Below are 72089 nucleotides of genomic sequence, written 5' to 3'. Positions count from 1 at the left end.
GAATAAACACAAAGTAACTAAAACATAACTGACAGAACAGATAACAGAAAGGAAGACATCAGAGAACATAAATGAACAAGTAGGGAAACCCACAGAGCACAGACAAACAGACACGGATCCCATGGGTCAGCAGCATGGGAGACAGAGTAGAAACCAGAAGCGGCACAAGACAACACACACCAGGAGAGCTGACACAGAACTGAGGAAACCTCAGCCTTATATACAGGTTCCATGGGTGCAGCAGAGAGACCACACCCATGGAGCAGACAGAGGATTAACTCCTAATAGGAACACAGGGGAGTTAACCCATACAGAACCACAAATAATACACAGGAACAGAACTTCAGCGAGGAGCGCCGAACAAGCAAGAACGGAAGGTCACAGCCAGAGATAATGGCTGTGACAACAGGTGAACCAAACAGTTCCACACAAACCTGTCTCAGCCTTGCTGACTGGAACGCGTGCTAAGGAAAGGCTGTCCACACAGACAAAGGTAAACAGCACACACATGAAGACACACAGGGACCAGGACATCCATAGCTGCACAAAAACCAAAGACACAAGACATCAACAACACATCACGGTATTAGAACTTATGACCGGAAGGGTGGCCCTTACAAGAAGATGGAAAATCACAGGAGGCTGCTACAGCAAAGCATGACTGAAGCAACCTACTCAGCCATGCCAAAGTGAGAGGCTTTATAGGCCTAAGAGGCCACACCCAACGGTCAGACACACCCAGTGACATCACACACACTGGGAAGGGAGTTAACCCTTCCAGCACCACAGGAAAGGGAAAACACCAACTTAAAGGAACAGTGTCCAACACAACAAACACACTGTGGTTGTTGCCGCAGGCAACGACATGGGTGGCAACCGTGTCCTGGGAGTCAACCCCAAAGGCCGGGACACTGCCACCACATGTACACATCACCAAACGTTGCCACGGGCAACCACAGTGCAGGAAAGGTGTCCGTGCACACCACACAATACACAGAGTGCACACAGACTAACAACAGTGCATACATACATGCACACAAACTCCAAAGGGACCGCACACATACCTGTTGTCCGCGGCAACCGCACTTGAGGCAAACAACATCAAGCCTCAAGCTGCGGTTGAAACAACAACCCAAACCGCGGGCAACTGTATGTGGCTCCCAAGGAGTCACGACCAAAACTGTGGCCGTGACACTGAATCTCTGTTATGGGACCTCTCTCCTCTGTCTGGGTGCCGGGGCCTAAATTATATGACAATGGACTGTTCCAATGTTGGGTGACGTGAAGCATGATTCTCTGCTATGACATGAAGACTGATTCTCTGCTGACATGAAGCCTGAATCTCTGTTATGGGACCTCTCTCCTCTGCCTGGGTGCCGGGGCCTAAATATCTGACAATGGACTGTTCCAGTGGTTGGTGACGTGAAGCCTGATTCTCTGCTATGACATGAAGACTGATTCTCTGCTGACATGAAGCCAGATTCTCTGCTCTGGGACCTCTCTCCTCTGCCTGGGTGCCTGGGCCTAAATATCTGACAATGGACTGTTCCAGTGGTGGGTGACGTGAAGCATGATTCTCTGCTATGACATGAAGACTGATTCTCTGCTGACATGAAGCCAGATTCTCTGCTATGGGACCTCTCTCCTCTGCCTGGGTGCCTAGGCCAAAATATCTGACAATGGACTGTTTCAGTGGTGGGTGACGTGAAGCCTGATTCTCTGCTATGACATGAAGGCTGATTCTCTGCTATGACATGAAGACTGATTTTCTGCTGACATGAAGCCAGATTCTATGTTATGGGACCTCTCTCCTCTGCCTGGGTGCCGGGGCCTAAATATCTGACAATGGACTGTTCCAGTTTTGGGTGACGTGAAGCCTGATTCTCTGCTATGACATGAAGACTGATTCTCTGCTGACATGAAGCCTGATTCTCTGCTATGGAACCTCTCTCCAATTGATATTGGTTAATTTTTATTTATTTTATTTTTATTTTTATTCATTTCCCTATCCACATTTGTTTGCAGGGGATTTAACTACATTTTGCTGCCGTTTGCAGCCCTCTAGCCCTTTCCTGGGCATTTTTACAGCCTTTTTAGTGCCGAAAAGTTCGGGTCCCCATTGACTTCAATGGGGTTCGGGTTCGGGACGAAGTTCGGGTCGGGTTCGGATCCCGAACCCGAACATTTCCGGGAAGTTCAGCCGAACTTCTCGAACCTGAACATCCAGGTGTTCGCTCAACTCTATTCATGCCCTCACCTCCGATGTTTTATACGGTCTGTTCACCTGTAGGCCCTCACCTCTAATGTTTTATATGGTCTGCTCACCTGTAGGCCCTCATTACAATGTTTTATAGGGTCCACTCACCTTCAGGCCCTCACCTTCAATGTTTTATACGGTCTTCTCACTTGTAGGCCCTCACTACAATGTTTTATAGGGTCCGCTCACCTTCAGGCCCTTGCTACAATGTTTTATAGGGTCCGCTCACCTTCAGACCCTCACCTCCAATGTTTTATACGGTCTGCTCACCGGTAGGCCCTCACCTCTAATGTTTTATACGGTCTGCTCACCTGTAGGCCCTTACTACAATGTTTTATAGGGTCCGCTCACCTTTAGACCCTCACCTCCAATGTTTTATACGGTCTGCTTACCGGTAGGCCCTCACCTCTAATGTTTTATATGGTCTGCTCACCTGTAGGCCCTCACTACAATGTTTTATAGGGTCCGCTCACATTCAGGCCCTCACCTCCAAAGTTTTATACGGTCTGCTAACCGGTAGGCCCTCACCTCTAATGTTTTATACGGTCTGCTCTCCGGTAGGCCCTCACCTCTAATGTTTTATACTGTCTGCTCACCTGTAGGCCCTCACTACAATTTTATCTAGGGTCCGCTCCCCTTCAGGCCCTCACCTCCAATGTTTTATACGGTCTGCTCACCTGTAGGCCCTCACCTCCAATGTTTTATACGGTCTGCTCACCTGTAGGCCCTCACCTCTAGTGATTTATATGGTCTGCTCACCTGTAGGCCCTCACCTGTAATGTTTTATGCAGTCTGCTCACCTGAAAGCCCTCACATATAATGTTTTAGAAGGTCAGCTCAGCAGCAGGCACTCGCCCCTAATTTTTTATAGGGTCACCAGCATGCCCTCGCTCCGAATGTTTTGGAGGGTCACCAGCAGGCCATCAAGGATCATTTTTCAAGGGTGTGTATGATGCCCTCCTTTATGTGTAAGATAGGGTCTATTAGAGTGCCGGTTCCTTGTAATATTTGGCAGCCCTTTCACTTAGTGCATAGGCTTTAGGAGAGTAGCAGTGTATCTGAACAATTGTAGCACCATGTGAATGAAGCCCTCCTTTATGTGATATACAGGCTGTATCGGAGTGCTTCTTCCTAGTAATCTTTTGCAGCACTTACACTGTATATAACAATTTTACCTCTAAAAAGTTTATTTTTTTTGGGGGGGTGGTTTGGGCGTTTTTTTTGTTGGTCTGTAAAAGTGGCGTACAACATGGTTCCCAGCAGCGACATTGGAGTCCAAAATGCATCCAGACATGGTCCCCCTGCTGTTCCTGATCGATTTCAGAGGTGTTTCCATCACTTTCAGACCTTTTCCTATGAACCAGGCATCCTCCCCTCATCTGAGCAGGGGGTGCCTGGTTGTCTCCCATTGACTTCCATTATACTCGGGTGCTCGGCCGAGCGCATGAATATCGCTATGTGTTCGGACCCAGTACCCGAACACCAGAACACTTTGGTGCTCGCTCATCACTAGTTATTTTCCTTACAATAAATATAAAAATTGGATTGTGCACATAATGCATTTACTATTTTTTATATATATATATATACACTGCTCAAAAAAATAAGGAACACTTAAACAACACAATGTAACTCCAAGTCAATCACACTTCTGTGAAATCAAACTGTCCACTTAGGAAGCAACACTGAGTGACAATCAATTTCACATGCTGTTGTGCAAATGGGATAGACAACAGGTGGAAATTATAGGCAATTAGCAAGACACCCCCAATAAAGGAGTGGTTCTGCAGGTAGTGACCTGACCACTTCTCAGTTCCTATGCTTCCTGGCTGATGTTTTGCTCACTTTTGAATGCTGGCGGTGCTTTCACTCTAGTGGTAGCATGAGACAGAGTCTACAACCCACACAAGTGGCTCAGGTAGTGCAGCTTATACAGGATGGCACATCAATGCGAGCTGTGGCAAGAAGGTTTTCTGTGTCTGTCAGCGTAGTGTCCAGAGTATAGCGGCGCTACCAGGAGACAGGCCAGTACATCAGGAGATGTGGAGGAGGCCGTAGGAGGGCAACAACCCAGCAGCAGGACCGCTACCTCCGCCTTTGTGCAATGAGGAACAGGAGGAGCACTTCCAGAGCCCTGCAAAATGACCTCCAGCAGGCCACAAATGTGCATGTGTCTGCTCAAACGGTCAGAAACAGACTCCATGAGGGTGATATGAGGGACCGACGTCCACAGGTGGGTTTGTTCTTACAGCCCAACACCGTGCAGGACGTTTGGCATTTGCCAGAAAACACCAAGATTGGCAAATTCGCCACTGGCGCCCTGTGCTCTTCACAGATGAAAGCAGGTTCACACTGAGCACGTGACAGACGTGACAGAGTCTGGAGATGCCGTGGAGAACGTTCTAATGCCTGCAACATCCTCCAGCATGACCGGTTTGGCATTAGGTCAGTAATGGTGTGGGGTGGCATTTCTTTGGAGGGCCGCACAGCCCTCCATGTGCTCGCCAGAGGTAGCCTGACTGCCATTAGGTACCGAGATGAGATCCTCAGACCCCTTCTGAGACCATATGCTGGTGCGGTTGGCCCTGGGTTCCTCCTAATGCAAGACAATGCTAGACCTCATGTGGCTGGAGTGTGTCAGCAGTTCCTGCAAGACGAAGGCATTGATGCTATAGACTGGCCCGCCCGTTCCCCAGACCTGAATCCAATTGAGCACATCTGGGACATCATGTCTCGCTCTATCCACCAACGTCACGTTGCACCACAGACTGTCCAGGAGTTGGCAGATGCTTTAGTCCAGGTCTGGGAGGAGATCCCTCAGGAGACCATCCGCCACCTCATCAGGAGCATGCACAGGCGTTGTAGGGAGGTCATACAGGCACGCGGATGCCACACACACTACTGAGCCTCATTTTGACTTGTTTTAAGGACATTACATCAAAGTTGGATCAGCCTGTAGTGTGTTTTTCCACTTTAATTTTGAGGGTGACTCCAAATCCAGACCTCCATGGGTTAAAAAATTTGATTTCCATTTTTTTCTTTTGTGTGATTTTGTTGTCAGCACATTCAACTATGTAAAGAACAAAGTATTTCAGAAGAATATTTAATTAATTCAGATCTAGGATGTGTTATTTTTGTGCTCTCTTTATTTTTTTGAGTAGTGTATATACATATACAGTACAGACCAAAAGTTTGGACACGCCTTCTCATTCAAAGAGTTTTCTTTATTTTCATGACTATTCACACTGAAGGCATCAAAACTATGAATTAACACATGTGGAATTATATACATAACAAACAAGTGTGAAACAACTGAAAATATGTCATATTCTAGGTTCTTCAAAGTAGCCACCTTTTGCTTTGATTACTGCTTTGCACAGTCTTGGCGTTCTCTTGATGAGCTTCAAGAGGTAGTCCCCTGAAATGGTTTTCACTTCACAGGTGTGCCCTGTCAGGTTTAATAAGTGGGATTTCTTGCCTTATAAATGGAGTTGGGACCATCAGTGGCGTTGAGGAGAAGTCAGGTGGATACACAGCTGATAGTCCTACTGAATAGACTGTTAGAATTTGTATTATGGCAAGAAAAAAGCAGCTAAGTAAAGAAAAACGAGTGGCCATCATTACTTTAAGAAATGAAGGTCAGTCAGTCAGCCGAATAATTGGGAAAACTTTGAAAGTAAGGGCTATTTGACCATGAAGGAGAGTGATGGAGTGCTGCGCCAGATGACCTAGCATCCACAGTTACCGGACCTGAACCCAATCGAGATGGTTTGGGGTGAGCTGGACCGTAGAGTGAAGGCAAAAGGGCCAACAAGTGCTAAGCATCTCCGGGAACTCTTTCAAGACTGTTGGAAGACCATTTCAGGGGACTACCTCTTGAAGCCCATCAAGAGAACGCCAAGAGTGTGCAAAGCAGTAATCAAAGCAAAAGGTGGCTACTTTGAAGAACCTAGAATATGACATATTTTCAGTTGTTTCACACTTGTTTGTTATCTATATAATTTCACATGTGTTAATTCATAGTTTTGATGCCTTCATAGTCATGAAAATAAAGAAAACTCTTTGAATGAGAAGGTGTGTCCAAACTTTTGGTCTGTACTGTATATATATATATATATATACACTGCGTGCAGAATTATTAGGCAAATGAGTATTTTGACCACATCATCCTCTTTATGCATGTTGTCTTACTCCAAGCTGTATAGGCTCGAAAGCCTACTACCAATTAAGCATATTAGGTGATGTGCATCTCTGTAATGAGAAGGGGTGTGGTCTAATGACATCAACACCCTATATTAGGTGTGCATAATTATTAGGCAACTTCCTTTCCTTTGGCAAAATGGGTCAAAAGAAGGACTTGACAGGCTCAGAAAAGTCAAAAATAGTGAGATATCTTGCAGAGGGATGCAGCACTCTTAAAATTGCAAAGCTTCTGAAGCGTGATCATTGAACAATCAAGCGTTTCATTCAAAATAGTCAACAGGGTCGCAAGAAGCGTGTGGAAAAACCAAGGCGCAAAATAACTGCCCATGAACTGAGAAAAGTCAAGCGTGCAGCTGCCAAGATGCCACTTGCCACCAGTTTGGCCATATTTCAGAGCTGCAACATCACTGGAGTGCCCAAAAGCACAAGGTGTGCAATACTCAGAGACATGGCCAAGGTAAGAAAGGCTGAAAGACGACCACCACTGAACAAGACACACAAGCTGAAACGTCAAGACTGGGCCAAGAAATATCTCAAGACTGATTTTTGTAAGGTTTTATGGACTGATGAAATGAGAGTGAGTCTTGATGGGCCAGATGGATGGGCCCGTGGCTGGATTGGTAAAGGGCAGAGAGCTCCAGTCCGACTCAGACGCCAGCAAGGTGGAGGTGGAGTACTGGTTTGGGCTGGTATCATCAAAGATGAGCTTGTGGGGCCTTTTCGGGTTGAGGATGGAGTCAAGCTCAACTCCCAGTCCTACTGCCAGTTTCTGGAAGACACCTTCTTCAAGCAGTGGTACAGGAAGAAGTCTGCATCCTTCAAGAAAAACATGATTTTCATGCAGGACAATGCTCCATCACACGCGTCCAAGTACTCCACAGCGTGGCTGGCAAGAAAGGGTATAAAAGAAGAAAATCTAATGACATGGCCTCCTTGTTCACCTGATCTGAACCCCATTGAGAACCTGTGGTCCATCATCAAATGTGAGATTTACAAGGAGGGAAAACAGTACACCTCTCTGAACAGTGTCTGGGAGGCTGTGGTTGCTGCTGCACGCAATTTTGATGGTGAACAGATCAAAACACTGACAGAATCCATGGATGGCAGGCTTTTGAGTGTCCTTGCAAAGAAAGGTGGCTATATTGGTCACTGATTTGTTTTTGTTTTGTTTTTGAATGTCAGAAATGTATATTTGTGAATGTTGAGATGTTATATTGGTTTCACTGGTAAAAATAAATAATTGAAATGGGTATATATTTGTTTTTTGTTAAGTTGCCTAATAATTATGCACAGTAATAGTCACCTGCACACACAGATATCCCCCTAAAATAGCTAAAACTAAAAACAAACTAAAAACTACTTCCAAAAATATTCAGCTTTGATATTAATGAGTTTTTTGGGTTCATTGAGAACATGGTTGTTGTTCAATAATAAAATTAATCCTCAAAAATACAACTTGCCTAATAATTCTGCACTCCCTGTATATATATAAATGAGTTTCTGTCTGTCTGTCTAGACGTCTGTCTGGACGTTCTTTATGCGCGACCAAACAACTGGACTGATCTTCACCAAATTTGACACAGCTCTCTAGGACTTACCGTTCCTGAGATATTTCCAAAAAATGACCTGCATCAGCCAATATAAGTCTTTCACTCATATCCCAACTGCCATACACACAGTCACATGTCCCGTATCAGCCAATAGAAGCTTGTAGGTCCTACTCCAGGTTGCCATTACAACTGATCATAGGTTTTAGCAGTTCGCAGGTCCTTAAATATTCAGTCATATGACGTATGACGGCACAACTACACTGCTACATGCATGGAGGGCAGGGGCCACTATTAAATGGACGGGCGCTGTGGAGTTCACTGTTAAAGGGGCGGGCACTGTGGAGGTCACTGTTAAAGGGGCAGGCACTGAGGAGGTCAATGTTAAAGGGACAGGCACTGTGGAAGTCACTGTTAAAGAGGCGGGTACTGTGAAGGTCACTGTTAATAGGGCAGCCACTATGAAGCTCACTGTTAAAGGGGTGGTCAATGTTAAAGGGGTGGGCACTGTGGAAGTCACTGTTAAAGGGGCGGGCACTATTAAAAGGACAGGCAATGTAGAGGTCACTGTTAATGGGGCGGGCACTGTGGAGGTCATTGTAAAAGGGGCAGTCACTGTTAAAGGGACACGCACTATAGAGGTCACTATTAAAGGGACGGGCACTGTGGAGGTCACTGTTAAAAGGGAGGTCACTGTTAAAGGGGCGGGCACTGTAAAGGTCACTGTTAAAGGGGTGGTCAATGTTAAAGGGGCGAGCACTGTGGAGGTCATTGTTAAAGGAGCAGGCACTGTGGAGGTCACTGTTAAAGGGATGAGCAATGTGGAAGTCACTGTTAAGGGGGCAGGCACTGTGGAGGTCACTGTTAAAAATGCAGGCAGTACGGAGGTCAATGTTAAAGGGGTGGGTACTGTGGAAGTCACTGTTAAATTGGCGGATACTGTAGAGATCACTGTTAAAGGGGCGACCACTGTTAAAGGGGTGGTCAATGTTAAAGGGGCGGTCAATGTTAAAGGGGCAGGTACTGTCAAGGTCACTGTTATAGGGGCAGGCACTGTGGAGGTCACTGTTAAAGGGGCAGGCACTGTGCAGGTCACTGCTAAAGATGCCGTCACTGTTAAAGGGGCGGGCATTGTGGAGTTCACTGTCAAAGGGGCAGGCACTGTGGAGGTCAATGTTAAAGGGGCGGTCACTGTGGAGGTCACTGTTAAAGGGGCGGGCACTGTGGAGATCATTGTTAAAGGGGCGGACACTGTGGAGGTCATTGTTAAAGGGGCGGGTACTGTGGACTGTTATGTACTGTTATGAAGGAAACTGCTGATATCTTTTTAAGACACACGGAAACATTAAATGAAATGTTGTGTTCAAAATAATAGCAGTACAGTTGTGGCCAAAAGTTTTGAGAATTACATAAATATTGGAAATTGGAAAAGTTGCTGCTTAAGTTTTTATAATAGCAATTTGCATATACTCCAGAATGTTATGAAGAGTGATCAGATGAATTGCATAGTCCTTCTTTGCCATGAAAATTAACTTAATCCCCAAAAAAACCTTTCCACTGCATTTCATTGCTGTCATTAAAGGACCTGCTGAGATCATTTCAGTAATCGTCTTGTTAACTCAGGTGAGAATGTTGACGAGCACAAGGCAGGAGATCATTATGTCAGGCTGATTGGGTTAAAATGGCAGACTTGACATGTTAAAAGGAGGGTGATGCTTGAAATCATTGTTCTTCCATCGTTAACCATGGTGACCTGCAAAGAAACGCGTGCAGCCATCATTGCGTTGCATAAAAATGGCTTCACAGGCAAGGATATTGTGGCTACTAAGATTGCACCCCAATCAACAATTTAAAGGGTCATCAAGACCTTCAAGGAAAGAGGTTCAATTCTTGTTAAGAAGGCTTCAGGGCGTCCAAGAAAGTCCAGCAAGCGCCAGGATCGTCTCCTAAAGAGGATTGAGCTGCGGGATCGGAGTGCCACCAGTGCAGAGCTTGCTCAGGAATGGCAGCAGGCAGGTGTGAGTGCATCTGCACGCACAGTGAGGCGAAGACTTTTGGAAGATGGCCTGGTGTCAAGAAGGGCAGCAAAGAAGCCAATTCTCTCCAAAAAAAACATCAGGGATAGATTGATCTTCTGCAGAAAGTATGGTGAATGGACTGCTGAGGTCTGGTGCAAAGTCATATTCTCTGATGAAGCCTCTTTCCGATTGTTTGGGGCATCTGGAAAAAGGCTTGTCCGGAGTAGAAAAGGTGAGCGCTACCATCAGTCCTGTGTCATGCCAACAGTAAAGTATCCTGAGACCATTCATGTGTGGGGTTGCTTCTCATCCAAGGGAGTGGGCTCACTCGCAATTTTGCCCAAAAACACAGCCATGAATAAAGAATGGTACCAAAACACCCTCCAACAGCAACTTCTTCCAACAATCCAACAATAGTTTGGTGAAGAACAATGCATTTTCCAGCACGATGGAGCACCGTGCCATGAGGCTAAAGTGATAACTAAGTGGCTCGGGGACCAAAACGTTGATATTTTGGGTCCATGGCCTGGAAACTCCCCAGATCTTAATCCCATTGAGAACTTGTGGTCAATCCTCAAGAGGCGGGTGGACAAACAAAATCCCACTAATTCTGACAAACTCCAAGAAGTGATTATGAAAGAATGGGTTGCTATCAGTCAGGAATTGGCCCAGAAGTTGATTGAGAGCATGCCCAGTCAAATTGCAGAGGTCCTGAAAAAGAAGGGCCAACACTGCAAATACTGACTCTTTGCATAAATGTCATGTAATTGTCGATAAAAGCCTTTGAAACGTATTAAGTGCGTGTAATTATATTTCACTACATCACAGAAACAACTGAAACAAAGATCTAAAAGCAGTTTAGCAGCAAACTTTGTGAAAACTAATATTTGTGTTATTCTCAAAACTTTTGGCCACGACTGTATGTTTAAAAAAGTGAATAAAGCTTAAAATCCTTCTAATAGGTTTTATTTCCATACACACAAATGCATTGGGAACACTACACATTCTATTCCAAGTCAAAACATGAAGAATAATATATCAAATTTGTGTTGAAGATTTTGCTTTTCTTTGAATCATGTAACTAATATTTAGTTGTTTAGTTTCTGAGAACTGCTTTACATCTGTGTTGCATGGAGTCAACTAACTTCTGGCACCTGTGAACAGGTATTCCAGTCCAGGATGATTGGACTACATTCCACAGTTCTTCTCTATTTCTTAGTTTTGCCTCAGAAACTGCATTTTTTATGTCACCCCACAAGTTTTCTATTGGATTAAGATTAAGATCTGGGGATTGGGCTGTCCACTCCATAATGTCAATCTTGTTGGTCTGGAACCAAGATATTGTACGTTTACTGGTGTGTTTGGGGTCGTTGTCTTGTTGGAACACCCATTTTAAGGGCATTTCCTCTTCAGCATAAGGCAGCATGACCTCTTCAAGTATTCTGATGTATTCAAACTGATCCATGATCCTGGTATGCGATAAATAGGCCCAACACCGTAGTATGAGAAACATCCCCATATCATGATGCTTGCGCCACCATGCTTCACTGTCTTCACAGTGTACTGTGGCTTGAATTCAGTGTTTGGGGGTCATCTGACAAACTTTCTCCGGTCACTAGACCCAAAAAGAACAATTTTACTTTCATCAGTCCACAAAATGTCTCTTTAGGTCAGTCAATGTGCTCTTTGGCAAATTGTAACCTCTTCAGCACATGTCTTTTTTTCAACAGTTGGACTTTGCGGGGGCTTCTTGCAGATAGCTTGGATTCACATAGGCATCTTCTAATTGTAACAGTACTCACAGGTAACTTTAGACCTATTTTGATCTTCCTGGAGCTGATTGTTGGCTGAGTCCTTGGTAGTTTTTCACTTTCTTCCACGTCTTTCAGGTTTTGGTTGCCATTTTAAAGCATTTGCGATCATTTTAGCTGAGCAGCCTATCATTTTCTGCACTTCTTTATATGTTTTCCCCTCTCTAATCAACTTTTTAATCAAGGTACGCTGTTCTTCTGAACAATGTCTGGAGCTACCCATTTTCCTCAGAATTTCAGAAAGAAATGCACTATAACCAGCATGTACAACATTTGCTGTCTTCCTTCCTTAAATGAGGGCAATAATTGCCACCTGTTTTTCAAAGAATGAATGACCTCACTCATTGAACTCCTCATTGCCATTATTTGGAACATGCCCCTTTTAATAAGTGATTGCATTACAGAGAATCAGCAGCATGCATGTCATGACTGTTGGGTCTGTTGGGTTTCTATTACTCTACTACACCTGCTAGTAAACTATTTGCCATGTAGAAATATCATGTGATTGACCAGGTTAGTGATGTCTGACTGAACACAACTGCATATATATATATATATTAGAGGTGGGACGAATCCAATTTTTTTTCGAATCCGAATCCGAAAAGGTTCTCGAATATATCGAATCTTTCGAATCTCGAATCCTATGAATCCTGTACATAATTGTGTGAACGGTGTAAGAAACAAAGTCAGACCGCGTCAGTTTGTCTGAACCTCCACCTCCCAGTCACGGTCGCACCCTATATGACCGTGATCGTTACGCCCCTGCTCCTATCACTACAGAACATACAGGGTAATACAGCGCCACATACCTCTTACATCCAGTGACATCTCCTTTGATGTAGATGTTCTCTTTCCTCATCTTCTCCTTTCAGACCTTCAGACCAGACCACCATTTTTCAGCCATTTTTCGTCTCTGCAGCTTGACAAAAAAAAATCTTAGTTTACTACTTTTCCTCCCATCTTCTGGACAAATCATCCTAACACCCCCAATACTGTGCCGCTGTGCTTCCCAATACTATACTGCAGAAACAGATAATACCCCTGATAATACTAGTACCACACAGAGCCCCCCATATAAAATACCCCTTCTTTGTGGCCTCAGTAGATGCCCCCATAGTGCCCCCCAATAATGTGCCAATAAGAAGTGACCCCACAGTGCCACCCAATAATGTGCCAGTAAGTGTCCCCATAGATGCCCCCCTAATCATGTGCCAGTATCAAGTGCGGAGTGCCTCTCTCCTCCCCCCCATGTGCCGATATCATAGTGCCATCTCCCCCCCAAATTGCCAGTATCATAGTGCCACCTCCCCCCATAATGTGCCAGTATCATAGTGCCATCTCCCCCCATAATGTGCCAGTATCATAGTGCCTCCCCCCAATGTGCCAGTAGTATCATAGTGCCTCTCACCTCTCCCCCTGGCATCCACAGATCCCCCATCCTATAACAGTGCCATCCACAGACCCCCCATCCTATAACAGTGCCATCCACAGACCCCCCCCACCCACCCCATAATAGTGCCATCCACAGACCCCCCCACCCCATAACAGTGCCATCCACAGACCCCCCCCACCCCATAACAGTGCCATCCACAGACCCCCCCACCTCATAACAGTGCCATCCACAGACCCCCCCCACCTCATAACAGTGCCATCCACAGACCCCCCCATCCTATAACAGTGCCATCCACAGACCCCCCATCCGATAACAGTGCCATCCACAGACCCCCTCCACCCCATAACAGTGCCATCCACAGACCCCCCCACCCCATAACAGTGCCATCCACAGACCCCCCCACCCCATAACAGTGCCATCCACAGACACCCCCATCCTATAACAGTGCCATCCACAGACCCCCCCACCCCATAACAGTGCCATCCACAGACCCCCCACCCCATAACAGTGCCATCCACAGACCCCCCCCACCCCATAACAGTGCCATCCACAGACACTCCCATCCTATAACAGTGCCATCCACAGACCCCCCCACCCCATAACAGTGCCATCCACAGACACCCCACCCCATAACAGTGCCACCCACAGACCCCCCCCCCACCCCATAACAGTGCCATCCACAGACCCCCCCACCTCATAACAGTGCCATCCACAGACCCCCCCCACCTCATAACAGTGCCATCCACAGACCCCCCCATCCTATAACAGTGCCATCCACAGACCCCCCATCCGATAACAGTGCCATCCACAGACCCCCTCCACCCCATAACAGTGCCATCCACAGACCCCCCCACCCCATAACAGTGCCATCCACAGACCCCCCCCCACCCCATAACAGTGCCATCCACAGACACCCTCATCCTATAACAGTGCCATCCACAGACCCCCCCACCCCATAACAGTGCCATCCACAGACCCCCCACCCCATAACAGTGCCATCCACAGACCCCCCCCACCCCATAACAGTGCCATCCACAGACCCCCCCACCTCATAACAGTGCCATCCACAGACCCCCCCCACCTCATAACAGTGCCATCCACAGACCCCCCACCTCATAACAGTGCCATCCACAGACCCCCTATCCTATAACAGTGTCATCCACAGACCCCCCCACCCCATAACAGTGCCATCCACAGACCCCCCCCCACCCCATAACAGTGCCATCCACAGACCCCCCAATCCTATAACAGTGCCATCCACAGACCCCCCCACCCCATAACAGTGCCATCCACAGACCCCCCACCCCATAACAGTGCCATCCACAGACCCCCCCCACCCCATAACAGTGCCATCCACAGACCCCCCCCACCTCATAACAGTGCCATCCACAGACCCCCCCCACCTCATAACAGTGCCATCCACAGACCCCCCCACCTCATAACAGTGCCATCCACAGACCCCCTATCCTATAACAGTGTCATCCACAGACCCCCCCCCACCCCATAACAGTGCCATCCACAGACCCCCCCATCCTATAACAGTGCCATCCACAGACCCCCCCACCCCATAACAGTGCCATCCACAGACCCCCCCATCCTATAACATTGCCATCCACAGACCCACCCCCCACCCCTTAACAGTGTCACCCACAGACCCCCCATTGCCGCTCCAGTAGTTATAAAATGTGTAATTCTGATTAATAATCATGCTGCCCCCTCTGTCTGTAGTATAACATTCAATGAATCTTACTCACAGGGCTACTGATATCGTAATGCAGGCCGGCCGGGCAGACGAGCGGCAGAGTGACTGACTGACGTCACCTGCCTGCGCCGCCTGCTTCATTCATAAAGCAGGCGGCGCAGGCAGGTGACGTCAGTCAGTCACTCTGCCGCTCGTCTGCCCGGCAGGCCTGCATTACGATATCAGTAGCCCTGTGAGTAAGATTCATTGAATGTACAGGAGCCGAAAGGCCGGAGCACAGTGAACGCACCGGCCCCTAGTTCCTCCTCCCAGTCCCTCCCACTGGATTCGTATCATGTAAATTACGTCGGGATTCGAGTCCACGAATCCCACGAATCCACCAAGATTCGAGGGATTCGTGGATTCGACGAATCCCCCGTCCCATCTCTAATATATATATATATATATATATATATATACAGTACAGACCAAAAGTTTGGACACACCTTCTCATTCAAAGAGTTTTCTTTATTTTCATGACTATGAAGGCATCAAAACTATGAATTAACACATGTGGAATTATATACATAACAAACAAGTGTGAAACAACTGAAAATATGTCATATTCTAGGTTCTTCAAAGTAGCCACCTTTTGCTTTGATTACTGCCTTGCACACTCTTGGCATTCTCTTGATGAGCTTCAAGAGGTAGTCCCCTGAAATGGTCTTCCAACAGTCTTGAAGGAGTTCCCAGAGATGCTTAGCACTTGTTGGCCCTTTTGCCTTCACTCTGCGGTCCAGCTCACCCCAAACCATCTCGATTGGGTTCAGATCCGGTGACTGTGGAGGCCAGGTCATCTGGCGCAGCACCCCATCACTCTCCTTAATGGTCAAATAGCCCTTACTTTCAAAGTTTTCCCAATTTTTCGGCTGACTGACTGACCTTCATTTCTTAAAGTAATGATGGCCACTCGTTTTTCTTTACTCAGCTGCTTTTTTCTTGCCATAATACAAATTCTAACAGTCTATTCAGTAGGACTATCGCTGTGTATCCACCTGACTTCTCCTCAACGCAACTGATGGTCCCAACCCCATTTATAAGGCAAGAAATCCCACTTATTAAACCTGACATGGCATACCTGTGAAGTGAAAACCATTTCAGGGGACTACCTCTTGAAGCTCATCAAGAGAATGCCAAGAGTGTGCAAAGCAGTAATCAAAGCAAAAGGTGGCTACTTTGAAGAACCTAGAATATGACATATTTTCAGTTGTTTCACACTTGTTTGTTATGAATATAATTCCACATGTGTTAATTCATAGTTTTGATGCCTTCAGTGTGAATCTACAATTTTCATAGTCATGAAAATAAAGAAAACTCTTTGAATGAGAAGGTGTGTCCAAACTTTTGGTCTGTACTGTATATATATATAAAACACAACAGATTTACAATCTTGCACTGAGGTAGAAATCTTAGTGCAACAGCCTACATACATACGGAGAGCTAGAAATGCAAATGCTTCCTCTTCAGGTCAGTGGGCACAGAGTTATATGATGGCACAAAGTTTCTTGCACATTTATCGTACCTACAGAATCTGTGACTCGCCCTAGTTATTTGTATATCTATGTCATTGACACATAAATATTAAATGCACAGTGAAGCTCTTATCCAAGGGTAATGGGTAATAATAATGAAAACTGTTTTATATTAACTAGCAGCAGGGAATGGTATACGTAATTTGGGTACTGGGACATTAATCAAATTGTTAGCAACAGACCTAATTTGCAAATACTTATTACATGGTTTCATCCCTGCTATTAGAGAGGCTATCACATAATTACTGGATTGTTGTAACTGATGGTTTTAGTATCTATGATAAAAAGAAATTGGCTTTAGAAATTATTTTCTAATATATGGCACCCTTGAGAGCTCTTATGCAGACTATACTTGCACAGATACACATTTCAAAGCTCAGCTTGATATAATCAGCCACTTTTTTGATTATTATAACTTTTTTTATTACCTTTGCCTATTCTTAGGCTTAACTTCCATGATAACACTGTACAAATGTGAGTGGACACTTTAAGTAATTTAACTGTTTCCTGTGGGCTCTCTATTTCATCTGATTCTTTTAATAAACGTAATGGTCTGCCTTTGGTTAATTTGTATATAGTTGAAAAGTATGTTCTAGAAATAATATGAATGTTGAAGAAATAAGAGATCACCTTTTTTACCATCTCTAGGTAGCATCCTTGACAGGCAACCCTGGGTTCTTTTCCAGAGATGAAGCTTTATTTAGAACATCAGACTCAAATACAGCAAGTATTATAGCTCTTCTCCCAATAAGATATGGTTGAATATACCTAATACCCAGAGTGATACTACCTCTGTTCATCCATCCTCTAACCCCCTCAGCCTTTCTTCTCATACCATTTTTTACACGTTGACTAACATGTGAAGGATATCTTATTAGATAGAATATTGAAACTAATCATGCATGTCCATTGGATGACTTTAAAAAGTAAAAATGTTCTTAAAACTAATCAAACATACTCATTGGTTGATTGTGTACTATTATTTTAATGATGACAGTTACCCAGGAATATCTTCATCTGAAATGCAGAAGCAAAATCACCTGGCCAGATAACTCATGTGTAGGCATTGTATACAATCCGTATCCATTACATTTACTGTAAATGGTACATTCATTGGAAACAAACAATGACTCTACTGGAAGGTACACGATCAGAGAAAGCCACCAATAATTCCCAACAGCCAAAGAGGCTATCATGTTCTTTCCCTAGACATAGTAGAAGATAAGTGTTATGCAAAACAATAATAAAGAATAAAATACCATGTATATAGATCTACTTATGACATATTCCTGAAAGGTTCAGAAATAACCACTATATACAGTATATACAGTGAGCTATGTTATTGAACGGTTTCCTTTGTGCAACATTAATAACTTGCTGGGTTGCAATAAATATATACCTACTATATATTGTGACACAGGGAGGGGTTGTGTCTGGCAAGGCAGGTATTTTCTTCCCAGCATGTGCGGCTGGGCTGGTTTCCAGCCAGGTGAGGTCAAATACCAGACCAGAGTTTAAGTCCTTAAATAGGCAGCTGGGCTCAGCAGAGATGTCTCTGTTTTTGGGATCTGAGGCTTTGTGCCGCGCTGGAGGGCTGAGAGCCACACGCTGGGGAAACAGGCCCCCTAAAGCCTGCTGTGGACTACTGGAGGCAGAACTGCCAGCAAGGTGACTTGTGTTATATGAACTTTCCATTGTGTGTGAATTAACACCAAAACTGCAAAGTCACATGTTGTTTTGTGCAATTGCCTCAAGTGTGAATAAACACTGATGTTTTGAGTTAAGAACTTGTATTTTGCCTCTGTACTGCACCCGCTTACCCTATTTACCAGAGCGAAACCCCACAATTGGTGGAGGATGCGTGCAAGAGAAGTGAGGCTGGCATGAACGACAATATTTTTGGTTTCTGCATTTTTCAGGCACGGTTGTTTGTCGTACATTAAACCAGCTGTATTACAACCGGTGCTCCACGACAAAATGGAGGCTGTTGTGAAGGCCCTCATGGAGGATAATCTGCAGCAGCGAGAGACAAACCTGCAGCGACGCAAGGCTAATAAGCAGCAGCAGGAGACTAACCAGTTGCTGCTACAACACGTGATGGCTTTGCAGACAGCAGGAGCAACCACGAGCGTCCACGATGCCTGGAAAGCAGTCCGTGCCGCGATTCCTAAGATGACCCCCGCAGACGATATTAAAACCTACCTGGCGATGTACGAGAAAGGGGCCGAGCTACCCCGTGACCAGTGGGCAGAGGTCGTCGTTCCATTCTTGGCATCCCATTCCCAGCGGGTGTATTTCAACTTGCCGGACGATCAAGGGGCCGACTACCAAAAAGTAAAGGGTGAGATTTTGACAAGACTGGGGGTGAATGTGTTGGTCCGGCCCCAGTGGGTACATCAGTGGGGGTTTAAGCCGACTGAGCCTGCGAGGACCCAGTATTATGACTTACTCCACTTCTTGCAAAAGTGGATACATCCTAATGTGTTGAGTCCAACGGCTTTGCTGGATAGACTATTGGCTGGGGGCAGTCAAACCCCGTAAATCTTCATCCCAGACCCTGGCGACTTGTACCAACCAAACCCACCTGGGGTGTACCCTCTACGGACCTGGCTCCCATAGTCTGCTGGTGGTGTCAGGAGCTGGGTAAGAGCTGACTGTCCCCATCAGGTGGAACCCATGGATACTAACTATGGCTACCATCAGTCGCTATATGCCATGAAGCTGGGTGCAGCAGGTACCACAAAAACTCAAAACCACCTGTGTCAGGTGGAGGTAGGAGACACTCCAGGGGAGGCTCTGCTGGACTCAGAGAGTCTGGTGTTCCTAGTAAGAGCTCCCCTAGTACGGTCAGCGGAGTATACTGGCTGTAAAGTCAGGTTCATGTGCATCCATGGAGACTTAAAAGACTATCCCACTGCCCTGGAGTCTCTAACTACAGGGGCTGGCAGATGGACTTACGAAGTGTCAGTTGCCCCAAATTTACACTATGAACTTATAATAGGGAGAGACTTCCCGGGCTTCCCGGCTCTGTGGCCTGCTAAGAGAGTGACTGATACCCATGAGACAGGGGTAACCCTAGCAGAGTGGCTTGGCTCAGGGGGGAGAGCAGAACCCTGGGAACCTGAGACCGAAGGGCCAGCAGTAGGGGTGACCGCCACTTCGGTGGAAGAGTGGGAGACAAACCCGCTAAGTGTGATGGTGGGAGACATGGAGGACTTGCCGCCGGGTCCAGAATTGTCCGACTTCAATGTCTCCAAGGATAATTTTGGTATCGCCTAACGTCGGGACCCAACCCTATCCCGCTCCTGGGAAAATGTTTTAATAGTAGATGGTGAACCACAACAACCTGGGGCAGAGTCAGTGTTTCTCCGTTTTGTGGTTCATCAGGATATGTTGTATCGGGTAAACCAACTATGGGGTGAGCCTATTGAACAGTTGTTGTCCCCAAGGCTTATCACAAGCTTATGCTAGATCTACAAAGAAAAAATGTGGGGGATTCAATCAGCACAACCCTATATGTAGGTGCACATTGCTATGGCGAAATACATATACAAAGAAAAAGACACAAATGCAATGGCACTCTGCAACCAGCACTCTGCCCTGCCTCTATGCTGGATGAGGCATTGGTGTACATTTTGTCCAAAGCGTAATAAGCCACTCACCACGTCAAGGTCGCCTCTATGGAGTGGTCCCTAACACTAGTTCCTACCTGTTTGTGGGCCATGACAGCTACACAAAGTCCAGGGAATGCAGGTGCAGCATGCACGCCAAGCACACTCTGCTTTTAACCCCGTCCGGTGCCATTACAGCTTTCATCGGATCCAGGGATGCAAATACCACTATATACTTCTCCTGGAGCCAAATGGCTACTGGTAGGTGCTATATATGCAGACTCAGTTTTATACTGACTTTAAAACCAGCCTCCAGGACAGATTGACTGGTCAGGTGTGCATGACTGCATGGAGATCGCCACGCCTCCAATATATACTACAAAGAAAAAATGTGGGGGATTCAATCAGCACAACCCTATATGTAGGTGCACATTGCTATGGCGAAATACATATACAAAGAAAAAGACACGAGGCAGGGCAGAGTGCTGGTTGCAGAGTGCCATTGCATTTGTGTCTTATGCTAGATCTAGCCCACCAACACATTCTCAGGGGTCACCTGGGGCTGCAGAAAACTCAGGATCATATTCTACATCAGTTTTACTGGCCCAGCATATTCAAAGAATTGGAAAGGTTTTGTAAGTCTTGCCCGACCTGCCAGATAACTAGCCCCCAGCCACATTTACACAGTCAACTAGTACCTCTCCCGATTATTGAAGTACCGTTTGACAAAATAGCTATGGACCTCATAGGCATAGTACTGAACTCCGCCAGAGGGCATCAACACATCTTAGTCATTCTAGACTACGCCACTCGTACCCGGAGGCGGTGCCACTGCGACATACCTCGGCCAAACTCATAGCTAAGGAGTTAATGGAAATGTTTTCCCGAGTGTGACTACCTAAAGAGGTTCTGACCGACCAAGGGACCCCTTTTATGTCCAATGTGATTAGGGAACTCTGTAAGTTGCTGCACATAAAACAACTATGGACGTCCATTTACCATCCGCAAACGGACGGTCTGGTAGAACGGTTTAACCAAACATTAAAAAATATGCTGATAAAGGTAGTGTCTAAAGATGGGAAGGACTGGAACCTCCTTCTGCCCTATCTCATGTTCGCAGCGCAAGAGGTACCCCAGGCCTCTACTGGCTTCTCGCCCTTCAAAATGCTATATGGCAGACACCCTCGCGGTCTCTTGGACGTGGCCAAAGAGGCGTGGGAACAACAACCCACTCCACATAAAAGTGTCATTGAGTACGTTACCCAGATGCAAGATCGGATAGAGACAGTGTTGCCTCTTGTTAGGGAGCATATGGAGGCAGCTCAGAGAGCCCACAGTCGGGTCTATAATCAGCAAGCTCGGGTCCGGATCTTTAACCCGGGTGATCGGGTTTTGGTTCTGGTGCCGACCGTGGATAATAAGTTCCTGGATAGGTGGCAGGGGCCCTACGAGGTACTCGAGAAAATTGGAGATGTAAACTATAAGGTACACCAGCCAGGGCGGCGAAAGCCGGAGCAGGTTTACCATGTGAATTTACTCAAACTGTGGAAAGATACGGAAACCTGTACAGAAGACAGCTCGCGGCCGGGTTTTCTAGGAGAGGAGGTACTGGCCCCTCTGTCTGACGCAAGAGAGGTGGCTGCCACAGTAAAAATTGCTGACAGCCTCTCCTTTAAACAGACTCAGGAGGCCAGGGAGTTCGTTAGTCGGAACACGGATGTGTTCTCGGACCTCCATGGATGCACTTCCATAATCCAGCATGACATTGTCACTGAGCCTCCGGCAAAAGACCGATTAAAACCATACTGGGAACCCGAGGCTCGGCTACAAGCTATATCAGAGGAGGTGCAGCTAATGTTGCAGCTAGAGGTCATTTAGGAGTCAAAAAGTGAGTGGGCCAGTCCTTTGGTATTGATACCCAAGGATGGGACGTTGCGGTTTTGCAACGACTTTCGAAAACTTAACGAGGTTTCCAAATTCGATGCATATCCCATGCCCAGTGTGGATGAGCTCATCGAGAGGTTAGGACAAGCCGGTATTTTTCTCTTTTGGACCTCATGAAAGGGTTCTGGCAGGTGCCCTTAATGGAGGCTGCCGAAGAGAAAACTGCCTTCATCATGCCTGAGGGGCTGTATCAATATAAGGTCTTATTCTTTGGTCTACATGGCGCCCCCACCACTTTTCAGAGACTAATGGACATTGTGCTTCATCCACATCGTCGGTACACTTTGGCTTACCTGGACAATATTGTCATCCAAAGTACCGACTGGGAAAGTCACCTACCCAAAGTGCAGGCTGTAGAGTACTCCGTTTGAAAAGCTGGCCTAACCGCTAACCCCAAAAAATGTGCGATAGGGTTAGAAGAGACTAAGTACCTGGGGTATGTCATTGGGCGTAGAGTCATCAAACCCCAAGTGAACAAAATAGAGGCAATATGGAATTGGCCCCGACCTGTCACCACTAGGCAAATAAAGTAATTCCTGGGAATGGTGGGCTATTACATGAAATCTGTTCCCCACTTTGCTACTCTAGCTGCGCCCTTGAAGGGCTCTTGAAGGGACGAAAATCAGTGATGGTTCACTGGGATGATTGGGCGAAAGAGGCTTTTGCCGCTTGGAAGTTGGCCCTGTATAGGTCACCGGTTTTGGTGACGCCCGACTTCAAGAGGGAGTTCGTGGTACAAACAGATGTCTCTGAAGTAGGCCTCGGTGCTGTATTGTCTAAGGAAGTCAATGTTGTCTTCCTTAGCCGCAAGTTCACCCCAGCTGAAACCAGGTACAGTATAGTGGAGAGAGTGCCTGGCTATCAAGTGGCACTCGAGTCTCTCCGCTACTATTTGTTGGGGAGAAATTTCCGCCTGGTGACCGAACACTCCCCTCTCAAGTGGATGAGCCAGGCTAAAGACAGGAATGCCCGGGTCACCAGATGTTTTTTGTCTCTGCAGAACTTTAAGTTCTCGGTAGAACACAGAGCAGGCCGGTTGCAGGGAAACGCGGATGCCCTGTCCCGGTTTCATTGTCTGGCATATATATTGTGACACAGGGAGGGGTTGTGTCTGGCAAGACAGGTGTTTTCCTCCCAGCATGTGCGGCTGGGCTGGTTTCCAGCCAGGTGAGGTCAAATACCAGACCGGAGTTTAAGTGCCGTTCCGGGTTTTAGCAGAACCTGGCTGTCCTTAAATAGACAGCTGGGCTCAGCAGAGATGTCTCTGTTTTTGGGATCTGAGGCTTTGTGCCGCGCTGGAGGGCTGAGAGCCGCACGCTGGGGAAACAGGCCCCCTAAAGCCTGCTGTGGACTACTGGAGGCAGAACTGCCAGCAAGGTGACTTGTGTTATATGAACTTTCCATTGTGTGTGAATTAACACCAAAACTGCAAAGTTACGTGCTGTTTTGTGCAAATGCCTCAAGTGTGAAGAAACACTGATGTTTTGACTTAAGAACTTGTACTTTTGCCTCTGTACTGCGCCCGCTTATCCTATCTACCAGAGAGAACCCCCACAATATATTGATATTTGTATTTTCTTCTGTATTTTGTCAAAATTGAAACATATTAAAGCACATGAGAATAAGAACACCATTTGTAAAGGAAAGGTAAAGACTACCTAGTGATATCCAGTACCAAAAAAAGGCGAGGGGGTGGGTCAAGATTTGATATGCTGAAGTTTTGTAATGTTAGTGCACATTACCATTTTCAATAGTTTGTTCATGCATATTGCATAAATAGTAGCTGTAATTGGCAATGTACCCAACCACGCATCCTTATTTGTGCTGTGTAGGGTTTTAGGATGGGATTTTCTTTTTACTTTTTTAGTTGTTCTATGTATATAAAAAAAAATAAAGGCTACATCTATGTAAAGGAAGACTAGGATGAGGTTTCTACACGGAATAATGATAGTCTTGGTAAGCAAGGTTTGTATAAAGAAAATAAATAATGATAAAAATAGAGCATTTTGATAACTGGAGTTAAAGGGGTCATCCAACCCCTGAAATGCTCCCCCATATGCCCAGGCCCCTCACACACAATGTATTTTCCTCGCTCCCCAGCACCTGCATCTGAAGTCCACACGGCCGCCGCTGCATCTCCACATCGCGCGGATGAAAACATCCGGCAGAGGGGGGAGGGCAGCCAATAGTAGACGGTGATGGGGACGAGCCTCCCTAGAATCCCAACTGAAAAGTATATGGAGTTAAAGGCCAGAGGGGGCCTGCACAGCTGGTCCTAATGGTCCACGTTCTTGGATAAACCATCTAGTATCCAAATGTGATGAATAAGATCAGCGCAGAAGATATAAATAAAGACCTGGAATCCAGCATTTCTAGCTTTATTTGGCAATAAGGTCCATAAAAAGAGTGAGTTCCCTAAGTCCACATGTCAATAAAAGTAAAAGTCTAATATGACACAGAGAGGGAGAATTTTTCCCTATCCCAAAAGATTTATAGCGAATAATTTTTTAAAATGGAAGCATAACGCACCTACTGGAACAACCCTCCTTTGTGTATCTGGACACTGCTCATAAGGTATTGAAATGAACAGATAAAACACCTATTGGAATAACCTTGCTCAATGTACCTGGATCTAATATACTTATGTGTTTCTGACATTGCCATACCAATTTTTTTATTTAGTCATGCCTGACTACAGATTGCTTGGCTATCGTGTATAGTGTTTAATATTTTATTACATGGGTTTATAATTAAAGTTAAGTTTTGTTTTTTTTTAAACAAATTTTATTGAGGAAAAATGGAAGGATACATGTTAACACAATTAAAGGCCATCAAATATCATCATTCGTAGTGAACATAAAAATATCATTATCGCAATGAAGGAGAAGGAATACGTAGCGGCACTCACCAGTGTGTTGTTGCCAACAGGTTACTTTATGCCAAATAGAATGTAGCAGTGGGCAGACAATTCTTAGACACGCATGCTGTGAAGAGCGATGGCCGTTTCGCGCTAGCAAGCGCTTCCTCAGGCTCTGCGTCGGCGCATGTATTGCGCGTCACCCTTTTAAATAGCGGCACTGGCGGTTGTCAGGACAATCGACAACACAGCTGTGCCTTCATTAAAGGTTAGTAAAAACAAAACCACATGCAACCGAAGGACAAATACAACAAATCACACACCGTGCAGTAATGCAATACATGTCACGATTATTCACATATTATGTGGCTACAAAAAGGAACTTAAATCGTTCCTATCATTTAAACCAAGCTCACCCAGAGTCTGGGTCCGCAGGATCCATCTTGCTTCCCTCTGCAGGAGGAGACGGTGTCTATCTCCCCCTGCAGAGGGGTGGGCACAGTTTCCAGACCCGTAAAGGAAATACAGTCAGTGTTACCTCCATGAGTACTTCTTTGCCCATTTTTACAGAATTAAAGTGTTCCCTCACTCTCTCGAACATACACCTAATCGCCCACAACTGCAGAGTAGTAAGTATACTACGTATGTACTCCTGCAGTTGATAAAACTGTTGATTCTATGTTGGGTGCCACCGAACTCAATATATTTATTTTGGGAGTTGTGCGAACATAGAGAACAGGTGCCACAACGGAAATTGCCCTTTGGAATATTATTCCTGAGCCAATTACGGCCTTTGACATTCTGAAACCTGCTTCTCACAAGTCTATCCTTGATCGTGTGACTTCTTCTAAAGGATATAAGTGGCTTCTGTTCTGTAAGTTCACTCAATGTTGCATCTCTCCTCAAAATATCCCAATTTTTATGTATCACTGAGCGAATACGCTCTGCCATGGGGCTATACTTGAAAGAGAATGCAAACCTTGAATCCCCTCTAATATCACGATCAGTTTTTTTCTTCTTTTACTGACACTGCCTCTCAGTAAGTCCTCCTGGGAGAAAAATTCCTCCACCCTCTTCATATCTTTATTGAGCAGATCCTCTGGGTACCCTCTATCTAATAGTCGCTGTTTTAAATTTAATGCTTGTTTATGGTATACACTGTCCCTACTGTTTATACGCCTGAGTCTAATGAACTGGCCATATGGTACGGCCTTTTTTACATTCCATGGATGGAAGCTGCCGTAGTGGAGCAAGGAGTTGGTCGCCGTGGGCTTGCGAAAGCCCTCCGTGACCAACTCATCGCCCTCAACCACGACAGCCACGTCCAGGAATTCTAATCTCATGCCACCAAAATTGAGGGTAAAAGTCATTCCCATGTCATTTGTATTGAAGTATTTAACAAACTCATGGCATTGTGTTTCACTAACCTCCCACACTATGAATACGTAATCTACAAAGCGTAGATACGCTTTTAACTTGGGCAAAAATTGATTCATAGAGGAGTAAATATACCTGTCCTCCAATCTGGCAAGGTATAGGTTTGCAAACGTACAGGATACGATGGTCCCCATAGCCTTGCCCAGTCTCTGCCTGTACCAATCACCTCCAAACTGAAACACATTATTGGTTAAAATAAACTCAAGTGTCTCACCAATGAATTCACAAAAAATCTGGCTTTTTCCAAGATTGGTTACAATGTCAAGGACCGCCTCCACACCCGCACCATGTGGGATGCGGGTGTAGATGCTTTCCAACAGGGTCCATAAAAAGAGTGCGTTCCCTGAGTCCACATGCCAATAAAAGTTAAAGTCTAATATGACACAGAGAGGGAGAATTTTTCCCTATCCCAAAAGATTTATAGCGAATAATTTTTTAGAATGGAAGCATAACGCACCTACTAGAACAACCCTCCTTTGTGTATCTGGACACTGCTCATAAGGTATTGAAATGAACAGATAAAACACCTATTGGAATAACCTTGCTCAATGTACCTGGATCTAATATACTTATGTGTTTCTGACATTGCCATACCAATTTTTTTATTTAGTCATGCCTGACTACAGATTGCTTGGCTATCGTGTATAGTGTTTAATATTTTATCACATGGGTTTATAATTAAAGTTAAGTTTTGTTTTCTTTTAAACAAATTTTATTGAGGAAAAATGGAAGGATACATGTTAACACAATTAAAGGCCATCAAATATCATCATTCGTAGTGAACATAAAAATATCATTACATTACAGTACTTGGCATTCCAAAAGGCAATCTCTTGTATACAGAGAAATCCCATTGCTTCCCTTTATTCTCCATTTTCTTATATTTTGTAAAACTTTTGAAACCCAAACCAAATCTGCTCCATAAGTAACCCTTAGTAATTTACATGTCTTATTGTCCTCAATCACTGCCTGCATTGCCCCCAGCTCCAATCGGGATCAGTCCCCCCAATGTTCCCTTAAGCTGTGCCTCAAAATACCATGTGGTGTTATGAAAGGGAGTCATCAGGTCCCTTAATTCCTCTTCTGTCAATGAGTGTGCCGCAAACTTCCTTTGTGGAAGAAGTGCTCTCTTTTTCCTTGTGTCTTTCTGTGTCCAACCGATCCATGTATAAAAGGTATTTCATAGTGCCTATCACCTCCTGTAGTGTCAGGGTGTTGAGATACAACCAATGTCTCAGTATACATTTTTTACAGTTAGTAACAACAGGTGCACTCCATTTGTGCCCACCAGTTAAGTTTTAATAGGATGTTTTTAGTTCAGGAAATTGACAAGAACAGAAAGATTCTTAACTAATTTTAGGAGGTTGATATTTCTGCCAAACTTTGTATTATGCAATGGACCTAATGCTAATATACTAGTTATTTTTCAAATTATTTTCACTTATTTTCAATGAACAATTATGAAAATATTTTGGAAATTCTAAATGATTTGCTTGTTTGTTATGTAAAATGTAAAAATATATCTATACGGATTTCTGTTCACATATACCTATATCTATTGAGCAAAAGAAGGTAGCACTCCAAAATTCTGTGAAAACATAGTGGGTGATTTATTTAACCCATATAGCAGCAACGTTTCAGCTTCTACTCAATGGAGCCTTTGTCAAGCTATAGTGGCATGTGCAAAGGGCAATACATAAATAGCAATCTGAATCAAAAACATGATTAAATAATTATCCCAAAGTTCATGATTATAAAAAAGAACCTTTAGTTAAAAAGTGCATAATTTCATTTTATCTTTCATACTTTTCCATAACATAATTCATAAAGTGTCCATAGTGCCAATATCCATATAAAAGTTCATATAGTGTCCATGATTAGTGTAAAAAAACATGATTGATAAAAAGGAAAATTCAGGTGTACATGATATAATGATTAAAAATTGTTAAAAAAGTACTTGAACAGACTCACATGGAGCCGGAGAAATCAGGACCCAGTCAGTGTCAGGAAATGCGTTCTGCGCAAGCGTCGCACATCCGTCCTCTCGCGAGACACGGGATTACCATTCTAAGCATAGGAGACCACAACCAAGATGGACGCAGCTTCATGGGAGTCCAGTGCGCATGCTCCTGCCCAAATGCCTGCAGGTACGCCCCTTGGAAAATCACTGACCGCAAATATATCACAAATAAATCAGTAGAACCCACTACCAACAACACTTTAAACTAAATAAGCCTGGTTGAAAGAAAATGAGTAGACCTGTGGGCCACCACAGTCACTCATATTCCAAGCTCAGGACAGAATCGCCACCCACATACCATGTCAGCAATGACTCCGCCATCACTATAACAACCATAATCGGCATCAAAATAGAACAATATAAATTCAGGGGGAAAAGTGGCCTCCCAGGGATAACCCTAAGGTGGACACTGCACCCAATTAGGAAAAGGATGCCTGGCGTCACATTTATGTGACCCAGAATCCCAATCCAGATCCTGGACGAATTCTATGTATAGGAACGTATGAGGAAAATTAAGCAAAGTTGAGAAATATATGATCACTGGGTCGTGTCATGAGTCAGAGCCTCATATGTCCCGAGGAGGCAAGTGAGGGACCAAGTCGGGAATCCCGATCCCAGAATACAAAATAGAAAATCGTATTGTTTGTGGTATCCTATACAGTGGCATAATATGTAAAATTGTCAAGAAAAACTATTAAAAGGTAGCCTGTATGGTCCTGTGAGCCAGCATCCAGTGTAACTGTCCCCAACTTCATCACTTGAATAAATTCCTATATGGGGACATAGAACGGCAAATTTGAAAATAGCATATGTCTAAACCTACACAAAAAAGGACCAGAAAGAATCACATAAATATGGGAAGATGTAATAAATCAACTAAGGTACTTTAAATTCCACATTCAGACCTCTCGGTTTTAGGGTCTGTAATGTGAAAATCTAATAAAGGTCTCTTTTCTTGAGTAAAGCTGTCCTATCTCCACCATGTCTTAATATGGGTATTTGTTCCACAATCCTAAATTTTAGGTCCCTTTAAAAAAAAAATGTCCTACGTAAAATGTTTTGACACAGGTAAATCCAACTTTTGTTTCCTAATAGAGTATCTATGTTGGTTTAATCAGGTTTTTACATACCCCAACATATAGTGGTCTCCCCAACATATAGAAAATTGCAAGGACAAGAAAGTAAATAAACTACAAATGAAGAATCACATGTTCCATATTGGTGGATTTTCATCACATTACCAGATGAGGGGTTTAAAAAATAAACCCCTGTATCATCAGAGAACAGTTCACACAATTATGACACAGGTAACAACCTTTACGGCTTGAACCAAAATATGTACTACAACTTATTTTAGAGCAGGGGTGCACAACCTGCGGCCCTTGATACCATTCTGTGCGGCCCCCAACCATTTGGTAACAGACATGTATGTCTATGTCTTGTGGCTGCTCACATGTATTTTTTCATGTATTCTTTCATTAGATGGGAGTCCTAGAACTGTAACTAGACATTAATGGTATATACCATATGTACAATATGCCATAAGTACAATATTTTCGTTGTTAATATCCTTTTAAATTTTATTTTCGTCCCTTGTCTTTGGTTCAGTCTGGCAATGTGGCCCCCAACCAAAAAAACATTGTGCACCCCTGTTTTAGAGGAACCAACATCTGATCTAACAAATTTATCCCCCAAATTGCGATTTCTACAATAAGAGCAAAGAGGAGGAGATTTAAACTCCTCTATGTTCTCAAAATTGCTAGTTAACAATTTCCAATGTTTTCTCAAAATGGATGAAATTTGTGGACTGTCCACACTGTAATCTTTTGGAGGGAATGCCTAGTTTTAATTCAGCCTTGATTAATCTCACTTCTATCCACAGCTTTGATTTTAGATATACTTTTAGATATCAATCTTTTAGGGTAGCCCGTAGACTGGAATTTCCTACCCACTTCAGATAATCTATTGTCCACCAGGGATTCATCTTACACTATCCTTTTGACCCGTAGCAGTTGGCTAAATGGGAGGGATTTAATCATAGGGCGTGGATGATAACTCTCATATCTTAGTAAGGTTTTTTTGTCAGTTGATTTCACATATAGATCAGTATTAAGGGAATGGCTATGAACATAAATCTCTGTGTCCAGAAACTGGATCTTGTCTTTTGACTAAATCAAAGTAAATTTGAGAACTAGGGTCCATACAGTTCAAGTAGGAGTGGAACGCCATGAGGTCCTCTGCTGTGCCCACACAAATCAAGAAAATGTAGTCTATGTAACGCCACCACCGCAAAACATGGCTGAAGTGGTAGCTCACATAGACGAATGTCTCCCCTAAGATGTGACATATACATATGCAGCAGGGTTAACACACAAACTCTTAACTCAAATTTCTTAACTCATCATGTTATCTTGAATCAAAAGCCATTGAAAAGCTATTGAAGGTGTTTGCTTAACGCATTTAGTTTAGATAACACGTCTCAGAAAGCATGTGTGTTAACTCTACTACAGCCATAAATATTTGCATAGGTGGGCGCCACATTGGACTCCATGGCGGTCCCCCACAACTGAACAAAATGATTCTCTTGAAATAAAAAGTAATTCCTTGTGAGAATAAATCTCAACAGAGAGACAATGAAGTATCTGCATTCCAAAGTGTAATTTGTTTTTTATAAGCACTGTTGTACAGCTTGGAGGCCTAACTCATGCTCAATAGAGGTGTATAAACTACATACATCAAATGATGCCAAAATGGCACCTGTAGGAATCTCTAAATTTTTAATCTTTGAAAGAAAATCACTTGTATCCCTAATGTAAGATTTAGCTGTAGTAGCAAAGGAACACAAGATCTTAACTAAAAAAATTGCTACATTGCAAAATAACGAACCCCTGCCTGAAACTATAGTATGTAAAATTATCAAGAAAAACTATTAAAAGGTAGCCTGTATGGTCCTGTAAGCCAGCATCCAGTGTGACTGTCCATCAACTTCATCACTTGAATAAATTCTATGTCTTCCGTTTTTTAACAATGCAGAGTTTTGTGCAAGATTCATTCAAATCTCTAACAAATATGCATTTGAGATCATCTTATTAAATGTGGAGTATTTGCAAAATGAGTTACTCCTCATACAAGCTAATATTAAGAACATTACAGAGAAATTACAAAACATACTTTCTACTGAGGATTTTGACACGTATATTTCTAATTGTGCTTCTCATTTTGATAAGTTTAAAAGTGACCTATAAACTAAGAAAAGACAAAAAATCACAAAGTCGCAGTCCAAGGGAGACGACCACCGCCAAAGATGAATCAAGTTATGGAGCTACATCAATAGAGATAAGCCCCGACTCACTAGAACCCGACGGGGTGGCAGACGGCAACATAATTGGAGGAAGAATAAGAAACCCCAAAACTCAGAGAGCAAGGACTTTGAGACAGAAGACATAGTGGTAAATATTTCCTCAGCTAATCTTAATACTGTTCAGAATGATGTATGATTAAGTTAAAAATATGGTTTGCAAAGCAGCAGTATAGACCACGTACTACTGTAGACAGAACAAGTTAATTCATTTTACATAACACTGGCCTGACTTTGAAAAGTGACTATTGTCCTGTAATTAACCACCCAACTATAGAGGCCTTTAGTTAAGCAGTTAAAAGGGACATTGAAAAACTTTGACAAAATGTGACCAGCAAACCACTGGAATTTTCTAACATGTCCACTGAAGAGATATGTGCTCTTAGGGATCTGGCTTCAGATCACAGACTCACCATCAAGTCTGCTGACAAGGGTGGTGGGGTTGTGATCATGGACACCAGATACTATGTGGAAGAGATTAGGTCTCAACTAGGAGACATTAATGTGTACCAGAGAGTTCAACATGATCCTAAATTTGTATTTTTGAGAGAATTGAAAGACATATTGAATCAGGCCAGAGATGGCGGTATTATAGATGACAAGTTGTTTTATTTTTTGTATTGTGAAAAACCTGTCACACTATATACTCTCCCTAAGGTACACAAGTCTTTGACAGCTCCACCCGGACACCCTGAAGTTTCAGGCAGGGGTTCGTTATTTTGCAATGTAGCAATTTTTTTTAGATAAGATCTTGCGTTCCTTTGCTACTACAGCTAAATCTTACATTAGGGATACAAGTGATTTTCTATCAAAGATTAATAATTTAGAAATTCCTACAGGTGCCATTTTGGCATCATTTGATGTATGTAGTTTATACACCTCTATTGAGCATGAGCTAGGCCTCCAAGCTGTACAACAGTACTTATCAAAAACAAATTACACTTTGGAATGCAGATACTTCATTGTCTCTCTGTTGAGATTTATTCTCACAAGGAATTACTTTTTATTTCAAGATGATTATTTTGTTCAGTTGCGGAGGACCACCATAGGGTCCAATGTGGCGCCCACCTATGCAAATATATATATGTCACATCTGAGGGGTGAGGGGTCGGAGGGGTGAGAGTCTTCCCAGTGAGGAGCAGAGATTACGAATGCGATTGGCGCTGCGACTACCTCTACTGGGAGAGCAACCATTGACGGAGTGGGTGTCAGAGCTTGAGACACTGGTATGGCAGGAAACCTGGCTGGATGACGCTTACCAAGCACTATGGTGGGACACAGTACGACAGTCTCCATGGATGGAGGAGTACGCCAAGCCCGAAGGTGAGGAATATAATTGCCCTGGGTTATTGTGGGAGTCTTTTGAAGACATTGACTTTGGGAGCACAGAAGAGTCTAGATTTTGGGACATTACTGACTACAGGGGGGACTTGCACAATTGGCCTACAACTAGTGGGGTGAGGGCAGATCTGACCTTTCTGGTCCAAAGGGAGTGGGAGCTGGAGCAAGATTATCAACAGTTGTTTCGCTCCATTCAAGCCCAGCGCAAGATACAAGACAGTTGGATACCAGGCCCAGACCTGCAGCCCTTCGCCTGGCAAGTCACAGCTGAGGTATCCCCTACTTCCTCACCAACTGTGGAGGTTGGGGACTTCATACACTGGTACTGGTAGGAACCCCAGTCGGCAGGTGGAGATGGGACCGTAGTCACTCCACCGGCCCAACAGGGTGGCTGGGTAGGCGACCTAGATCCCCAACTGCCACTGGGAGTACAGGGAGAGGAGATTGTCGGTCCCTCATCTCTGCAACAACCAGAATCACTGGTAGTGGAGACAGTCGGTCTCACTACCCAGCGGCAGTATACTCTACAGGGAAAGGAGACAGTTGGTCTCTCTCCCCAGCGGCAGATGGGGTATCCAGAGGAGGGGGTAAGTGATAGCCCCCTCCACAGCTCTCTCCCAGCCCAATACTGAGGGTAGTGGGTAAGGCTTTAAACCCCACTGACCCCTCTCCAGCAGAAGAGCTGGCATCAGAGCAGAGCGCCGCTGGCCTCTGCCCTAACCGTTCATTTACTACCCAGCAGGAGTTGGCACCATGCACCCCAGCTGAAGCGCTGGCATCAGGGCAGAGCGCCGCTGGCCTCTGCCCCCCCCATCCTCTTCTCCAGAGGCTGACTCCACACCGGATTCCCCAGCGGAAAAGCTGGCATCTGGGCAGAGCGCAGTTGGCCTCTGCCCTCCCCTATCCTCTTCTCCAGAGCCGGACTTCCCACAGGCTACCCCAGTGGAAGAGCTGGCATCTGGGCAGAGCGCCGCTGGCCTCTGCCCTCCCCTTTCTTCTTCTCCAGAGCCGGACTTCCCACAGGCTACCCCAGCGGAAGAGCTGGCATCTGGGCAGAGCGCAGTCGGCCTCGGCCCACCAAGTACCTACAGCTCCAAGCTAGGGAACCACAAGGAAGCAAGGAGTCGCAGATGCCCACTCAACAGCTGGGGACATACAGAACAGAGCCAGGCCCCAAAATTCAGCAGGTCCAGTATTGGGTTGTGGTTGGACTGCCAGACCAACTCAGGTACTGGTTAGTCTTCCCTGGGAGGGGGAGATGTGTGGGGAAACCAACCTCGCCACTGGGTTTTGGAGGGGCCTGGCTACTAGCCTCTTGCCCCAGGAATATGGCCCATACTATCTTTGAAGGAGAAGACAGACCGGCCGGAACTGTTTTGGGCAGGAAAGCCATGCTTGCGGCCGGCCAAATGTGACTTCCATGGAATTCGGGAACCCCTGCTCGGATCTGGATGATTTTTGGATATGTTGTTCACCCAGATCAGAGCTATCCATGGATGTATACATTATGGGGATATGTGGGGTTTTGGGGTGTTTTCTGTGTTTTGGGGAAAAATGTGTGTTTTCTGTCTGTGAGTGATTAAGTTAGCCCATTACTTTTGGTAATTGTATTTTGTTGATTGCGTCTTAGAAAATGCCAGTGTGTTAGTTAATTGCGTCTCAGAAAATGCTCATTGTATTTTGTTGATTGCGTTACAGACAGAGGGAAGGGGATTTTGTGTACAATTGCTGGGAAGGTTTGAATACTGTAAATGCATGTGATTGGCTGTTTTTACAAAACCCTGTGGGTGGTAACCTTGTTGGAAAATGTGTATAAATCAATGCTTGTGTGTTCAAATAAAGAGAGTTCCTGTTTTTATACCTTCATGAAGTTTTGGCTCATGTTTGGGGAATGGGATAACTACACTCTTGGGGATTGCTATATCACAATACTCCCCTGAGTATAAGCTCTTGTAAGAGCTTGTTCATGGTTCCTGCTCTCTGCATTTAGGAGAGGTTCACCCACTGGAGCCTGGAGCCTTGTCGTAGGTCCAGGGTGGGTAGGAGACGGCGAGACCTCCACCAAGCTTCGGCGGTTCGTGGGGTCTGCAGTGCTGACGGTGTCAAGTGGAGTGCTTGGAGTCCTCTGGAAGCACTAGGAGCTTCTATCAACAGAGGTACCTGGTCGGGGTGCTAGGTGTTCCGTTACAAAGTTGTAGTATATATTTCGGTTCAACCCGTAAAGGTTGTTACCCGTGTCATAATTGTGTGAACTGTTCTCCGATGATACGGGGGTTTATTTTTTGAACCCCTCATCTGGTAATGTGATGAAATCCACCAATATTTAACATGTGATTCTTCATTTGTAGTTTATTTACTTTCTTGTCCTTGCAATTTGCTATATGTTGGGGAGACCACTTGGGATGTAAAAAACCTGATTAAACCAACATAGGTACTCTATTAGGAAACAAAAGTTGGTTTTACCCGTGTCAAAACATTTTACGGAGGCAAAACACTCTGAAAGGGACCTAAGATTTTGGATTGTGGAACAAATACCCATATTAAGACAGGGTGGCTATAGGACAGCTTTACTCAAGAAAAGAGAACTAAATTAGATTTTCACATTACAGACCCTAAAACCGAGAGGTCTGAATGTGGAATTTAAAGTACCTTAGTTGATTTATTACATCTTTCTGTGATTCTTTCTGGTCATCTTTTGTGTAGGTTTAGACATATGCTATTTTCAAATTTGCTGTTCTATGTCCCCATATAGGAATTTATTCAAGTGATGAAGTTGATGGACAGTCACACTGGATGCTGGCTTACAGGACCATACAGACTACCTTTTAATAGTTTTTTTTGACAATTTTACATATTATGCCACTGTATAGGATACCACAAACAATACAATTTTCTATTTTGTATTCTGGCATCGGGATTCCCGACTTGGTCCCTCACTTGCCCCCTCGGGACATATGAGGCTCCGACTCGTGACACGATGACCCAGTGATCATATATTTCTCAACTTTGCTTAATATTCCTCATACGTTCCTACACATAGAATTTATCTAGGGAGGCCACTTTACCCCCCGAATTTATATTGTTCTATTTTGATGCCGATTATGGTTGTTATGGTGATGGCGGAGTCATTGCTGACATGTGGGTGGCGATTCTGTCCTGAGCTTGGAATATGGGTGACTGTGGTGGCACACAGGTCCGCTCATTTTCATTCAACCAGGCTTATTTAGTTTAAAGTGTTGTGGGTAGTGAATTAATAAAAAAAAAATAGATATATAACAATAGTATAGTGTGAAAATTAGTATTAGCATAGAGTATATGGACCCTTTAAAATATAACTTTTATTAATTAAAGTTAAAAGAGAATTAATCACCCTATGATATCTGGGTGAGTTCAATGAGTGTATAAGGACAAAGATATCGCCCAGCTACCACCGTGAATGGTGAATTCCATGCCGTATAAATAGTACAAATCCACATAGGCACTTATGACATTGGCTATGGTATGGACCGGGGGAAGGCTAGGGGCACTTAGATAGGTGCTAGGGAATATCTCTCCCTGTACCAGCCCTAAATTAGCCTTTGCCCAGGAAAAATCCCTGATGGTGGGATTTCCCTGTCCCCGTACCTGCCCTGTCTGGCCCTGTACAACCCTAGATGTTGGGAAGAAAGAAAACAAATGATGTAACAATGTTTATAACCCTGACGCGTTTCCCCCCCCGACGCGTTTCCCCCACCAGGGATCATGAGCGTGTTGGTTAGAGATGGATATATAAATAATACATGTGTATAACATCTTAGATCAAAAAAGATAAATAGTGATGAGCGGCAGGGGTCATATTCGAATTCACGATATTTCGCGAATATTTTGCAGAATTTTAATTTTTTTACTCGAAAAATCGGAAAGGTAATGATTGTGTAACATGCGAGTTTTCGGAATTCAAATTTTCGGATTCTAATTTTTTATTGCGAATTTTTCAATTTACAACTATTAGACAAAGAAGATTATATCACTATATTAGCTAAATTGCTCTATTCGATTTTTTTGAATATTCTCTATATTGCTATAACTTTGTTTTTTTCGAATATTCGTAATATTCTAAAACAAGAATATATAGCAATATAGCGAATATTAAAAAAAAACGAATATAGAGCAAAATTCGCAAACACTACTACTCCTAAAGTCAAGTATATTGCAGCCTTCTTATTGGCCCACAAGCTAGAAGCAGTGAGGGATCATGTGTACTGATAAAAAAATAAATATAATAAAAAAATAATAATAATAATAATAAAAAAAAATTCTAATATTCGAAATTATGAATTTATAGAACTATATTCGAAATTTTTGCGAATTTTCGAAGTACCTATATTCACGATAAAAATTTGAAATTTGAATATTCATGATCAACACTATAAATAAATAGAAAATGGCCATATACAACCTGGCAGGAGGCAGTCCACACGCGAATGGGGCACATCACTAGTGATATCTCTCTCCAACAACAAGGGAGTCCTTGTGATATATCCAGCCCCAGCACGGTCTGCTTTGGTTGTCTCAGCCAGGACACAGTAAATTTTCTATTTATTTATCTTTTTTGAACACAGCTTTTGAATGAATCGACTTCGAATCTATGTTCTGAAGCTCGATTCGCTGATGCCTAAATAATATATAATTTTCTTTTTTTTTCTTTTGCAAAAATAAGAAACTTCAATGTGCAGGGAAAGCTGCAAGTGTTAGGAAATAAGGAATAAATGGGTTCATTTATCAAACTGGTGTAAAGTAGAACTGGCTTAGTTGCCCATAGCAACCAATCAGAGTCCACCTTCCATTTTTGATAACTCCTTTGGAAAATGAAAGGCGTAATCTGATCGGTTGCTATGGGCAACTAAGACAGTTCTACTTTACACCAGTTTGACCTCAATAAGTTTGGTCTTTTTTACTTATTTACAGTGGAAAAGTAACACGTTTAGGGACTGGACTTCATCAGGTCTTACATCAGGGTGTAATGTCTGATGAAGTGATTAGTCCAGTCCTTAAATGCGTTGCTTTATACACTCTAAATAAAAAGTTAAAGAGACCATGCTCCAAGACTCTCTATCCCCAGCAGTGCTTGGCAAAGTCCTTATTTTCTAGCACATACAGCTGACTTTCACAGGCTTCACCACTCACTCTGTGCAGGGAAAATAATTGAAGAAGCAACAACACTAATCTAGCAATGTAGCACCCTCAATATGAGAATCTGTGGGAATCCCAACAGTTAGATCCCCACCAAACAACATGTTATGCTATATTGTATCACTATTATGTTATCATTTGCAATAATTTTCCAAACATATTAGCAATTAAAAACCAAATTCCAATGCTGGTTTTATGCAAAAAAAAAAAAAAAACATTAAAGGGCATCTATCAGCAGATTTGTACCTATGAAACTGGCTGACCTGTTGCATGTTTGCTTGGCAGCTTAAGGCCTCTGTGTTCCCATTTTCATATGTGCCCGCATTGCTGATAAAAATGAAGCTTTAATATATGCAAATAAGCCTCAGGGAGAAACATGGTTAGTTACTATTATTCCTAGATGCTCAGCTCTTTCTGCAACTGCCACGTCCTCTGTACTTTGATTGACAGGGCCAGGCGTGATCACCTTTACATCGCCTGGCCCTGTCAATCAGTACAGAGGGCATGGCAGTTGCAGAGAGAACCGAGCTCTATGAGTAATGGCAATGCCCCCATTGCTCTTTGAGGCTCACTTGCATATATTAAAATTTCATTTTTATTAGTTATATGGGCACATATGAACATAAGACCCTGAGCTGCCAAGCAAACATGCAACAGGTCAGCCAATTTTCATAGGTTCAAATCTGCTGATAGATGCCCTTTAAGTATCCTGGGAAGGTAAAGTCAGATATGCTATAATGCTAGTGATGGCTTCTATGGGGCATGATGGATCAGTACAACTCAGAAATTAGGGTGTTAGTCATGCAGTAAAAAAATACAGCCCATTAATACTAGACAGTGTTGAGCGAAGCAAGCTTCGGATGCTTCATCCGAAGTCTCTTTGTTCAAAACTTAGGAATAGTACTGTACGGGTATTCATCTCCGTACAGTATTAGAATGTATGGGTTCCAATGAGCCAAAGTTAGAATAACTTCAGTAGTTGATTTTTAAAGTGGAAAACCACTTTAAAACTTGAAAGTGAACTCGGCTTCAGGTCGTGAATAACTAACTTCGGCTCATCGGAGCCCATACATACTAATACTGTACAGAGACGAATCTCCGTACAGTGTTATTCCGAAGTTTTGAACAAATCGACTTCGGATGAAGCATCCGAAGCTCACTTCGCTCAACACTAATACTAAAGATGAGCAAAATTTTCAAAAATTCGATTCGGACAGTTTGCCGAATTTTTTCGTTCCAAATTTATTTGTTATGAAACACATAAAATCATTATATCCGGCCTGCAGGGAGAGTGTATCTTGATGTATATCACTGTGCATTGCAGCAACATGCATATTTAGTCCTTTCTAGTAATGAAACAGCTACTGTGTGTGGCAGGTAGACACCCCAATAACAGTAGAATTAGACAGCCTTTTCACCCCAACTTGAGAATCCAGGCCTAATAGAATTGCTTATCTATTAAACAAGGTGGACACCCCAATAACAGTAAAATTAGACAGCTGATTCACCCCAATTTGAGAATCAAGGAGTAATAGAATTGCTTATCTATTAAACAAGGTGGACAATGTTTAATTAGATAGCTCTGTGCCCAACACAGGGATTGATGCAAACTGTGCTGTCTCCTATGGATCCTTTCAGCTTCAGATTACAGTCCCTACACTGTCTCTGCAGTCTCCCTATGCTCTCCCTACAGTGTGTAAAAACTCTCTTTTAATCTCCCTACCCTATCCCTGCACTCTCCCTATCCAATATTCCACAATTAAGGCCTCTTTCACACTTGCGTTGTCCGGATCCGCCGTGTACTCCATTTGCCGGAAGTGCCCGCCGGATCCGTAACACCGCAAGTGAACTGAAAGCATTTGAAGACTGATCCGTCTTCAAAATGCGTTCAGTGTTACTATGGCAGCCAGGACGCTATTAAAGTCCTGGTTGCCATAGTAGTAGTGGGGAGCTGGGGAGCAGTATACTTACTGTCCGTGCGGCTCCCGGGGCGCTCCAGAATGACGTCAGAGCGCCCCATGCGCATGGATGACGTGATCCATGCGATCACGTCATCCATGCGCGTGGGGCGCCCTGACGTCACTCTGAAGCGCCCCGGGAGTCGCACGGACGGTAAGTATACTGCTCCCCCGCTCCCCACTACACTTTACCATGGCAAACAGAACTTTAGCGTCCTGGCAGCCATGGTAACCATTCAGAAAAAGCTAAACGTTGGATCCCGTAAAGCGCCGAAACGACGTTTAGCTTAAGGCCGGATCCGGATTAATGCCTTTCAATGGGCATTAATTCCGGATCCGGCCTTGCGGCAAGTGTTCAGGATTTTTGACCGGAGCAAACAGCGCAGCATGCTGCGGTATTTTCTCCGGCCAAAAAAAGTTCCGGTCCGGAACTGAAGACATCCTGATGCATCCTGAACGGATTTCTCTCCATTCAGAATGCATGGGGATAATCCTGATCAGGATTCTTCCGGCATAGAGCCCCGACGACGGAACTCTATGCCAGAACAGAACAACGCAAGTGTGAAAGAGCCCTAAAAGCTTTTAGCAACACTGTCCCTAGCACTTGTCACGTCTCTCCCTATGCTCAGCTCACAGTGAAATGGCGCAAGATGAGGCTTTTAAAGGGCTGTAACACCATAGGGGCTGGCTAGCTGTTGATTGGCTGTCTGCAAGGCATTATGGGTTATCTTGCGTTCCCGGGTTTCTTACTTTCACTTTGTAACACGTGTAGCCGCCATTTTAGGAAAACTAAAATTTGTTACAACAAAGAGCAAGGAAATGAAGATTTGTTGTGAATCAAATTTTTCCTAAACTTTGGATCGAATTCCACTTCGGACGCTTCTTTACTCTCAACACTAATTATTACCTTTGCTTGACACCTTATATTGTTTATGACTGAATAGTGAGTGTATTTAATAGATTTTACCAAAATTTAAAAGCAATTTCTCACACCTAAATAAGATGCTTCATTATACCATGAATCTTGTATACACAAGTAGTGATGAGCAGCAGGGGCAATATTTCAATTTGTGATATTTCGCGAATATTTTGTAGCATAATCATGGTATATTCGTGAATTTGAGAATTCGCTAGTATTTTCTTAATTGCAAAAATCGCAAATATAATATTCGCATAAAGCGCGCGCAATACAGGCGTGGGTCACTTTAGCTACATTTTCCAAGCTGCTAGAAGTTTCCTGAGACTGGAGAAAATGGTTGACATGGCAGAACATTAAAAATGGCTTTATATGCAGATAGAGTGCTCCAATTAATGATGCGCAAATTTTGGCGCAATATGTGAAACTTCACATTTTAGCAGGTCTGACTACATATTACTGATTGGTGCACTATGTATTGTTGTGATATCACATCACTATGTCTGTAGAATGTATGTATGGACAACAGAACCTATCACACTACCTAACACACTGCACTGCAACAGCTACACTATATCAGGATATAACCTACTCTGACTATCTCCCACTAACTTCTGTATCTGTTATATATATATATATATATATACAGTACAGACCAAAAGTTTGGACACACCTTCTCATTCAAAGAGTTTTCTTTATTTTCATGACTATGAAAATTGTAGATTCACACTGAAGGCATCAAAACTATGAATTAACACATGTGGAATTATATACATAACAAACAAGTGTGAAACAACTGAAAATATGTCATATTCTAGGTTCTTCAAAGTAGCCACCTTTTGCTTTGATTACTGCTTTGCACACTCTTGGCATTCTCTTGATGAGCTTCAAGAGGTAGTCCCTGAAATGGTTTCACTCACAGGTGTGCCGTGTCAGTTTAATAAGTGGGATTTCTTGCCTTATAAATGGGGTTGGGACCATCAGTTGCGTTGAGAAGTCAAGTGGATACACAGCTGATAGTTCTACTGAATAGACTGTTAGAATTTGTATTATGGCAAGAAAAAAGCAGCTAAGTTAAGAAAAACGAGTGGCCATCATTACTTTAAGAAATGAAGGTCAGTCAGTCAGCCGAAAAATTGGGAAAACTTTGAAAGTAAGGGCTATTTGACCATCAAGGAGAGTGATGGGGTGCTGCGCCAGATGACCTGGCCTCCACAGTCACCGGACCTGAACCCAATCGAGATGGTTTGGGGTGAGCTGGACCGCAGAGTGAAGGCAAAAGGGCCAACAAGTGCTAAGCATCTCTGGGAACTCCTTCAAGACTGTTGGAAGACCATTTCAGGGGACTACTTCTTGAAGCTCATCAAGAGAATGCCAAGAGTGTGCAAAGCAGTAATCAAAGCAAAAGGTGGCTACTTTGAAGAACCTAGAATATGACATATTTTCAGTTGTTTCACACTTGTTTGTTATGTATATAATTCCACATGTGTTAATACATAGTTTTGATGCCTTCATAGTCATGAAAATAAAGAAAACTCTTTGAATGAGAAGGTGTGTCCAAACTTTTGGTCTGTACTGTATATATACACTGCTCAAAAAAATAAAGGGAACACAAAAATAACACATCCTAGATCTGAATTAATTAAATATTATTCTGAAATACTTTGTTCTTTACATAGTTGAATGTGCTGACAACAAATCACACCAAAATTAAAAAATGGAAATCAAATTTTTCAACCCATGGAGGTCTGGATTTGGAGTCACACTCAAAATTAAAGTGGAAAACACACTACAGGCTGATCAACTTTGATGTAATGTCCTTAAAACAAGTCAAAATGAGGCTCAGTAGTGTGTGTGGACCCACATGCCTGTATGACCTCTCTACAACGCCTGTGCATGCTCCTGATGAGGTGGCGGACGGTCCTCCTGAGGGATCTCCTCCAGACCTGGACTAAAGCATCTGCCAACTCCTGGACAGTCTGTGGTGCAACGTGACGTTGGTGGATAGAGCGAGACATGATGTCCCAGATGTGCTCAATTGGATTCAGGTCTGGGGAACGGGCGGGCCAGTCCATAGCATCAATGCCTTAGTCTTGCAGGAACTGCTGACACACTCCAGCCACATGAGGTCTAGCATTGTCTTGCATTAGGAGGAACCCAGGGCCAACCGCACCAGCATATGGTCTCACAAGAGGTCTGAGGATCTCATCTCGGTACCTAATGGCTACCTCTGGCGAGCACATGGAGGGCTGTGCGGCCCTCCAAAGAAATGCCACCCCACACCATTACTGACCCAATGCCAAACCGGTCATGCTGGAGGATGTTGCAGGCAGCAGAACGTTCTCCACGGCGTCTCAAGACTCTTTCACGTCTGTCACATGTGCTCAGTGTGAACCTGCTTTCATCTGTGAAGAGCACAGGGCGCCAGTGGCGAATTTGCCAATCTTGGTGTTCTCTGGCAAATGCCAAACATCCTGCACGGTGTTGGACTGTAAGCACAACCCCCACCTGTGGACGTCGGGCCCTCATATCACCCTCATGGAGTCTGTTTCTGACCGTTTGAGCAGACACATGCACATTTGTGGCCTGCTGGAGGTCATTTTGCAGGGCTCTGGCAGTGCTCCTCCTGTTCCTCCTTGCACAAAGGCGGAGGTAGCGGTCCTGCTGCTGGTTGCTGCCCTCCTACGGCCTCCTCCACGTCTCCTGATGTACTGGCCTGTCTCCTGGTAGCGCCTCCATGCTCTGGACACTACGCTGACAGACACAGCAAACCTTCTTGCCACAGCTCGAAATTGATGTGCCATCCTGGATAAGCTGAACTACCTGAGCCACTTGTGTGGCTTGTAGACTCCGTCTCATGCTACCACTAGAGTGAAAGAACCGCCAGCATTCAAAAGTGACCAAAACATCAGCCAGTAAGCATAGGAACTGAGAAGTGGTCTGTGGTCACCACCTGCAGAACCACTCCTTTATTGGGGGTGTCTTGCTAATTGCCTATAATTTCCACCTGTTGTCTATCCCATTTGCACAACAGCATGTGAAATTGATTGTCACTCAGTGTTGCTTCCTAAGTGGACAGTTTGATTTCACAGAAGTGTGATTGACTTGGAGTTACATTGTGTTGTTTAAGCGTTCCCTTTATTTTTTTGAGCAGTGTATATATATATATATATATATATATATATAAAAGCTATCTAACTATCTATCTAATCTAATGAGTGGAAAGCATAGAGCATAGCAATGATACTGCTGTCTCTCTCAGAACTTAAAAAAACTGTAGAAAATGGCTGCTGGAGAGGTTCTCATATAGTAAGGGTTAGGTAACTTTCCTATTGTTTGCTAGGGATGTTGCTAAGCTGAGACAAAGAGATTGCAGCATGGGTTCAGATGAAAAAAAAACATTAAATACCAACACTAGCTGAAACCAGCAAATTATACCGCGTGGTAAACAACCATAAACTCCAATATAAAGCAAAACAAACCCACGAATAGTTACTACATCAATCTTTATTGAACAAATATGATGACATACATGATAAAAAAAAATCAGGAAATGCAGAGGCGTGTGGATAAAACCTCCAGGACCAAGAATAATGCAGTAATGATGTTGCAAAAAATCACTGTTGTACGTGTAATACACCAGAAAGAAAGATATGCCAAGTGTGACCCTACATGCAAGTATATAACTGCGCCAATATAATGGCATATACAAGATCGAACATGAATGAAAAGTAGGGACAACCAGCGTGCAAATAGATGACCACTATGATACTGGTAAAAACACAGTGACGAGCATAAACATGTAAAAAATACAAACCTGGCTGGAGGAACGGCCCATAATATGAAAAAAAGAATCTAGAATATTCGAAAATGCGAAATATATCACTATATTCTAAATATTTGCAAATTCTCGAAGAGCCGATATTCGCGATTAATATTCGCTATTCGAATAATCGTACCCAACACTATACATAAGCACACCATGCAGGTTCAAAACATTGTTCCAACCTTGGGGTAACACTCAAACAACATTTCTCTACAGATGATGCATGTTAAACATGTTCCCTATCTGCTGATAATAAGTAATAGCAGTAGATTATAAATGATTTGACACAAGGCACAATAAATGGCCTTTACACACTGTCAGATTTGATCATCAAATGTCTTTTGAACTAGTAAAAGCTACTAAAACTCTTTCTAATGAAGTCTCTAAGGCCTCAGAAAGAAAACTGTTATTCTGGGTTAACACTACTTGTTTACTGCATGAAATAAATGGAGCCTTTTTATTCTATCACCCACAGCAGCTAGGGGCAAACTTGGCATCTTTTTGTTTTGTTGTTTAAGGAAAGCTCCCACAGCATTGTAAGCATGGCCAAGCTCATATATCTTCACTTGACAGTTAGATAACTTTTATTTCTTTGCTCAATGGGATGGATTCACCACAGTTGCAGTAAAACTTTCAATGTGAAGATACAGTTCAGAGGTAATGAATTCATTATCTACAGAAATAAGAAATGCTAATGTTAGCCCACAAGGTGAAAAATTTTGTAACTATTAAAATATAAATACTATTTAAATAGGTTTTCCGAGATTTTGATACAGATGACCTATCCACAGGATAGGTCATCAGTACCTGATTGGTGGAGGTCCAACACCCAGGACCTCCGCCGATCAGCTGTTTGAGAAGGTATTGGTGTTTACCAAGCACAGCGCCGTATATTGTGGAGCTAATTATTGATTTGTACTACACATCAGCCTGGAGGAATTGTAGCTCATTCTTCCATACAAAACGGCAAACTGTGTTTTTTTGGTTGGTTTCCTCCCACTATTTACTTCAGTTGTTTCCACTACATTTCTATTGGATTAAGGTCAGGACTTTTGACTTTCCAAAATAATTTTATTATTCTTTAACCATCCGTTGGTAGACTGGGCCTGTTAATTTTTAGGGTTTTACACTCTAGAAAAACAAGGCAAATAGAAGGAAGCAAAGTGTGGTCTGTATGTGAGGAGTGATATAAAAGCGAGTGTAAAAGAGGCAATTGTGGGTGAGGACGTTGAGGATGTTGTAAGCTTATGGGTGAAATTACAAAGGGAAATAAACACCAATAAAATAATATTTGGTTGTAATCTATAGACCTCCAACATCACTGGAAGAGATAGAACTTCAGCTGTATAACCAAATAGAGCGGACTGCACAGTTAGGTGCAGTGGTCAAAATGGGAGATTTTAAATTCCTAGATATTGAATGGTTCTGTCTCAACTGCACAGGGGAGAAACATTCTCCAATTCCCTACAGGATCACTTTATGGACCAGTTTGCAAAAGTCCCAACTATGAGAGATTCTTAATTGGATCTGGTAATTTCTGCAGAGCTTTATGGGAATGTCTCTGTTCTGAAAACACTTGGTAATAGTGACCCCAATATAATTATATTCCCCTTAAAACTATAAAAATCTAACTCTGGCTGAGAAAGCAAAAACACTTAGGGGGTCATTTATAAGACTGGCGTTTTAGACTTTAGTCTTAATAAGTCCTTCAGCTGGCGCCAGCCTCTACATAACTTTGGCATATCTACCACTGGTCTAAATGTAAGCCAGCTTTCTTGGTGGCTTGAATTTAGACAATTTATGCCTAAACAGGCGTAGAAAATTATGAATGAGACAGGCCTGCCAGTACCTCCCCTTCCCCTGTCCACACCACGCCCACTTTATTATACCTAGCATTAGAGGGCAAAAGTAGAAAATTGCAGTGGAAATTACCTTTGTGCCACAATCTGTGCCAGAAATATGTCTAATATAGGTGTTCTTCTGATAGTAAATGACCCCCTGTTAATTTTAAAAAGGTTAATTTCACTGAGTTGAGAGCAGCTCTTCAGGACATAGAATGGGAATATCCATTGTCACATAATAATACAGAGGATAAATGGGATATCGATTGATCTACATTGGGTCAATTATACTGCAAAATTTATTTCTGTGGTAACAATTATAAACAGCTAAAATTAAACCTCACATGACTTATAGCTACAATTAAAAAGGGCAAAATATCTGAGGGGTCAGCTAAAGTCTTTGATATTTACAAAGGCTTAAAAACTGTAAAAGAGAAATAAAATCTGCAAAAAAAATAAAAAATACAAAATGAATGGCGGAGGCAAAAGAGAGCTAGACGAAACCCCAAAAATTCTTTAAATATATAAATGCTAAAAAAAGAATATCATAGCTTGTAGGTCTCCTAAATGATAGTAAAGGGGAGATGATCACAGGGATCAGGAAAAGTGATGGACGAACATCAGCCGGTACTGTTCGCGAACGCGATCGCGCAAACGTTGTTCAAATGTTCGCGAACCGCAAGTTCGTGGCGGGCCCCATTTACTTTAATGGCAGAAGAACCTCAAAAACCTTCAGGTCATTATTGCAGCCACCAAATATTTACAAGAAGTGCACAAATCGTCCCACAACATGGACAGTGACATACCAGAGGGGGATCAATGGCAAAAATTCCCACACAAAATATGTATTTTAATCAGTAGCCATTTTATGCATCTTAAAGGGAAACTGTCAAAAATGTGGCCTGGTGGAGCCTAGAAAATTTTTTATTTAGGGCCCCCGTGGAGTACAGATCCCAAACATTAGGCATTCACCGACAGAAAATATCAAGTGATTATGTGGCTGGAGGTACATTATGTCAATGGATAAAATTTTTACTGTCGGCCACTGGACTACAGCTCCAAACATAAGGCATTCACAGGACATAAAAGATCAAGTAAGTATGTGGCTGGAGGTAGATACACGGTCAATGGATATCAATTTTACTGCAGGCCAGTACAAATACAGGTCAAATACATATGTTCAAAAGAACTAAAAATATAAAATTGGATTAAAAACATGGCTAATGAAATCCCCCCCTCTTGAAAAAGCCCCTAATGATAATATAGTTGAAATTTGATACACTTGGTCCTCACTGCTGTTGAATTCCTCTGATGCTGCAACAATAATGCATTCAGCGTACATAAAGAACAAGTAAGGTATGTGGCTGGAGGTAGATTACACGATCATTGGATATCAATTTTACAGCAGACCAGTGTACTACAGGCCCCAAAAATTATGCATTCAGCGAACATAAAATATCAAGTAAGTATGTGACTGGAGGTAGATTACACGTCATTGGATATCAAATTTACAACAGGCCAGTGTACTAATAGGCCCTAAATATGATGCATTCAGCGTACAAAAAGAACAAGTAAGTATGCGGCTGGAGGTAGATTACATGGTCATTGGATATCAATTTTACAGCAGGCCATGGACTACAGGCCTCAAAAATTATGCATTCAGCGTACATAAAAGAACAAGTAAGTATGTGGCTGGAGGTAGATTACACGGTCATTGGATATCAATTTTACAGCAAGCCATTGTACTATAGGCCCCAAAAATGATGCATTCAACGTACATAAAAGAACAAGTAAGTATTGGCTGAAGGTAGATTACACGGTCATTGGATATCAATTTTACTAAAGGCCATTACAAATACAGGACAAATACATACGGTATGTTTAAAATAACAAAAAATATAAAATTGGATGAAAATCCCCCCCTCTTGAAAAAAAACCCTAATGATAATAGTTGAAACATTAGGCATTCTACGGACAGAAAAGGCCTTTTATGCCGCTGTATTTACCTAAGACAGGGACCATTATTTGTTTGGGTGGTGGCAGATATTTGTGGGCTGTCATGAGAAATTCAATAAACGTGGACGTCACATGTGCTGAATTCCTCCGAGATCCATGCCTCATTCATTTTTAAAATTGTGAGGTAGTCCACACTGTTGTGAGCTAGGCGAGTGTGCTTATCCGTCATGATCCCCCCTGCTGCGCTGAACGAGCTTTCGGACAGGACACTGGATGAGGGGCAAGCCAAGAGTTCCATGGCAAATTGTGCCAGCTGTGGCCACAGGTCAATCCTGCACAACCAGTAGTCCAGGGGTTGCTCGCTTTTCAGAGCGTCCACATCGGCTGTTTACCCCGATGTAGTCGGACACCTGTCGGTCTAGGCGTTCCCTGAGGCTGGATGAGGAGGGCGACTGTCGATGGGTTGGCTGCAAGAATGATCTCATATCCGAAGTGACCAACATATCTTCGAACCGCCCTCTTCTTGCATGCACTGTTGCATTGGTACCCGCAACTGTTTCTCTGTGAGTGGAAATTCCTCTGCCAGCTCCCGCAAAGGCAGAATGCAGCATTTCTCGAAGCAAGGCCTGGAAGTGCTGCATTCTGACAGCCCTATGTGATGCTGGTAACATGTCTGCCATTTTGTGTTTGTACCGGGGGTCTAAGTACGTTGCCACCCAGTACTGGTCCTTGCCCTTTATGAAGCATGAAGGCCCCCATTTGCACTAAACTGGAAGCGATGGAGTGGCCTGGCTCCTGCTCATCATTCAGGATAATGTTGTCCTCGGTTTCCTCCCCCCAGCCACGGACAACACCAGGGATCCCAGAAAAGTTTAAAGCATGCTCTTCTTGCTCCTTCTCTGCCCTGGCACCATCCTCCTCTGATTCCACTTCAGACTCCTGTTGACTTGTCTCAGATGGAGTAGCCCCCCCCTGGGAATTCATCCAGCATTGCGACTACCTAATCTTCCAGCTCCTGCTCCTCGACGGCTTGATCAATGACACAACGAAATGCACGCTCCAGAAAGAAGGCGTAAGGTATGATGTCACTGATGGCCCCCTGGCTGCGACTGACCAGTTTGGTGATCTCATCAAATGGCTGCACAAGTCTGCATGCGTCGCGAATGAGCAGCCACTGGCGCGGTGAAAAAAAACAAGCTCCCCAGAACCTGTCCTGCCGCAGAGTTTGCACAGGTAGTCATTAACTGCACGTTTCTGCTGGAGCAGCCTATCAAGCATATACAAGGTGGAGTTCAAGCGCGTCGGGCAGTCACAAATCAGTCGTCTGACGGGCAGGTGGTGTCGCCGCTGAACTTCAGCAAGGCGAGCCTTGGCCGTGTAAGATCTTCTAAAATGGGCAGAGATTTTCCTGGCCTGTCGCAAGACGTCCTGTACCCCGGGGTATTAGGCAACGAATCGCTGCACGACTGAGTTCAGGACGTGTGCCATGCACGGCACGTGTGTCAATTTGCTCTGTTTCAGCATGCTCAGCAGATTGACAACGTTGTCGCTCACCACTTTACCAACTATCAAATTGATTGGGGTTAGCCATTGATCGGCCTGTGACCGCAAAGCTGAAAGGAGTGCAGGACCGGTGTGGCTCTTGGCTTCCAGGCACAACAGTAGCAGGACAGTTTGAAAAAATCTCACCTGGCACATCAAATAGATTCTGGGGAGCTTGGGGGCACAGCAGAAGAGACGGTAGCAGTGGAAAAGGAGAAGTCAGCCGAGGAGGAGACCGAGGATGGAGTAGGAGGAGGAGAAGAAGAGGCAGGCCTGCATGCAATTCGTGGCGATAACAGCAAATCCACACGGGTGCCACGAGTCGCATGCTTGACAGCAGTCAGAAGGTTCACCCAGTGGCAGTAAAAGTTATGTACCTTCCCTTCCTGTGTTTTCTAGACCACGTGTCTGTGGTCAGATGTATCTTGCCACCGACACTTTGTCCCAGAGATGCATTCACTTGCCGCTGAACGTGGCCATATAGCTCCGGGATGCACTTCTGGGAGAAATATTTCCTTCCAGGGACCTTCCATTGCGGTGTGCCAATGCCACAAATTTTCTTAAGGCCACTGAGTCCTGCAGTTTATATGGCAGTAGTTGGCCGGCTAACAGTTCCGACAAGCCAGCGGTCAGCTGTTGGGCAAGAGGGTTATCCGGCGTCATCATCTTTTTTTGCTCTAACATTTTTGCCACGGAAGCCTGCCTTTTGCCAGATGAACGCGACAACGGCACGGTGGAAGGTGGAGTTGAGGACAAATTCAGAGGAGAAGGAGAAGGGGAAGAACGTGGAGCACCAGGAGTGTGGCTTTATGGGTTCTGACGGTGTTGCTCCCACTTGGCTCGGTGATGAGAGGCCAGGTGCTTTCTTAAGGCAGGCGTCCCTAGGTGAGTGTTGGGCTTACCGCGACTTATGCGTTGACAGCACATGCTGCAGATGCAACACTATTGTCAGCAGCGGACACGTTAATAAAAGCCCACACTGCGGAAACAATGTGCCAGCCTCCTGGGAGCGCCAGATGTGACCGTGCATGGTGGATGGCGCATTCCAGATACATTAACAGTCTGCCTTTTGCCTCCTGTGCACTGTAAGTTCTGCCTGCTTCTCCTCCTTCTCCTCCTATCTGCTGCTCCGTCTCTCCCTCTGAACTCCCCTACTCTTCCTCTCTTGTGGCACCTATGTGACGTCCATCGACAGGTCATCATCGTCACATTCACCATCACTGACATTAGAGATCACGGAGTAGGCAGCAACAGCGGGGACCACCCTCCTTGGGCTGATCTGGGTACTGTCGTCAGACTGCTGGGTGGCGACCGTTGATAGCTCCTCTTCCTGATCCGATGCCAAGAATAGCTGTGCATCGGTAAGGTCTTGTAATGGATGGGAAAATAATTCCTCTGACTCGAGCAGAGGGGATATGGTGCTGGTGGTGGTGTCTTTGGGGGTGCACACAGCAGTGAGTGAAGAGGGTGCAGATAGAGAGCATGAGGAGGGTGCAGAAGTGGAAGGCTGAGTGAGCCACCCAACCAAGTCTGGTGCGTCCTTTGACGTAATCGCACGCACCTTCTGCAACTTCTCCCACTTAGGCTCTGGCCTGGTGCAACCTGCCTAACCCTGCGGAATGGCCTGTCTCTTCCTCTGCCTATCATTTTCAAAATGACCCTGTGACAAAAGTCCCTATAGAAGAGCAGTATTTGCGGAGAAGGTACATCACACCCCTGCTTCAATCAGTTTTTTCGGGGGGCCAACTGGTATATCACACCAGTAGAAATGATTTGTTCCAATAGCGTTTGTCACTCTGTGTTGCTGCGGTAATGCAGCAAAACCACAAACAAATGCTGCACTACTTAAATGCACTATATAGAAAGTACATTATTGGTATATAACACTCCAGCTTCAATCAGTTTTTTGGGGGGGGGCAACTGAATATCACGCCAGTAGAAATTATTTGTTCCAATGGCGTTTGTCACTATCTGTAGTTGCAGTAACGCAGCAAAACCGCAAACAAATGCTGCACTACCCAAATGTAATATATAGACAGTACATTATTGGTACATATAATCACTTTTATTGGGGGGCAACTGGTATATCGCACCAGTAGTAATTATTTGTTCCAATAGCGTTTGTCACTATCTGTAGCTGAGGTAACTCAGCAAAACCGCAAACAAATGCTGCACTACCCAAATGCAATTATATAGTAAGTATATTATTGGTATATCACAACCCTGCTTCAATCAGTTTTCTTTGGGGGAAACTGGTATATCACACCAGTCAAAATTATTTGTTCTAATAAAATTTGTCACTCTGTGTAGCTGTGATAAGCAGCAAAACCGCAAACAAATGCTGCACTGCCTAAATGCTCTATATAGAAAGCATATTATTGGTATATCACACCCCTGCTTCAATCAGTTTTTTTGGAGGGCAACTGATATATCACACCAGTAGAAATTATTTGTTCCAATGTCATTTGTCACTTATGTAGCTGAGGTAACGCAGCAAAACTGCAAACAAATGCTGCACTACCCAAATGCACTATATAGAAAGTACATTATTGGTATATAACACTCCAGCTTCAATCAGTTTTTTGGGGGGCAACTGGTATATATACCAGTAAAAAATTATTTGTTCCAATGACGTTTGTCACTATCTGTAGCTGTGGTAACGCAGCAAAACCGCAAACAAATGCTGCACTACCCCAACAAATGCTGCACTACCAACTGCACTATATAGAAAGTATATAATTGGTATATAACACTAGGGATGAGCGAACCCGAACCCGAACATTTTCATAAAAGTCTGGGTTCGAGTTCGGTGTTCGGCGCTTTCTTGGCGCTATTTGAAAGGCTGCAAGCAGCCAATCAACATGCATCTTACTACTTGCCCCAAGAGGCCATCACAGCCATGCCTACTATTGCATGGCTGTGATTGGCCAGTGCAGCATGTGACCCAGCCCTCTATATAAGCTTGGGTCACGTAGCGCTGCACGTCACTCTGCTGTTACAAGTGTAGGGAGAGGTTGCAGCTGCGACGTTTAGGGCGAGATTAGGCAGTTATTAACTCCTCCAAAAGACTTCATTCAGTGATCGATCTACAGCTGTGGATCATTGAACTGCTGCTATTCAATTGCTCACTGTTTTTAGGCTGCCCAGAGCGTTTTTCAGTCACTTTTTTCTGCGGTGATCGGCGGCCATTTTGTGGCTTGTGGTGCGCCATCACAAGCTGCCACCAAGTACATTTAACCTTCAATAGTGTGGTTATTTTTTGCTATATCCTACATCAGGGTCAAGCTTTCATCAAGTGCATTTAACCATCAATAGTGTGGTTATTTTTGGCCATATACTACATCAGGGCAAGCTGAGCCTGTCACCCAAGTGCATTTAACCATCAATAGTGTGGTTATTTTTTGCTATATCCTACATCAGGGTCAAGCTTTCATCAAGTGCATTTAACCATCAATAGTGTGGTTATTTTTTGGCCATACACTGCGTGCAGAATTATTCGGCAAATGAGTATTTTGACCACATCATCCTCTTTATGCATGTTGTCCTTACTCAAAGCTGTATAGGCTCGAAAGCCTACTACCAATTAAGCATATTAGGTGATGTGCATCTCTGTAATGAGAAGGGTGTGGTCTAATGACATCAACACCCTATATTAGGTGTGCATAATATTAGGCAACTTCCTTTCCTTTGGCAAAATGGGTCAAAAGAAGGACTTGACAGGCTCAGAAAAGTCAAAAATAGTGAGATATCTTGCAGAGGGATGCAGCACTCTTAAAATTGCAAAGCTTCTGAAGCGTGATCATCGAACAATCAAGCGTTTCATTCAAAATAGTCAACAGGTCGCAAGAAGCGTGTGGAAAAACCAAGGCGCAAAAATAACTGCCCATGAACTGAGAAAAGTCAAGCGTGCATCTGCCAAGATGCCACTTGCCACCAGTTTGGCCATATTTCAGTGGTGGCAACATCACTGGAGTGCCCAAAAGCACAAGGTGTGCAATACTCAGAGACATGGCCAAGGTAAGAAAGGCTGAAAGACGACCACCACTGAACAAGACACACAAGCTGAAACGTCAAGACTGGGCCAAGAAATATCTCAAGACTGATTTTTCTAAGGTTTTATGGACTGATGAAATGAGAGTGAGTCTTGATGGGCCAGATGGATGGGCCCGTGGCTGGATTGGTAAAGGGCAGAGAGCTCCAGTCCGACTCAGACGCCAGAAAGGTGGAGGTGGAGTACTGGTTTGGGCTGGTATCATCAAAGATGAGCTTGTGGGGCCTTTTTCGGGTTGAGGATGGAGTCAACCTCAACTCCCAGTCCTACTGCCAGTTTCTGGAAGACACCTTCTTCAAGCAGTGGTACAGGAAGAAGTCTGCATCCTTCAAGAAAAACATGATTTTCATGCAGGACAATGCTCCATCACACGCGTCCAAGTACTCCACAGCGTGGCTGGCAAGAAAGGGTATAAAAGAAGAAAATCTAATGACATGGCCTCCTTGTTCACCTGATCTGAACCCCATTGAGAACCTGTGGTCCATCATCAAATGTGAGATTTACAAGGAGGGAAAACAGTACCACCTCTCTGAACAGTGTCTGGGAGGCTGTGGTTGCTGCTGCACGCAATGTTGATGGTGAACAGATCAAAACACTGACAGAATCATGGATGGCAGGCTTTTGAGTGTCCCTTGCAAAGAAAGGTGGCTAAATTGGTCACTGATTTGTTTTTGTTTTGTTTTTTGAATGTCAGAAATGTATATTTGTGAATGTTGAGATGTTATATTGGTTTCACTGTAAAAATAAATAATTGAAATGGGTATATATATTGTTTTTTGTTAAGTTGCCTAATATTATGCACAGTAATAGTCACCTGCACACACAGATATCCCCCTAAAATAGCTAAAACTAAAAACAAACTAAAAACTACTTCCAAAAATATCAGCTTTGATATTAAAGAGTTTTTTTGGGTTCATTGAGAACATGGTTGTTGTTCAATAATAAAATTAATCCTCAAAAAACAACTTGCCTAATAATTCTGCACTCTCCTGTATACTACATCAAGGGCAAGTTGAGCCTGTCACCCAGCGCCTAAAAAATAGGCCTCACATTTATATTCATCCAAATTTGTCATTACTGCTTTAGCTGGTCAAGTTATTTAGTGTCCGTCAAAGCACAGTTTTTGTTCTGGGTTGAAATACAATTCCCATTTTTGCAATTCTCAAAATTAGTGGTTTCTGCTGTATCAGGCCTACTTTAAATCTATCCCTAAAAGGGTATATTAGATTCAAGGTGATGATAGGGTTATTCTCAAGAACTTCACACACACGCTACAGTGCAGATCCAAGTCTAATTCTGTGATTAAACGTATACCTGTCACCCAGCGCCTAAAAAATAGGCCTCACATTTATATTCATCCAAATGTGTCATTACTGTTTTAGCTGGTCAAGTTATTTTTAGTGTCCGTCAAAGCGCAGTTTTTGTTCTGGGTTGAAAAACAATTCCCAATTTTGCAATTCTCAAAATTAGTGGTTTCTGCTGTATCAGGCCTACTTTAAATCTATCCCTAAAAGGGTATATTAGATTTAAGGTGCTGATAGGGTAATTCTCAAGAACTTCACACACACGCTGCAGTGCAGATCGAAGTCTAATTCTGTGATTAAACGTATACCTGTCACCCAGCGCCTAAAAAATAGGCCTCACATTTATATTCATCCAAATCTGTCATTACTGCTTTAGCTGGTCAAGTTATTTAGTGTCCGTCAAAGCACAGTTTTTGTTCTGGGTTGAAAAACAATTCCCAATTTTGCAATTCTCAAAATTAGTGGTTTCTGCTGTATCAGGCCTACTTTAAATCTATCCCTAAAAGGGTAGATTAGATTCAAGGTGCTGATAGGGTAATTCTCAAGAACTTCACACACACGCTACAGCGCAGATCGAAGTCTAATTCTGTGATTAAACGAATACCTGTCACCCAGCGCCTAAAAAATAGCCCTCACATTTATATTCATCCAAATCTGTCATTACTGTTTTAGCTGGTCAAGTTATTTAGTGTCCGTCAAAGCACAGTTTTTGTTCTGGGTTGAAAAACAATTTCCAATTTTGCAATTCTCAAAATTAGTGGTTTCTGCTGTATCAGGCCTACTTTAAATCTTTCCCTAAAAGGGTATATTAGATTCAAGGTGCTGATAGGGTAATTCTCAAGAACTTCACACACACGCTACAGTGCAGATCCAAGTCTAATTCTGTCCGTAAACGTATACCTGTCACCCAGCGCCTAAATAATAGGCCTCAAATTTATATTCAGCTAAATCTGTCATTACTGGTGTGCCTGTATTAGTGTAATACGGTACCTAAATAGATAGCCAGATAGTGTTAGGTGTCTGTAAAAAAAGGCCTGAATTTTAATTCAATACATTGGCCCGAATAATATTTTTCTTATTGTGGTGAACGGTAACAATGAGGAAAACATCTAGTAAGGGACGCGGACGCGGACATGGTCGTGGTGGTGTTAGTGGACCCTCTGGTGCTGGGAGAGGACGTGGCCGTTCTGCCACAGCCACACGTCCTAGTGTACCAACTACCTCAGGTCCCAGTAGCCGTCAGAATTTACAGCCATAATTGGTGGGGCCCCATATCGTTCTACGGATGGTAAGGCCTGAGCAGGTACAGGCATTAGTCAATTGGTGGCCGACAGTGCATCCAGCACGTTCACATTATCTCCCACCCAGTCTTCTGCAGAAAGCGCACAGATGGCGCATGAAAACCAAGCCCCATCAGTCGTCACATCACCCCCCCAATGCATATCAGGAAACTGTCTGAGCCTCAAGTTATGCAGCAGTCTCTTATGCTGTTTGAAGACTCTGCTGGCAGGGATTCCCAAGGGCATCCCCCTAGCCCTTCCCCAGGGTGAAGAGATAGAATGCACTAACGCACAACCACTTATGTTTCCTGATGATGAGGACATGGGAATACCACCTCAGCACGTCTCTGATGATGACGAAACACAGGTGCCAACTGCTGCGTCTTTCTGCAGTGTGAAGACTGAACAGGAGGTCAGGGATCAAGACTGGGTGGAAGACGATTCAGGGGACGATGAGGTCCTAGACCCCACATGGAATGAAAGTCGTGCCACTGACTTTCACAGTTCGGAGGAAGAGGCAGTGGTGAGACCGAGCCAACTGCGTAGCAAAAGACAAAGAGGGAGCAGTGGGCAAAAGAAGAACACCCGCCGCCAAGAGACTCCGCCTGCTACTGACCGCCGCCATCTGGGACCGAGCACCCCAAAGGCAGCTTCAAGGAGTTCCCTGGCATGGCACTTCTTCAAACAATGTGCTGACGACAAGACCCGAGTGGTTTGCACGCTGTGCCATCAGAGCCTGAAGCGAGGCATTAACGTTCTGAACCTTAGCACAACCTGCATGACCAGGCACCTGCATGCAAAGCATGAACTGCAGTGGAGTAAACACCTTAAAAACAAGGAAGTCACTCAGGCTCCCCCTGCTACCTCTTCTGCTGCTGCCGCCTCGGCCTCTTCTGCTGCTGCCGCCGCCTCGGCCTCTTCCTCCGCCTCTGAGGAACGTTGGCACCTGCCGCCCAGCAAACATGGGATGTACCACCAACACCACCACCTGCGTCACCAAGCATCTCAACCATGTCACACGGCAGCGTTCAGCTCTCCATCTCACAAAACATTTGAGAGAAAGCGTAAATTCCCACCTAGCCACCCTCGATCCCTGGCCCTGAATGCCAGCGTTTCTAAACTACTGGCCTATGAAATGCTGTCATTTAGGCTGGTGGACACAGACAGCTTCAAACAGCTCATGTCGCTTGCTGTCCCACAGTATGTTGTTCCCAGCCGGCACTACTTCTCCAAGAGAGCCGTGCCTTCCCTGCACAACCAAGTATCCGATAAAATCAAGTGTGCACTGCGCAACGCCATCTGTGGCAAGGTCCACCTAACCACAGATACGTGGACCAGTAAGCACGGCCAGGGACGCTATATCTCCCTAACTGCACACTGGGTAAATGTAGTGGCGGATGGGCGCTAGGCGGAGAGCTGTTTGGCGCACGTCCTTCTGCCGCCAAGGATCGCAGGGCAACATTCTTTGCCTCCTGTCTCCTCCTCTCCTACTCAGCTTCCTCCTCCTCTTCTTCCACCTGCTCATCCAGTCAGCCACACACCTTCACCACCAACTTCAGCACAGCCCGGAGTAAACGTCAGCAGGCCGTTCTGAAACTCATATGTTTGGGGACAGGCCCCACACCGCACAGGAGTTGTGGGGGGGTGTAGAACAACAGACCGACGAGTGGTTGCTGCCGGTGAGCCTCAAGCCTGGCCTGGTGGTGTGCGATAATGGGCGAAATCTCGTTGCAGCTCTGGGACTAGCCGGTTTGACGCACATCCCTTGCCTGGCGCATGTGCTGAATTTGGTGGTGCAGAAGTTCATTCACAACTACCCCGACATGTCAGAGCTGCTGCATAAAGTGTGGGCCGTCTGTTCGCGCTTCCGGCGTTCACATCCTGCCGCTGCTCGCCTGTCTGCACTACAGCGTAACTTCGGCCTTCCCGCTCACCGCCTCATATGCGACGTGCCCACCAGGTGGAACTCCACCTTGCACATGCTGGACAGACTGTGCGAGCAGCAGCAGGCCATAGTGGAGTTTCAGCTGCAGCACGCACGGGTCAGTCGCACTGCGGATCAGCCCCACTTCACCACCAATGACTGGGCCTCCATGCGAGACCTGTGTGCCCTGTTGCGCTGTTCGAGTACTCCACCAACATGGCCAGTGGCGATGACGCCGTTATCAGCGCTACAATACCACTTCTATGTCTCCTTGAGAAAACACTTAGGGCGATGATGGAAGAGGAGGTGGCCCAGGAGGAGGAGGAGGAAGAGGGGTTATTTTCAGCACTTTCAGGCCAGTCTCTTCGAAGTGACTCAAAGGGAGTTTTTTTGCAACAGCAGAGGCCAGGTACAAATGTGGCCAGACAGGGCCCACTACTGGAGGACAAGGAGGACGAGGATGAGGAGGAGGTGGAGGAGGATGAGGATGAAGCAGGTTCACAGCGTGCTGGCACCCAACGCAGCTCGGGCCCATCACTGGTGCGTGGCTGGGGGAAACGCAGGACGATGACGATACGCCTCCCACAGAGGACAGCTTTGTCCTTACCTCTGGGCAGCCTGGCACACATGAGTTGCCCACATTTTAACGTGTGCGGACAACTGGGTTGCCACCCTGCTGGATCCACGGTACAAAGACAATGTGCCCACCTTACTTCATGCACTGGAGCGTGATAGTAAGATGCGCGAGTACAAGCGCACGTTGGTAGACGCACTACTGAGAGCATTCCCAAATGTCACAGGGGAACAAATGGAAGCCCAAGGCGAAGGCAGAGGAGGAGCAAGAGGTCGCCAACGCACCTGTGTCACGGCCAGCTCCTCTGAGGGCAGGGTTAGCATGGCAGAGATGTGGAAAAGTTTTTGTCTCCACGCCACAGCTAACTGCACCACCACCTGATACGGAACGTGTTAGCAGGAGGCAACATTTAAATAACATGGTGGAACAGTACCTGTGCACACCCCTCCACGTACTGACTGATGGTTCGGCCCCATTCAACTTCTGGGTCTCCAAATTGTCCACGTGGCCAGAGCTAGCCTTTTATGCCTTGGAGGTGCTGGCCTGCCCGGCGGCCATCGTTTTGTCTGAACGTGTATTCAGCTCGGCAGGGGGCGTCATTACAGACAAACGCAGCCGCCTGTCTACAGCAATGTGGACAAGCTGACGTTCATAAAAATAAACCAGGCATGGATCCCACAGGACCTGTCCATCCCTTGTGCAGATTAGACATTAGACAGTGGCCTGTTCCAGTGGTGGGTGACATGAAGCCTGATTCTCTGCTATGATATGAAGACTGATTCTCTGCTGACATGAAGCCTGAATCTCTGTTATGGGACCTCTCTCCTCTGCCTGGGTGCCTGGGCCTAAATATGTGACAATGGACTGTTCCAGTGGTGGGTGACCGTGAAGCCTGATTCTCTGCTATGACATGAAGACTGATTCTCTGCTGACATGAAGCCTGAATCTCTGTTATGGGACTTCTCTCTCCTCTGTCTCGGTGCCAGGGCCTAAAAATATCTGACAGTGGCCTGTTCCAGTGGTGGGTGACGTGAAGCCTGATTCTCTGCTATGACATGCAGACTGATTCTCTGCTGACAATGAAGCCAGATTCTCTGTTACGGGACCTCTCTCCTCTGCCTGGGTGCCTGGGCCTAAATATCTGACAATGGACTGTTCCAGTGTTGGGTGACGTGAAGCCTGATTCTCTGCTATGACATGCAGACTGATTCTCTGCTGACATGAAGCCAGATTCTCTGTTACGGGACCTCTCTCCTCTGCCTGGGTGCCTGGGCCTAAATATCTGACAATGGACTGTTCCAGTGTTGGGTGACGTAAAGCATGATTCTCTGCTATGACATGCAGGACTGATTCTCTGCTGACATGAAGCCAGATTCTCTGTTATGGGACCTCTCTCCTCTGCCTGGGTGCCTGGGTCTAAATATCTGACAATGGACTGTTCCAGTGTTGGGTGACGTGAAGCCTGATTCTCTGCTATGACATGAAGACTGATTCTCTGCTGACATGAAGCCAGATTCTCTGTTACGGGACCTCTCCTCCTCTGCCTGGGTGCCTGGGCCTAAATATCTGACAAAGGACTGTTCAGTGTTGGGTGACATGAAGCCCTGATTCTCTGCTATGACATGCAGACTGATTCTATGCTGACATGAAGCCAGTATTTCTGTTACGGGACCTCTCTCCTCTGCCTGGGTGCCTGGGCCTAAATATCTGACAATGGACTGTTCCAGTGTTGGGTGACGTAAAGCATGATTCTCTGCTATGACATGCAGACTGATTCTCTGCTGACATGAAGCCAGATTCTCTGTTACGGGACCTCTCTCCTCTGCCTGGGTGCCTGGGCCTAAATATCTGACAATGGACTGTTCCAGTGTTGGGTGACGTGAAGCCTGATTCTCTGCTATGACATGAAGACTGATTCTCTGCTGACATGAAGCCAGATTCTCTGTTACGGGACCTCTCTCCTCTGCCTGGGTGCCGGGGCCTAAATATATGACAATGGACTGTTACAGTGGTGGGTGACGTGAAGCCAGATTCTCTGCTATGGCATGAAGACAGATTCTCTGCTGACGTGAAGCCAGATTCTCTGCTATGGGACCTCTCTCCAATTGATATTGGGTAATTTTTATTTATTTATTTTTATTCATTTCCCTATCCACATTTGTTTGCAGGGGATTTACCTATATGTTGCTGCCTTTTGCAGCCCTCTAGCTCTTTCCTGGGCTGTTTTACAGCCTTTTTAGTGCCGAAAAGTTCGGGTCCACATTGACTTCAATGGGGTTCGGGTTCGGGACGAAGTTCGGGTCGGGTTCGGATCCCGAACCCGAACATTTCCGGGAAGTTCGGCCAAACTTCTCGAACCCGAACATCCAGGTGTTCGCTCAACCTATATAAACACCCTGCTTCAATCACTTTTTTGGGGGGGGCAACTGGTAACCAGCCTATACACCAACATCCCCACCAGTAGAAATTATCTGTTCCAATAGCGTTTGGCACGCTGTGTAGCTGCAGTATCGCAGCAGAACCGCACACAACTGCTGCACAATACAAATGCACTATAATGTACTTTTTATGTTAGAAAATATATTATTATATTATTTCAGGACGAGGTGAACAGCCTTGAGAAGAAATCATCCACAAGAAAGGTGAGATTGAATCTATCTAGTGGTCAGAAATGTGCACTAAAAGAACTTGCTAATGATAGGAACATAGTCATTAAGCCAGCCGATAAAAGCTCGGGGGTAGTAATTATGGCTCGTTTAAAGTACAAAGACGAAATCCTAGGAAAACTGAGGGAACATGGCACTTACCTACCATTGGACCAGGACCCCACTAGAGAGTTCTTAACAGAACTGTCTGGGATCGTGGGAAATGCCCATAAAAATTGTATTTTGACTAACAAAATGGTTGATTACCTGGTCCCTCAACACCCTCGCATCCCCGTAATTTATACGTTGCAAAGGTCCATAAAATAAGGGAAATCTTCCCGGGAGACCCATCATATCCGGGTGTGACTCTATGTTCCAGGCGGCAGCCAAAATGCTGGACAACCTACTTAGACCCTATGCCCTTGAGTGGTAGGTCATACATCAGGATACTACGGATTTCTTGAACAAAATCCATAAGGTTCAACTTGGGGACAATGCCCCATTCTTAGTAACCATGGATGTAACCAGCCTATCACCAACATCCCCACAGATGCAGGAATCGAATGCGTTAAGGCCGCTCTGCTTAAACAGGCAGAATTCTCCCCAGCTGAGCAGGAATTCATACTGTCCCTGTTGTCAATTTGTCCTCAAACATAACTATTTCCTATTCGAGGACCAATTTTACCTACAGACATCCGGGACAGCGATGGGGTGTAACGTAGCACCTACGTTCGCAGTCATCTACATGAATTCCTTTGAAGAAAAGGTCGTATATCCCCATGCGATGTTCAACGATTATGCCTACTATTGGGTTCGATATATTGACGATATCTTCTGTATTTGGCAGGGCACACAGAAAGACCTCCTTGTCTTTCATCAGGACATCAACTCCTGCGTCTCATCCATCTCTCTCTCTGAGCTCTAGTCTGTCCAAAATCTCCTTTTTAGATGTCTGTCTGAAGGTTAGGGATAAAACTATCACCACAGATCTGTACACCAAACCTACAGATAGAAACAGTTTGCTTAGGTTCAACAGCTTCCACCCCCCAGGTTTAATCCGATCATTACCCCGATCACAGTTGATGAGGGTTAAACGTATCGTCTCGGATTCATCTATGATAGACCTAAGACTAAAAGAGAAGTCATCCAAATTCATTGCGAGGGGTTTCCCGACCCACATTTTACATTCACATACTCATAAGGTATCTGATATCCCGAGGGGTAACCTCTTGACACCCAAAGTATGTACCGAAACACCTACCCAGAAACGGTTCCGTGTGTGACCACGTTTTCACATCAGAGCATGGAGGTCAAAAGAATAATAAATAAACACTGGCATATCCTTACCAACAATTTCCCCAACATCTTTAAGGATATGCCGCTAATGTCCTATAAAAGGGCTAAGAACATTAGGGATCTACTAGTCAAATCGGACCTTGGGAGCAGTAAGGGCTCCAACATCCAGACCACCATCATAGGTTCTCCCATCAATGGTACCTACCCTTGCCTTTCATGTGCCCAATGTAGCAGTGTCACCAAGGGCCCTACCTTTACCCATCCTACGTCAGGTAGAACATATAATATCCAGGGCCACTTCTCGTGCCAGACTAACTTTGTCATATACCTCATAAAATGTCCCTGTGGCCTTGGCTATGTTGGCCAGACCATCAGAAAATCAAGAACGCATCTGCCAACATAAGTCTAATATCCGCACCAAAAGACGGACGCCCCATTAGTCGAACATTTTATTGAACACAAACACGCCATCAGCCAATTACGGTTCCAGGTAATTGACTGGATTCCTCCTCTAAGAAGAGGTGGGGATCACCAGGCGGTGCTACGGGGAGAGAGAGATGTCCTGGATCCATCGGTTGTGCACCCTGCAACCAATTGGGTTGAATAAGGATTACCTTTAGGTTAATCACTAAACATGTCTCTCCATGTGCCTAATATGTTACTTACATCTGTTTTGGACACTTCTCTTGCAGGACCAGAATTGTCCAGTAGCGGGTGGTGCCATCCGTCAAGCACACTTTACGGTCCCGACTTTCTCCATGTTAAGCGTCAAAAGGGTGAATTCAAGGTCACCTGGGATTTCTGTAGAAGATTTCTGTAGAAGATTTCTGTAGAAGAATCTACAAACAGATGGTATTATAATGTTCCAGCTTCACCTCCATTCCACTATGGATATAGACGACTGTGTTATTCCTCCCTTAAGATTACAATGAATGATTAATGGGTTCCTCCCTATAACATATAACTCCACGGGCATCCTCTTCTGATGCCCCTGGAGCTATATAGCCTGGTATATACTTCCTCATATAGAATTGTAGGGCTATATATGCATACAATGTTGTCTCAGAGATCTCTCTTACTATTATTTTTTATTTTAGATGTTACCATTATGTGTTTTTGCTGATGCACAGAACATAACCTTTTGTAAGATGGCTGCCCGAGAATACCAGGGTAGATGCGCATGCGCCGTATAGGGACAACCCCCTGCGTTGCCTTTCATCTATTGCCGCTGACAAATGTATCATGACACGCCCACCGACCTATATTTGAGCGCCTTACATTACTAAGTATCACGCTGGTTTCCCCGCCCCAGATATCCTCGACGCTACCTGTCTCCTTGTCCTGGAGCGCGATCATGTGACTAGTGTCACATGACGCGCGTGTCACTTCCGCCCGCTTGACACGCACGCCACTTCCTGTTACGAAGTGACATGTCGGTGCATTGCCGGCTTACTGCGTTCCAGGCCTCGGTCTGGATAATGGATCCGCCCACCGAGGGGGTGAGGCGGCCCTGAACCACCAATACAATGCTTCTGGCCTCTATTTAAACATGGTGCTTCCCATACCACAATAAGCGCCGGCTGTAAGCACACTGTGGTTCTCAGAGTGGTGAGTTCTTTACATCTATGTGAATATATATTTCTCTGCATCAGTTTGATTCCTTTTTCATATAATGGGTGTCCTTGGTCTCTCTGGCCTCTTCCCCATACCTTTTGGAGATTTTTTCCTAGAAGTATGAACATGCACTCTCAGGAGTATGAACATGCACTCTTACCTGTATTTCCTCATTTGTTTCTTCATGTGATTTCAGCCCGTCCAAGGTGGCGTGGTGCTTAGGGCAGGCTTGTGGCAGCTCTTTCTGCCACGGGGCACGTCCTGACTACCCCGCCATCTCCCTTGTCCTATGGCCGGATCCTACAACAGATATACCTTTCCCTGCATGGTATTGCATCCAGGGTCCATTCAATGCCCCATGTTCTCTGGTTACAGCCTATACTTTGTACAGATATAGTACCTGCAGATCTCGATTGGACGCAGCCAAACCTAGTCTCATTCAATGCTACTTAGCCTTTGAACTAGTTATGCATGTACTTGGTGACACAGTATGATTTCTTTCTCCTCTCACCCACAAGTACTTATTTTACCAATCATGTGACGATAACATTGTTGTATGGACCGTTAATTTATAATCATGTCTTCCTCACTAATTGTATAATCACGCATCATGTATTTGTGCACACAACTATATAATCATGTATTATGAATTTATGATTTATTTCCGCATATGAACCCCCTTTTTTCTGTATATTATGTTTTGTCAGCCTGATGAAGGTCGATTGTTAGCCCCGAAACGTTGCAACTGATATACCACTTACTCCGGCTGAAATAATATGAAGTGAAATAAAACCATTAATTATCATCACTTAAGGAGTGCTGTCTAAATATTTTTGTGATACCTACAGTTCTTGAGGTGGAGCTACAGAACATACATAACCCGGACGTGCACCCACCCTTGCCTTTTATTGAAAAGAGTGCTGTGGCCTATTTACTTGAAAAGAAAATATATTATAAGTATATTACACCTCTCAGTAAGTAACACCTATTGATAGCACACCTATACTGGCAAAAGACTGAATGTAAAAGGTAGGGGGTATGTCCATGTGCTGAAATGTCTCAATTGCTGTCCTGTACCACTTGATGGATGTGTCATGGGTCAAAGTTCTTCACAATGTAAAATAATATGGTGCCGGCGGACATCGCCATATGTTCGCCCCGTTCGGCGAACCGCGAACGAGCAAAGTTCGCAGCGAAACGACCACTGGGTGAACTGCAAGGCCATCTCTAATCAGGAAAAGCCAGAGCTACTAAATGAGTTGTTTTAACTCTGTATATACAAAAGAAGAGAAATTGAGCTGATCTAGGTGGTGCCAGAGCTGTTAGTACATCCAGCAATATACAAAATTATCTAACTGCAAATATGATCCAAGCTTAGTTAAATAAGATACAAAAATGTGACCAGGGCTCTGGGTCCAGATTGATCCAAATACAACCAAGAGTTCTTAGTACTGAGCTAATTTATTGCTGTGCTGTGTTATAATTTTTAGAGATTCTCTAGTAAGTACAGTGCCAAGTGGACTGGTGCAAGGCAAATGTGGTGCCCTTATTCAAAAGGGCTCTATGTCTTCCCCAAGTTATTATAGACAGTAAGTTAATTTCCGTTGTGGGAAAAATGTTCAAGGGGCTCTTATAAGAACTATATACAGGGTATATAACATAAATATAATTGTAAGTGATAGCCAGCATCAGTTTTCCAAGGACAGACATTGCCAGACTAACCTGATTTACTTTTACGAATAGGTGAGCTGAAGCTTGGACAGAGGGGCAGCTGTGGATATTGTGCTCTAGACTTTGCAAAGGCATTTTATTACTGTAACTCACAGGCGTTTTTAACAGGTAAATAAGGCCTCTAAGCCTAGAAAGTATAGGCAGAAGGATTGTTTCCAATGATTGGGGGTCAAGTCTGGTGGAAAACTCTGTCTCAAACTGTCAGTGAAAAATGTCTATCAGTGAAGCAGATTCATCATCCAGCCTGAGCCACAGTGATAAATCTGGTGCAGGTCTAGGCAGCCTGTCTCGTTTATGCCATCTTTAAGATTAGTAAATCTAGGCCTGAGAGTTTTAGCACTGTGCTGTGTAAAGAGCAGATGGCAAGACTGCAGTTGTGACACTATTGCACAATATAGTAATACAACATCTGAGCTTTTAAAGTCAGACTTAGTAAATTTAGAAAAGCAGAGTTGCAAGATAAACTGGATAGATCATTCCCTGGTAAAGCAGGAAGCAGATATCCCCATTTAAACAGAATGTTATATTTTATATAGAGATATGGTCATTCTAAAACAAAATATTTATAAATAAATTTCATTAGTTGCAATCTACTGATCCTGACTTATGGCCTGTATTATAATTCGGAGCTTCATTCACAATTCTGTCTTCTCTAACAGGAACTGTCAAGAAAGAAGTTATAATTATTGTTATTTTTCATTTATATCTTGTCAACATGTTTCACAGTACTCTACAGAGACTATTAATACCCACATCAGTACCCTGTCCCTTTGGGGCTTACAATCTAAATTCCAAATTAACTTTTTACATTTTAGGAGCTCAGTGAAGGTGTTCCAATATATTTTATAGGAAGCATGGAGGCTCAGTTTTTGGACCAGTTGAATGGGGTCCTGGGTTTGAATACAAGTGCAACTTCTGCATGGTGTTTGCATTGGTTACTGCCATGTACTCAGTTTTCTTCCTCTCACTCAAAAGACATATACAGTTGCATGCAAATGTTTGTACACCACTAGTTACTGTGAACAGTTAAAAATAAAGTTAAAGATGAAACTCACTTTTGAACATTTTAAGCAATATTTGTGTATTATTTTGGTTGCGTACAATTTTAGAGTGAAACAGGAAACGAGTACCATGCAAATGTATGAGAACCCAAAAGATTTGTGCACTTAGATAACTTAAATAGCCTATAAGGTTTAAGGTTTATACACACAATCATCGTTAGGAAAGGCCAGATGATATAAATTTCAATGCTTTATAATATACTCAGACTCCTCTGAACTTGTCCCAAAAAACAACAGCCATGGATCTTGTCAGCAGCTGCCGACTCTCTGAAAATTAAATGGTTAAGGCCCACAAAGCAGGAGAAGGCTATAAGAAGATAGCAAAGCATTTTACCAGGTTACCATTTGCTCAGGTCAAAATATAATTAGGAAATGGCTGTTAACAGGAACAGTGGAGGTCAAAGAAGGCATGGATGTCTAAGAAAAAATTCATCGATAGCTGTTGAAGGATTACTACAAAGGCTAATCAGAACCCCCACTTGACTGCAAAAGACCTTCAGGAAGATTCAGCAGACTCTGAAGTTGGTGCATGTGTCCCTACTGTTCAGCGACATCTGAACAAATATGGCCTTCATGAAAGTTTCATAAAAAGAAAAATTCTCCTGCGTTCCTCACCACAAAATTCAGCGTCAGAAATTTGTAAAATAACATCTAAACAAGCCTGATGCATCTTGAAACAAGTCCTTTGGACCAATGAGGTTAAAATAGAACTCTTTTGCCACATTGAGCAAAGGTATGTTTGGATAAAAAACAACACATAATTTCATGAAAAGAACACCTCTCCAACCATTAAATGAGTTGATTAGGATTAGAAAACATGGCTGCTTTCTTCCAAATACTGCACCACCCCTGTCCAAAGGTTGTGTATGGTATTGCCACATGGCCTCAATGACTCTGATGGAGCCACATTACAATACCAGAGACAACCCATGGACAGGGGGTTGTAGCTATTTTCAGAAAAAAAGGACCATGTTTTTCAAATTTTGGACAACCCCTTTAAGTATGTTGGTGGATCAACCATGCTTTGGTGTTGTGTTATGGCCAATAGTATAGGGAATATTTGACAGGTAGAGGGAAGAATGGATTCACTAGCACATTCTGAAAGCAATCATAGCATTAACTTTAAATAAAAAAAAAGAAGCGGATTTTGAAAAGAGGATGGCTTCTACAATGGATAATGATCCTAAACACACCTCAAAACCCACAATAGACTACCTAAAAAGAGCAAGCTGAAGGTTTTACCATAGTCCTTACAATCTCCTGATCGGTAACCTCATTGAAAACCTGTTTATAGACCTCAAAAGAGCAGTGCTGCAAGATCGCCAGGAATCTTATAGAACTAGAAGACTTTTGCAAGAAAGAATGGATGAAAATTAATGATAAAACCTTTAGCTTGTGCCTTTTCAGGGTAGTTTATTGTGGATTTTGAGGTGTGTTGCACCATCTGGCCTTTCCTAACGACGATTGTGTGTACAAACCTTATATGCTATTTAAGGTCTAGACATCAGTCAAAGTAAACTGAGTGCATACATCTTCTTGGGTTCCCATTACATTTGCATGGTACTTGTTTTATTTTTTCCACTCTAATATTGTACACCAACCAAAATAATGCACTAATATTGCTTAAAATGTTCAAAAGTGTGTTTCATCTTTAACCACCTACTGTCCGCTCGTTGACTATAAACGTCCGGGAGGTGGTTCTCTATTTCTGAATGGACGTTCCAGAACGTCCGTTCAGAAACTGCAGCTTCACGCTAATCATGCAGCTGCAGATCGGGTTGCACGCTGTCAGTGACAGCAGGGCAACCCTTAGAGAAGGCAGGGACAGTGCCCAGGTGTCCCTGCCTTCTGGATCGCTGCATACACAGCACTCTCCGAGCGCTGTGTATGCAGAGCAGGAAGCGCTATGAGCTTCCTGTTCCGGCCCAGCGGTCATGTGACCGCCGGGACCGGAGAGTGCAGGAGCTGTGTGAGGTCTTTCACAGACTTCGATAAGCCCAGCACTGGGGGAGTGTATTCCTCCTGTAACTAGGGCTACTATGTCAGCCCCAGTTTCAGGAGAAATCAACAGTGAAAAAAAAAAAACAAGTGAAGTATATGTCCCCCAGAGGTCTTGTATGACCTTATAGGGGACGAAAAGTGTAAAATAAAAAAATTAAAAATAAAGTGTTATAAAAAAAGGTTTCACATGTAAAAAAAAAATTCCCCAAGTAAGGAATAAAAAAATAAAAATAAAATAGACATATTTGGTATTGCCACGTCCGTGACGGTCGGCTCTATAAATATATCACATAATCGACCCAGTCTGATAAACACCATAATTTTTTTTTTAAATATAACTGTCAAAAAAAGCCATTTTTGTCACCTGACATCACAAAAAGTGCAACACCAAGTGATCAAAAAGGCGTATGTCCCACAAAATAGTACCAATAAAATCCGTCACCTCATCCCGCACTAAATGAGCCCCTACATAAGAAAATCTCTCAAAAAATAAAAAAAGGAATACCTTAGACCATGGAGACACTAAAACATCATTTTTTTGGTATTCAAAAATGCTATTATTGTGTTAAAGTGAAATAAATAAAAAAACAGTATACATATTAGGTATTGCCACGTCCATAAAAAAACCAGCTCTATAAAAAGATCACCTGACCTAACTCCTCGGGTGAACACGTATAAAAAAAAAAAAGCAATTTTTCGTCACCTTACATCACAAAAAGTGCAACACCAAGTGATCAAACAGGGGGAGAACATGTAAACTCCATGCAGAAGTTGTACTTGTATTCAAATCCAGGACCCCCAGTCAACCGGTCCAACAACTGAGCCTCCATGGTGCCTATAAAATATATTGTGAACACCTTCACTGAGCTCTTAAAATGTAGCCTTTTTGTCATTATATTCTACACAATGCATGGTATAATAGGGCATTTTATAGCAGTATAATACATGCTATAATTTAGGATTGGACAAATATATTTATGTTTTCAGCATTAGACACAATTTTACAAATGATAAAAATTTGAGAAGCATTGCCTTAAAGCGGTTGTCCAGCCATTAATATTGATGACCTATCTGATCGGCGGTGGTCCGACACCCGGCAACCTGCTGATCACCTGTAAGACGAGGAGGTGGGGCTTCCTGGTCTTTACACTACCCTCGTCTTTTGTGCAGCAGTGATGCAATGTAATTACAAGTACTCACTTCATTCACTTGAATGGAGCGGGTACTTGTATTGCACTGCACTTCCGAGATGAAGTGAGGTGTAATGAAGAGAAAGTGGAGCACCGCCTCCTCTGCAAACATCTGATCGGGGGGTGCCAGGTGTCGGACCTCGCCGATCTGATATTGATGCCCTATCCTGATTATAATCCACAAATGATCTGCAGCACTCCTTGTAGTTTCAAAGCCACAAGTGTATTTATTCACCAAGTAACATCAAAACAGAGCTCTTTATGGATTACCTTTGACGCTTTCATGGATGGACTTAAACCTTATTAGGTAATGCTGTGCTGCTCCAATCTGTTCTTTTCATACTAGTTATCCTGATTATAAGTCATCAATAATTATGGCTGGACAACCCCTTTAATAGCGAGAAGAAAAAAGTATTAATCATATCAAAATATCATTCAAGTGACATAGGTAAAACAATAGATAGCATGTTCCTTACACATACTGTACATATGACCATATGCCATGGTGAATTTAATATCACTTTGTAAGAACAGATGTCTTCATTATGTGCAGTAATGGATTGTAAACAAAATAGCCCATTTAAGTCACTGCTAGGGCCCCGATCACCAATTACAATATACCAGTGACTGGTGAAGTGACTAGTAGTATTATCTTGTGACAGTGGCCCATGTTAAAAGACAGAAATATTAGGCAGTAAGTGAACAGTGAGTTATTGAATTTGATGTGTTGTAAGGAAGAAAAATGGGCAAGCATGATAATCTGAACAATTTTGACCTGGTCCACATTGTGATGGCTAGATGATTGGGATGTGGGGTGTCCCAGTATGCAAGAGTTATTAAATATTAAAGTTGGTCCAATGAAAACAACTTCCAAACTATCAACAAGGTCTTGGATACCCAAGACTCTTTTTTGCACGTGGGAAGTGATGGCTAGCCCATATGGTCCAACTCCACAGAACAGCTACCATAACACATACTTCTGAAAACATTAATGATGGAAAGATATGAGAACACAGAGTGGATCGCAGCTTGCTTTATATACTGTAAGTCATCATAGCCACAGACTGGACAAAGTGCCCACACTGAACCCACCATTGCCTACTTTGGATTGTGAGCATTAAAATTGGACCATAGAAC

Source organism: Bufo bufo, chromosome 2, assembly GCF_905171765.1.
Source record: "Bufo bufo chromosome 2, aBufBuf1.1, whole genome shotgun sequence".
NCBI classification, from domain to species: domain Eukaryota; kingdom Metazoa; phylum Chordata; class Amphibia; order Anura; family Bufonidae; genus Bufo; species Bufo bufo.
This window is presented reverse-complemented; position numbering follows the sequence as displayed.